The 72,089-nt window shown below is 38.0% G+C and overlaps 3 protein-coding genes across 3 annotated transcripts in view; 1 reads left to right on the top strand and 2 right to left on the bottom strand.

Moving 5' to 3' along the window:
* The first annotated feature begins 399 nt into the window (after positions 1-399).
* On the top strand, positions 400-41,947 carry LOC129739233 (GATA zinc finger domain-containing protein 10). Its single transcript, XM_055730656.1, has 3 exons — positions 400-1,379; positions 27,862-28,338; positions 41,046-41,947. The coding sequence occupies exons 1-3, from the start codon at positions 1,368-1,370 to the stop codon at positions 41,781-41,783; spliced, it is 1,227 nt and encodes a 408-aa protein (XP_055586631.1). The 5' UTR covers positions 400-1,367; the 3' UTR covers positions 41,784-41,947.
* On the bottom strand, positions 41,862-55,998 carry LOC129739234 (uncharacterized). The gene is made up of 2 exons (XM_055730657.1): positions 55,544-55,998; positions 41,862-42,283 (listed from the first exon to the last, which is right to left on the bottom strand). Exons 1-2 carry the CDS (start codon positions 55,880-55,882, stop codon positions 42,044-42,046), a joined length of 579 nt encoding a protein of 192 aa, XP_055586632.1. The 5' UTR covers positions 55,883-55,998; the 3' UTR covers positions 41,862-42,043.
* Positions 55,999-71,029: 15,031 nt separating this feature from the next.
* The window catches only part of LOC129739033 (CLIP domain-containing serine protease B4-like), a 1,588-nt gene continuing 528 nt past the window's right edge, over positions 71,030-72,089 (bottom strand). Inside the window, exons 2-3 of the mRNA XM_055730409.1 lie at positions 71,369-72,089; positions 71,030-71,254 (exon numbers count right to left, since the gene is read on the bottom strand). The exon at positions 71,369-72,089 is cut by the window's right edge and continues 328 nt beyond it. Of these exons, the coding sequence (XP_055586384.1) occupies positions 71,150-71,254; positions 71,369-72,089 (826 nt within the window). The 3' untranslated portion in view covers positions 71,030-71,149. The remainder of the gene's footprint in view (positions 71,255-71,368) is intronic.

Consider the following 72,089-nt stretch of genomic DNA (forward strand, 5'->3'; position numbering starts at 1 on the left):
CAAACCGAAAACCGCACAGAGCGTCTGGAATCGATCGTAAAACGCAAATCGGCTGCGGAGAATCGGAAACAAAAACAAGTCAGATAGCACGACGCGACGCTCTCTCGGGGGCGTCCGTCGTCGCTCTCAGTCGCAGACCATGTGTACTTAGCCCAGCGCAAAACCTTTTACCGCCTTCCATACGCCACGCCGAAAGCGCGGCACGCGAACAACCAACGCTGTCTCACGACTTTCCACCTTTGAAGCCTGTGGCGGGACACCCAACGGAACCTCAGAGAGTACGAGGTTCGAGGTACGTATTTGCTGAGAAAAGTAGTTGGAAAAAAGGTTTACACTTCGATACTAACAAATTATAAAAGAAGGTAAACAGACGCCCTGTACACCCATTTGTATACTTACAGTGGTGGAGTTCGGACCATTCACGTTGGGGGATTCAGAGCTGCCAGAGCGCGCCGGGTTGTTTAGTGTTTTTTTCCGTCGTCACTAAAAGTTTCTCGATTCTGGCTCGTGTAGGCTTCAGCCGATTTGTTCCAGGAAACCGGACCTAGCGAGCTACCCACAGTTAAGTTCTGCAAAACGAACCGGCTAGCAAAAATCGAGAGTCTGTGCTAAATTGCCAAACCGGTGATTAGTCAACGTCTACTTTGATCTGCATTTGGCTGTCTCTAGATTTGGCTGGTTGTTGACATTCCATCAAAGTGCGTGAACTTTAGGCAGTGCTTCTGACAGATAAAGAATAGCAGCGCCAGCTATTCTAAGCTACTTGAATACACATATTTAGTAGGCGTCATATGGCTTTAAGCGCATGTGAATCGAGCTCGAGCTGAGAACTTTCCTGACTATTGAAGCCCAAACTATCTCACGGTTATTAATTGTGATTGTGCCCCGGTAGACACCTGTAGACAAACCGAGCTTAGGCAAAGTGCAGCTGTTCGCGGCTTAGTTGACTGCAAAAAAACTAGTAAATTTGCGTGATATCAGGGTGCCGCCAATCTCTAGGTCCCAGCAGCAAAGTGTAATCGCAAGGCAGAACCGGTTGAATCCAATCCATGTGGGCAAGTAGTTAGTTCTAGATCCCAGAAGCCTCCCAGAGACCCAGACACAATCCACAATTCACTTTTGGCGCCCTCGAGTGGAGTAAAGAATAGAACCGCAGAAGTTACCCATACGTGTTGTGTGTGAGAACTGGTGATCCGGATTTCAACGTGGGTACCTGAACAACTGGTTGAGTTTAAACTGAGACTCGGATTAATCACTCAATCTGACACCGATTGTCGTAAAGTCGTCAAGTCGATTTGCCTAAAGCTACCGGGTTAGTTTCATATAAATCATCATATAAAAACGCGGGAATCCTTTGGCCGAACAAAATGAGGAATAAGGTAAGTTTTGCCCGGTGACACAGAGTCGCTTAACAAAGATTGAAAAAAACGAAAGGTATCGAACTAATTTGCGTGTAATTATACGACTGGTGGCTGCTGAATCATTCGCTATTAAATTAGCTACTTAATTATCAATGCGAAAGTGAGAGCACTACTGGATATCGCATGGTATGATTTGTCGGTGTTTATTTTCGGAGGCATTCATGGATGAATCCGTCAATCAACGGATGTCAAAATTGCATATTTCATGATAACAGTCAGCAGACGACTAGATAACTTTTTTGGTAGCGTGCAATTTTTATATCTTTTACATATTTTAAATCATCATTCATCAGGTTATTTGCTCTATCCAGGTCGTATAACGTGTTGAATTGTGAATCTAATCTAAATGCCATTTAAAAATGAGTGTAATGCTTTCAAATTGATCTTTTAGAAACATTTTCTTCAACTTATGAAACACAATAAATTTTGAGTGAGTAACTGAGCTATTTTTTTAATTTTGATAATTTAATAAAAGCCGATAATTTAAGTCAGTTATTGTAATCAAAACGATTTTTTTACATATATTACTGTTCAGACGTTTCGGCTATTTATTGTAGTCTTCTTCAGTGGAAGACTGTAATTTTATTGTGAAATATTTTAATTTTGTTAGTTTGAATTTTAATTTTGACTAAAATTTTAGAATTTTAATTTTGTTAGTTTGTTGGCAAATTTTCTACTCACTAATTGTTAGGTTCGTTTCTTGTTTAGTTTCTTTTGTAGCTAAAGACTGAATCGTTAAATTTTCCACCTAAGAAGGCTACAACAAATAGCCGAAACGTCAGGGTTCATTGAAAACATTTTTTGGGCAGGGTCGAGAAAAATACAGGAAAGTCCCAATGGCAGACACGAAAACAGCTGGAAATCAACTATTCGACCAAATTTCACATAGACAATCGCCATAGCGCCTCTGTCTTTCATCTTATCTCTTAAAAGTCTTCAAACACTTGCTTCTTGAAACATGCGTCATAACTTGAAAGCATAAAAAGTTAGTCATAGTCCACTATAAAAAAATTGAAAATTCTAACTTTTTTATTTCAATAGACAGAGCTTTACTTTATACTACAAAATTATATAATACGTGAAAATATGAAACTTTGTTGAATTCATCAAAACTCTATCTCTTTTCAGAGCAGAGTTATAAAGGTTTCATTTTGAAAGTTATTTAAAAGTTATTTTTTTAAACTTAACTACAGTTAGATGAGGATTTTCATGAATTGGAGGTTCTGAACATTTATTTGGGCATTCAAATCACACGTATTGCACAAGATTTCAAAATTCCACGACGTTTTCTAGCCAACTTATTGCAACTTTAACTTTTATTTTTACTCGACTTCACGTGCATTTATTGCAAAAACGTGCAAGTGGATTTTTAAAACAAATAAACCACATTAAATCTATCTATTGAAATAAAAAAGTTGGAATTTTAAATTTTTTTTGTTGTGGATTTTGACTAACTTTTGATGCTTTCAAGTTAGTAAGCATGTTTCAAGAAGCAAATGTTCTGAAGACACGTAAGAGATAAGATGAAAGACAGAGGCGCTATGAAAAAAGTTTCACTTTAAGCCCTTTCGGACAACTGTGAATCGTTCAAAAAGTCCTAGAAGATCAAATAGTGAGCTGAAATTTGAAAAATAGTGAAGATGATTGATTCCATGAAGTTAAGGAATGTGAGAGGTTTTTTTAAGATCAATCCGAAAATATAAGCTCAATCCGAAGGCATTCGTTTCTACAAGGTTGAAAGGCTGCTCACTGGTAAAATGAATAAAATGCGGTGGTCAAATTGTGCGCAAAATATTAGGACTGCTTGTGAAAAATTTCGTAATGGACAGCAAAACGAACTCTTTAATGGTCAGTTGAAAGGATTCCTACCAGAAACTGTTCGTTGAGAAGTCTCGCCTGTATTTGGCGGAGATATACAAGGAGAAAAATTTGGAAAATTAAATGTTTAGTACTTGAAGAGGCTAACGATCTGTGGGAACTGCAAATTACTCAGTCTTGTGAAATCGTTATGAAACGATTGATAAAGAAAACAGCCTCTAAATAAGACCGTTTTCTCTGAGAAGCACTTCTGTTATAACTTCGACGAAATTCAAAATTTTTAAACTTCAGGTAACAGAAAACTTAATAAAAAATAGCCTTGATTTGAAAAAAAAGTGGTTCATAGTATGCATCATAGATAGCGCACGTGTTGCCTAAAAATAAAAGTCGAAAATTTTCTTCACCGGACGCTATTTCAAAAAGCACTTGACAGAACATCACAAAAATTTGCACATGTGAGCAATACATTACCAGGTAACTTCGCTGAAAATTTCGTCAATTCACAAAACAAAGTGTTGCATTTTTTTTTCGAATACACTCCTTGTATCATGCTTAGATATTTAGTTTTAGAAATACGATGCTTTAAAAAAAAATACAATATCTATTTCTGATACTATTTAAAAAGGCTTTAAGTATTTGGTATTGAAGAGTTTAACTCCTTCAACACCTTTGACACATTCCACCGTGACGTGAAATCGCTTTTCCTGACTTTTCTGTATTGTTATCATTCTATAAGTCAACCAGTTTACTTGAAAATGAAAAAAATTGTAGCAAACTGTCGCAAATTGAATTTCCTTCAAAATGAATATAATTTGATCATTTTAAAATCTAAGTTGTTTTTGTTGTGATTAATTACTTTTGTGACGTGAATTCACGCTAGAATTAACCATTTCGGACTTTAGTACATACATCTTTGATTTCCTGTTCTCTCTGTGGAAATAGAATATCGGTGTCTTCAAATGAGTTGTAAAGAAAACAATTACCCACAATTTGATGTACGGAGCTTTTCGATTGAAAAACAACGAACGAAGTTATGCTTATTTGAAGTTGTGACGTGAATTCACTCAGTTCAAAAAGAACAGGGTAGTTGACTGAATTCACGTCACGAAATATAAAGTTATACTGTGGTTATACTGAACCATTCTTTAGAGCCTTCAAATGTTATGTACACTTTCAAAAACGATATTTTGTTGTTACGACTTTTACAATCATAAATTTTCAGTATCTGCACCTAACTTTTTCCTTATTTTGATTGGCACTTGAATAGCAACATATTGAGGGATCATATATTAAAATTACTACTGTCTTCATTGAAAGATTCACCAAAAAAAAAATTTTTTTTTTTCAATCTTTTTGTATTTTTATTTGAAAATAATGAACTTATTAAAAAAAATCAACTAAATTATGCTCGATTTGTAAGAATCCGGCCATCTGGAGGGTCAAAACAGCTTTCAGAGCACCTTTTTCATATAAAATTTAACAAAAAATCAAATTTTGTGACGTGAATTCACTCATTCGCACTGTTGTAACTCAGCTAGATTCCAAACGATTTCTATAAATTTTAGAGTTTTAGAATCGTCTTATCATTTTCAAAGAAAATCTCATTTTTTATTTAAAAAAAAAAGTCAGAGTTTTCTCGTAAAATTAAAAACTTCCCTTTTTTGTGACGTGAATTCACTCATTTGCGACTGTTTTTGTTCGCTTTTCAAACCAACTTTATTGGATGTAAACAAATTCTTTTTTCTACAAAATGAAGCCGAGTTTTTTGGCTTCTTAACATACTAAAAATATTTCCAAAAAAAAATCATCCATATACTAAAAATAATGATTTTGTAAAAGTTGTCAAAAACACCACTTTTTTCAACAAAATAACTGATTTTCAAAAGCATCTTAAACATGTGTAAAAAAACTTTTTTTCTCTTTTTTCCGTTGGTTTTGTGTGATTTGTATTATCAAAATTATAGACAATTTTGAGATTTTTTGATACGCGAAAGGATAAAAATCACTTTTGAGCGGTACAAGCGCGTGGAATGTGTCCTTTGCTGAAAACTGCAAAACGTCATGAGGCATGAGGCAAAGCATGCCTTGAAAATATCGAGGACTTAAGTAGGGTCATTCGAATTTCGTCAAAATTCCTGTTTTTTTTTTTTTTGCTAAACTGGAATAAAAATGACAAAACGGAAACTTTTATCATGTTTTCTTGGAAGTCAATGTTACTCGTGGTCTTCGGGAAATTTCATCATTGAACTTCAACCTTTAACTTTAATATCTTTGTCTACAGTGTAGCCAAAAAGCACACAAAATTATTGAATGAATTTTTATCCTATTTTAAACAATTATATCGAAAATAAGACCTAATATTGCGTGAACATTTGAATGTGAATTTATTTTGAAATTATAGTGTCCTTTTTCCTAATTCAGAAAGTCAGAAGTCTATTTTATTCAGTTATAATCTGCTTTGCTTGATGAGTTTCCATTTGAAAACCTGTCGACGCAAACTTAATAAAATCTGAAATTAAATTTTTTTTTTATGATTCTCAATCTATTTTCTTTTAAGTACTCTCATAAAGTGACCATCTTAAATACCACCTTTCTCTGTAGATTAAAAACACAGAAAACAGACGTACAAGCTCGAACAAAAAACCGTCAAAAAAGTGTGTAAAATTTCAAAACCAAAACCAAAAAAATACGTTAGAAACTGACTGCAAACAGTGCCATCTATTGCGCCATTCAAGAGTTACAAATCAACTTCAAAGTGCCCAGTTTTCGAAAAGGCGTAATCGTAGCCAAAAAACAAAAATTAGTTCAAAAAGGTTGTTGGGATTTTTACACAAGTTTCGTGGGCTAGCTTGTACGTCTGTTCTCTGTGTTAAAAACTCAAGGAGAAGAGATTTCATATGCATTGAATAATCGAAATTCGTGTACTCAATTTGGGGGACTATCAATTATCGTTAAGCAGACAAACATTTAAGTTAGGAAGTCCGTTGAGTAAAAGAGATTATTGAAGCTTCCTACTAAGGGGTCTTTCAAACATTACGTAACACAATTTTCGATCATTTTTTAAACCCCCCCCCCCCCCCCCCCTCTACCCTACGTAACACATTGGTATCAGATTTTCAATCCAAAACCCACAAAGTGTATCAAACTTGCTGTTCTAAGCAAAACTGTATTTTCGGTATACTGCATTCGGAAAGATAATGGTTTAAAAAGATTTAAATCTGCTAACCCATGGAAATCGGTTAATCAGCAATTAATTTTGAATTTATAAAAAAAATCTGAATAAATAACAATCGTTTTAATTTCAAAAATTGACTGAAAAATCGTAAAATTTTCAAAACTAACAATAAATTTCTTTTTTTTATTTATTTCGAGCCCAGGGTTTTTCCACATTTGCCACACATTTGTTACGTGATATGGCTAAAAATCACGTATCTCCTGGGAAAAGTGACATCACCCTCCATATTATATTGAAAAAATCTGTGAAATAACCTATCGTCACGTTGACATTGAGCACCCAATAGTTAATCCTCTGGTGATGTTTTTTTTTAAATTCTCTAACTAAAATATCTAAAAAAACTACGTGATTTTGATTATACAAATTCTAAAGAATAATTCAGATTGTAGATTCTGTAACACTATCTTGTACCATGTCACACTAGACTGAGTCGATTTGGGGTCATTTTGGAATTCCTCAAACCCTGGGGTCCTAAAAGCCTCGCCTTGGTCCAAAACTCATCCATGATTTTTTGCAAAATTTTTAAGTAACGTTTACATGAGTAAATTTGAACTTTTAAGTTTATATGGGAAAATTGAATATTTTGTACCGTCAAACGGGGCATCATGCAACAGCGGGGTTCGATGCAACATTTATATAACACTACATTGAATCAATTTTTAATTTAATGTATTGTAATAAAGTTATCTTTTAATGATAACAAAATGATGATGACATAATTTCTCGCATCTTAAGCTAGTTGTCTTAAGTTTTTCATTTTTATGTAAAATTTGAAAAATCGAGCAATAAATGTACAAATTTTAACATTTTTTGATGCCGAAAAAAACTTTACCCAGTATGACGGATCGGCTTGATAAAATTACCTACAAACTTTTTACAGGTTTCCTCATGTTATACCAACATTGTTGGTGTAAAAATATTTTTCGAACAATCACCCAATTTTTTTAAATGAATATTTTTAAAATTCAGTTAGGTGTCTGGGGTTAAATGCAACAAAATGCAAATCAAAGAAATACCTTGTAAATCTCGTTTCCATGTGTTGGAATATGAATGTTTTGCATCACGCGTTTGTAAACATTTAAATTTCATTCATCCAAACATTTATTTTTATGATTTCAGCTTGTAGAATTTTTCGTAGTATTATTTAGCCCCTAAATGTATGCAGCATCCTTATTTTCAGAAAAAATGTGAAAATTTGTTTTTACAGACCCGAAAACTACTGCAATTGGTATTGTCATGCGTAATGGTCTTTAAGGCATCGCAAATATATTAAAAACTATGAATTTTCGTACGTGTTCATAAGATTTTTCATTAAAAACAAAGTTTGTTGCAAGTTACCCCATTTTCTAAGGAGGGTGAAAATCGCATGTTTTTAGAAAATTAAAAATAACTGAAGAAACCAATAATTTTTTTTAACTACGCCAATTTGATGCCCCAGCATCCTTAAAACTTTTGATGCATAAAGGATACGATTACCTGTGGACATAAGTTTTTTAGAAGCCATTGAAGTTGAAAATTGTTGCATGTTGCCCCAGTTGACGGTACTGAAAAATCAACATCACTTTTGTTTTGTCTGTGGAACCCAGCCAGCTGGAGGTTTTTGTTCCAATTTATAAAATTCCTTAAGGAAATTTTCCGCTGAACTACTTTGTCAAGGACCGTAGCTTCGTATCTTATTAGGAAAAAAAAGTTATTAGGTGTTGAACAGGGGTATGTCTTTTCGCACTGATAAATAATAAATTCAATTGATAACCCTGCAGGGTGCCTAGCGAGGTATTGCAAGACTACTTTACATGCAGCACTTCGCGAGGCTCAAACAGTGTTGTCAATTGAATTTATTCTTAATCAATGCGAAAAGACATATCCCTGTTAAACAGCTAATAACTATCTTTCCTAATAAGATACGAAGTTACGGTCCTTGACAAAGTAGTTCAGCGGAAAATTTCCTTAAGGAATTTTATAAATTGGCACAAAAACCTTCAGCTGGCTGGGTTCCACAGACAAAACAAAAGTGATGTTGATTTTTTAGTACAAAATATTCAATTTTCCCATACAAACGTAAAAGTTCAAATTTACTCATGTAAACGTTACTTAAAAATTCTACAAAAAATCATGGATGAGTTTTGGACCAAGACGAAGCTTTTAAGACCCCAGGGTTTAAGGAATTCCAAAATGACCCCAAATCGACTCAGTCTAATGTCACACCAAATTATTTAATTTGTTTCGGTGTGCTCAAATTTATCTGTCAAAAAGGTCGAAAATTGTAAATTTTTATTTTATTCTTAATTTTATTAAGTTTTTTCAAGCTTTTTTAATTCGAAACATGAACATTTGTTAACTTTATAAACAGTTTCGTCTGTGTCTGCACAGATAAAAACCCACCCATCGTTTTAGTCTTAAAATTAAGATATTTTCAATATCTCTAAATCGTTTGATATTTCAATGAGTTCGTTGGTAAGCTGGTAATTTCAAGATCAATTTAAAATTTACATTTTATTTTTTAATTGTTCTATTAACTCAGTTGCAATCTGTAAGGCACAATTTTCCGTATGTTAGGATAATGTGCCGCTATTAAACCTACCCCCATTCTGATACCTGCAATCAGTTTTCTGAATTGTATGCTTTTCGGGTATGACATAAAAAAATGCACTACATGGTTTATTTGATAAACATGATAAATACAAGCAACCATTAGTAAAAATAACTTTTTTGGCCTTGGCCGCACTTTGCATACTGTTTTGTAAGGGTTTGATCGTTTTTCGTGGATAGGGGAGTCCAGCCAGACCCCTAAACATTAAAATGGCTGTTTTCTATTCTAAACATAAAATAGAATATATTTTGGAGATAGGGATGGTCACACGATTGATTTGGGTCGTGTAGATCAAAAGAATACGCTTCCCAGTCAACAATTTTTGTAGATATATCAAAACATATACCTACATCTATGTCGACAATAAACATCGTATAAAATGTTAGAAAAAAGCATATACCTACCAAAAGTGGAAGCAATATACGTACATGTTGTGATGATAATCTAATTTACGACTTCAATAATATCATATACGATGTTATTACGATGATTGATTTACTTTGCTAAGTTATGTTGCTTAGGCGGAAGTTTGCACGTTACTTTAAAGGATTCGATTTACACACATTTGCGATGTGTGTTTTACCTTTTAACGACTTGAAGCGATCGGATGATAAATTGGCGATTGAGGTCATCCTTTATGCGGGGTGTGTTTTGCTATCTTACACGATGTTCAAAGATTGATTGATAATTTGACATTCGATCGATTGTTTAAGCTACAGTTTATGCAAGGTGTGATGAAGTCTTGTACGATTTGTATCATCAAACAATTCCGCGAACCTCTTTAAGTAGAATGTGTGTATATTATTGTGATTGAAATACGACTCTGAGATGATAATTTGCATGGGAATAAAAAAAACCAATGAATTTAATTTTTATAAACATTTTTATTCTCATATTCTACTCACTGATATTTTTGTCCTTCTCACTAGTAAACAAAATTATCTAAAAGAAAATCCAGCCATCGGCAAAGCAACCGTCCAATAAAATTATCGCTCATCCGGGAGTGAAATTAACAATGGTTTATTTCTGCTGCTTCGGAAAAATTCGAGTTATTTGTTCTGGCTATTTGCTCTAGACAGGTACACGTGAAGTTTCCCTGAAACGAAAAAAAATAGTAGTTAGAAACTTAACATTTTTATGTTTTCGAATGTAATACCTTCATTAATAGGGTTTTCAAAGCTAAGCTCGCCAGTTTGACAAAAGGTTTAAAAAAAACTCTCGGTGCGAATCTGATGTGCATCGTAGTTTAGTTTCTCCTCACACATTTGGAACAACAGGCGCGATTCCGGCAGTACATGTCAGCAGGACAGATTTATTTAAATATTTACTTAAATTGTTAAATCTCATCACTTCTTACTACCCCAGGGAATGAAAAAAACTTTGAAATTCTTGTATAGGAGAAAAAAAACTTCCAGGTGTGCACATGCATCTCCGGAACTAAGCTAGCTGACTCTTGGGATTTCGCTTCAGCTTTTACCGGTGAGACCTGCCGGACAAATAGAACCACTCGGGTGGAAATGATTTGCAAATCGGTGCAAATCTTCCATCCACCGTCACAAACAACCGCCCGAAAAAGTCGAGAATATGTACAAACAACAGTTTTAATCATTTTATGCAACGAGGAGTGCACAATCAAACGCCGCTGCACATTTTGTTACACTATGCGATAATTGTATGAAAAACAAAAAAGTGATGATGAGCGATGCCTATATGAAACTCTTTACGATTCTGACTGTCGTCAATTACGATTTTGATACGAAAGTAATTTATGAACGAATAAAATGCGTCTTAAGAAATCTTATACGATTGATGTAAGATTTCATTTGACATCGGTCATACTAAATGCGACTCAATTCTACATATTGTAACGAAGTCGTATTTAACATGTTCTACGATGAACATACGATACAGTCGAATGTTAAGTCTACCTATTAACGATTCCGTTTTGCATTCATATACGAGTTTGACAATGATTTCAATTACAATTTTATGTTGGCTGGTATGGGTTATTACACCTAATAACTATTTTTTGTGTAATAAGATTTTTGTGTAATGCGATTGACACAAAAACTATAAGGCTCGGTTCCACAGAAGGAACAAAAATAATTTTGATTTTTCGTTACACAATATTGAATTTTCCCATACAAACCTAAAAGTTCAAATTTACTCATGTAAACGTTACTTAAAAATTCTGCCAAAAATCATGAATAATTTTTTAATCAAAACTAAGCTTTTTAGACCCCAGGGTTTGAGAAATTCATGAAAAACCCAAATCGACTCAGTCTAATTTACATATCCACAACATATTATGCCGATCAAGTTCAATTGCAATACTGATTCGACTTCGAATGACTCACGAGCATTTTTGATTGATCATTGATATTTCCACAAACGATCTTCTCTATGCCAATAAATCAACGGTGGAAAATTGACTAAGAAAACTCACCTCCAGATCCATCACGCTGTAAGGACGGTTAATCTCGGCCCGACATATTCAGGCCAGTCGAAAATATGGCCTGCATTCCTCCACATAATGGATCGAGCATGATCCCGACATTTCATGTTTGAACCCTTGGCTGGCAGTTTTATTCGTTTTGTCAAGCAATTTTGCCGAAGGAGGATTTTCCCACCGCAAATCATTCGTGGGGTGAATGAACTTCACAATGTCATTAATGGTTGTTCCATTAACTTACATTTGGATATCTGTAGTTTCACTGAGCACTCAAAAAGCAAACATGGTTTGTTCCTAATTGATTTACATTCAAACTGTGTGAATGGCATTCCTCTTTTATATTTAGGATCTAAAAAAAAAGTAAAGTCTAGTAAAAAAAATCAATTGAACTGGTAATTTCATATTATGAATCACCAATCAATGATCATCCGTAATTCATCCTAAATCTCCTTGCGGGTGCCCAGAGTTGGTTTGGTTATTTTTTTGCAACCCAAAAGTTGCTCAATTACACAGCTCCGAGCAAATTTGCAACTTCTTGACGTTTGGTACGAATGCAATCCAACAATGAAATACGCCGATCATTCATCGATTCATTCATTTGGGCCCCACACGATCTGCCCAGCTGGCCTCATCTGGAGATCGAACGACCCCCGTGAAGAACTATCTTGGCGAGATGCTTCAAATCCAGGTTAAGACCTATGAACAGTTGCGAGCCTTTGAAAGCGAGAGTAAACCTCCTGCTGAAGTACGAATCTCTTAGCTTATGTTTACACTGGGCAGCAGTTGAGTTCTGCCTTCAATGTAAGTATTTGATTGGCTTTGAATGAAAAGTATTACCTCTGAAAGCGCACAGTAGTGGCCGGGCCAAAAAAAGGTGCTAACACTGATTATATGTTGTGACTCTTGGGTGTTAAACGGTTGGCCAACTCAATGAAGGTCGTTGACATTACAGCTCTATGAAATTTTTGTTTGCTAGGCGAAACAGTATTTTCGTTTATTCGGAAATTTTAAAACAAACTTCAAGTTGTATTTATAGTATAGCTAATCCTAGGTTCAGAATTAAGAAATAGCATATCTCTGTCTAAAAAAGTCGACATTTTTTTTCTCGTTATTTTAAGTGTGCTGAATATGCAAAACAGATATAGACTTAGATACAAAAAATATTTTTTTTTCTTGTTTGCTGTTGGAAAATATGATAAGATTTTTGAGCAATCTACAAATCTCTTCTTTTTCTTTAAAGACCAATAATTTTCTGGGTTTTTGGTATTAAAGCAAATATAAAGCAACCCGTGTAAAAGAACCGTGCTAATTGCAATCAAACTAAGGTTGCCAAAAAATTTTCAGCATGTATCCGGGCCGGACAAATCCGGGCAATTTTATATAAAAACCTGACAAAATCCGGGCAAATGATTTCAAAATTTACGACTCAAAATCCTGACAATATCCGCCAAATTTATCAACACCCAGAAAATACTCAACAGAATGCAAGAAAAAAATCGAAAAAAAATTTTTTCACTTAAATTCATCGACGGATTTTAAACAGTTTTGGGATTTCTATAAAAAAAAATTATTTATGATTTTTTTTGAAAAACTTGCTAAAAAAATATCGTTTTGGAGGCATAAATCAAAAAAAAAAATAACAACACAATTTAATTCTATTTTGTTTGATTTGCCAAATAAAATGAAGAAATCCGGGCATTTTTAAATGAAATCTGGGAAACCACTCTGGGCTAGACTGTTCCCAAATTTTATATTAAATATCCGGGCAAAACCGGGCAATCCAGCAACCTTAAATTAAACCGTTTTAAAAAGCCTGCAGGGAACACTGCCAATACTTGATGTTTGCAAATTTGGTATACGGAAAATAATACATTAAACAAATTTTTTGCGGAATGAGAATGAAGTCAATTCAACCTGCTTCAAATTGTGACTTTGGCGACACATTTTAACAAAACCCTCTTTGGCTCTTTTGAGTTGATCCCAGAAGACAGTGGCTGTATTTTTTTTTCTTCCATTGTTTTTTCTATACTGTTCATTAGACCGCTACAAGCTTTTTATGGAAATTTCAAATTCTTAAATTTAACACCTTCCATGACTTTTTTTTGGTTGTTTTTGCTGCCATAAATAGCAATAAAAATGTTGGAAGAGATCCATCTAGTCCTACTATAATGGAAATAAGGAATATGACGGTGGCTTGTTCGAAAAGTGATTTTACGTGTATTGATTTCCATTTATCTCACAATCATTCAGATAAGTGACATTTTAATACAAATTTAACATTCATTGTGTTCTTTTAAAGGCATAAGTGCAATACAATTGTCAAAAACGTTGTACTGGAGTTATATTTTCATTCATTTTTTCGATTTCCGAAGGCTTCCAACCTTATAATCAATAACTAATAGCAAGGCTTAAAGAGCTAATAAAAAAACGGAGAACCATATGATGACCATATGATGTTGATTTTTTTTCTAGCAAAGATGCAATTTAAGGATAAAAATACTCAAGAAAGCAACCAATTGAGTCTTTCACTTTGAAAACGTCAATTCTTATTTACCCAAAATTTTGTGTTTCCTTTATAAACAAAAAAAACCTAAAATGAGGTTTTTAAAATTTAATCATTTTGAGCCAACCGCTTAGCTTTTTACATCAATACATAAAACAAAAATAAAATTAATTTCTTCTGCTTATGTTTAAATCGGTTTTAACATTTTTGGATATTGTAGTTCAGTTTTTCAATTCTATAGTTTATTAATTTACTGGTTAATCGCCGCGATGAATTGTTTGATGTTATCATCGACTTTTTTCGGCGAAAATAAAAACGTTCGTTTTTACTTGCCTGTTGGTCCAAACGTTTCGAGCTACTTTTGGCGTTTCGCTCCTCCTCAGTGGACCTTAAAATTAATTTTATTAATAGTATAATTTTCCATTTTACAAGAACTAATTATCTTACTTTATCTAGCGATCGTCGTACTGTTATTCGCTGTCTGTTGTTTGTTTTTGATGTTATGTTTACATTGATCTGTCAGTGTCTTGATCTTTGGTAAAATGGAGTTGTATGCTGATTTGAAGTTAATTGAATCTTTCTGTTTGTTAACAACGTCGTTGTCGCCCCTAATTTTAATGTGAAACATTTCTGCACAGATTCTGGTGTTGTACTTCGAGACTTTTTCTAAAATTTTGGTATTTTTAAAATAAAAAACATGACCGTACTCGATACTATGTTGTGCAAGTCCGGTTCCTCCTATTTTTTTGTTTTTTTAACATCGTTTTTTCTGGATTTCTGGATAAGATTGTTCGACGGGAACAGCAAAGTTTTACAACAGAGTGGTTTCCGTAGGACGAGAAAGGCCGATACTTGGATTTTGGATCTGTAAGTCCATTTTCACACAAAATTAACACAGTGGTAGCATTAGTTGATAGAGCTTTAAAATTGTCTAATGTGAACTATAGAGAAGGAACACTAAGAACAGTACAGAATATTTTAAAGATAAATAACTATCCTCAACAACTTGTTACAAAAACTGTAAAAGAACGAACCCACAAAATGTACAACAGTCTGAGTGAAACAAAAAATGAGCCAATTACGTTCCGGTTGATCCTCAGGTGTATCTCGTCCGGATATTCAGAATTGTAGGCCAAATTACTTTTACTGATTAAATTGTATATTTTTTGCAAATTTTGATAACTTTGCTCAACATTTTATACTAAACTTCACGATACAAAATGTCTTCGTACGAAACAAAATCAGGACTTCAAGGGCAAACATTAAGTGTGGAAAAACTTCTTAGAAATACCGAAAAAACAGAAATTTTGATTGAATTTCAACAACGATTCTACGTCCAACGTTAAAAAGACAGACCGCACAAACTGATTTTGATTTGGTGAGAAACCTTATTCGATAAACGATGCTGGTGGTTTTTTTTAAAGTTTCCTTTTTGGTCTACTGTACATGCATACATATTCATAACTTAATTATCAACTATTCAAACCAAACAATATTTATTGGAAAAAAAATCTTGCCGTCTTCAGAACCTTAAGGGTGACTGAGCTGGGATAAATTTAGGGTTAAGTTAGTACAAGGTGTCTTTTTTTAATTAAAATACAGCATGTTTGAAAAGAGGCTGGATCATTCGACCAAAAGTCATGACGCCGAAAGCCATTCGGCCTAGGGTCATTCCACTATGGGGCATCTCCATGCAAACTAGTGGCCCAAAATATATCTCCGCCAATCGAAGTCCTAGAGGGTTACTGTCTTCGGCAAAGTTGCTCGGGATGTCGAATACTATCTGACCCCATTTTTTGCTAATTTAAATTAACCGTGTAACCTTTAAATCAAACCCATTTTAAAGTTCAGACAATTACCTTTCCAACAGTGACATTACATTACATTCAGAAATTGGACCATTATTCGCTGAGAAAATGGCATTTGTTTAAAATGCATTTTTTTTTTTATAATTTTCACAATTTTGCTAGGTCTGATGTCTGTGGCGAAATGAGTTTTCATCACAGACGGCTGAAATTTTGGGAATCTAGGTTTGAATTCTCTGGCTATCAAATGGTATACAAGACACATCATTCAAAGCAAGTAAATTTTTCGATTTTTGGCCACCACTTTCCCCATAGTGCATTCGTCCAATGGACGTTAGGACGGATGGATTATCTGGGCGAATATACCACTATTTATGCAAATTTTCATACTAAAATACTCAATGAGTGATTTTCGACAGCGTTTGCAACATAATGCGATTTGTTGGGGACACCTTTTATATGTAAAATTTAGTGAAAATTGTTTTAGAATAATTTCGTTACATATTCAATCTTACAGACGTTTCATAATAATGTTGAAGGATACCCGCTCACGAGCTAATATCGATAGATTGAGTCCAATTCGAGTTCAGTCGAGTTTTGCTTCCCAGCATATCGCTCATAGTTGGTGCTTTAAATCTTACGGTAGGTATGTCTATTGACGTGCCAGGAATTCCATTCTGGCGTTGTTGGTGTCGCCCGGAGGAGGAGGACCGCAGCGCTAACTTTCGCCAATTTCTCAGAAAACGAAACCCTTGGCGGAACCCACGGAATAGTGCAAAGGTTCACTCGCTGGATCGCTCGTTTTCACTTTCCATTCTTCAAAGCCTCGCAGCCAAACGAAATCAAAGCATTGGAAACAGCTGACCCAAATGCATGAGTCATTGAGTAAAGCATTGGGAATCTAGCCTCCACCAAGCAAGAGGAGGGTAAAAAAGGTAAACAAACCGAACCGGGGGATATCTGGAGAGGCTGTCAGCACGCGATTTGCAACCTAAAGTTATGCTTTTTTTTCTGTTGCCCTCCCGTTTCTCATATCTCAGTCGAATGCATTGACCCCCTCCTCCTTTTCAGTGTCTGTCTGTCCCCAACCACCAATAATGAAGAAGAATGCAGCCCCGCAAATAAAATGGATTGCGTCCGCGAACGAAAAAAAAATAACCGCCCCAGAGCAAAAGGTCCACCAACCAACATCGAATCGAGAGTGAAAAGATTACATTCCTGGCACAGCTGGGAATAATGGTTCGGTTTGGTATGAAAATAAGTTACCGCAGGCTGTAGATCATTGCCATCATCCGTCTGAGGTTGGGACCTCAGTGTTTTTTTTTAAATTCAATTTCATTTCGCCGACAAACACCCACACACGACCGGGAATCTCGTGACTTGTGTCTGGAGCAAAGCGACGAACCAACATACCATTGAGGTCTGTGAATCCGGTAATGGGTGTACAGCACGTTCATCATGACCGCCGCATGGAGAGCAATTCTGCGCCACGAGCAAAATCAGAAGAGATAAAAAAAAATCAGATCAGCAAATCATTGTACAGGAAACAAATTTGTATGAAGGGCTACAACCTGGAGGAAACGCTGGTTGAAAGATCAGAGTTTCGAAACTGAAAATCAGAGTTCGATTTGCCCATTTGAATTAGAAATTTCTATGATGGCACTTTTAGAATAGTGGCATGATGCCAAGTATGGCCAAAATTGCAGAGATTCTTCGTGCTGCTGCAAGGACGGCAAAAGGTGCTTCTCGAGGCACTCCGATTTTAATACCTCGCCATTTACTGTGCCCTTTGTCACGAAAGGCTCGCTCCTCAGTCCGCCAGAGCAGATGGCCTGCCAAACGAGATATTTGGAGGCGAACTTCGACATTTACTTCTTCATTTCTTCTTAAATTTGTCGTCCACATCGAACTTGCTCTTGCCGTTGAAAAACTCCAATCCTGAAATTGGCTTAAAATCGGCTTTTTTTCGTCGTCCATCACACAGCAGCCATATTTTGTCAGCATTTTCTCACAGAGCTTCCGTGCCCGAGTTATACCCGTCGATTGTTGCTGTTAATCGCGGTTTGGGAAGTTCTGTACCTTGTAAGTATGTAGTCCAGCTCTCTTCTTTGCATTCTGAACATAGCTCTGCGACATGCCCATCCTTTTAGCAAAATCACTGCTTGAGACGTTGGGATCTGCTTTAATCATCCGCTTCACCTTCCTCCTCCGTCTTTTTTGTTCTACGGTCCAGGTTTTCTTGCAGCTCCCTTGCCGTGGTCCAACGACAACCGCTCCTGGAACCGCTTCAACACTCTGGAGACGGTTGAATGATGAATGTTCAACATTTTTGTTTGTGTTTGGATGAATTTGTTCTCTCGACTCGCGTTGAACAAATATACGACTTCGAGTTTGACTGCATGTAAACAATACACATCAATGAGAAAGTGTGCAAAATTTGGTTAATTGTTACCCAATGGTAAAAAAAGTTGTGCACTGTTGTTGCAATAATTTCGTATTCACCTTTTACAATTTCTCCTGTTAATTTTCACTTACAACATTGCGCATCTTTTGTGTTGGTAACTTTGAAAAAGCTTTATTTAGGAATCGCTTTTTTTGGTGATTGAAGCTATTTTCAAAGGCTCATAATTTAACAAAATTAAGACATTCAAACTGAGAGTTCAAAACCAAAATTTAAAAAATATTGTTTAAAACGCAGGTTTCAGTCGTGGATTAGAGTTATCTTTATTCATGTTGCGTCAGTCTTATAATTAGATAACTACCCAATTCATTAGCGATTGCTATTGTCTCTCTCTCCACTTATCATCTTCCCTAACCGGAAAGTACTCATTCCTGAATGAGTACTTTGATACTCTTACCCAGAATATCTGGCAACACTATTGTGTTACCACGAACCCAATTTGAGTAATTTTGCTTAACCATCACCTGTCATCAGCAATCATTTACCTATTGTTCTCGATTGCGAATTGACTCAAAGCATGCGGAACCAAAACAAACTGTTCTGGTTTCGCCGACGGGTTAGCAAATTTCCTCTGCTGATTGGAATCCGGATTGCGTTCCGAAAACCGTAAGTCTCAATAAATATAGAGTTGCTTTTTCCACACTTTAACAAGTTTATGCTTCCTTCCACAGTAAAAGGAAAGTAGCTCTGTCAAGCGATGCTGGGAAAATACTTCTGCCGGTAACACTGGTCTACTGCACTACCTACTAAAAATTAAAATTTTAAAAGTGATGTTTCACCGTCAAATATACCCGAAGTAAGAATCGTTCAGGCAATAGTTTCGCTCGTCATGTGTTATTCAGTTCGAAACCGTGTTCCCGAGGAAGATAACCGAAATTAAAAATCTCGCACTTCGTCGCTGGCAACATTCAAATTTTTCAAGAGAAATGGATCTCGTCCAGTTGTATTGGTGCTATCTCTGGAAGTCATCGCTATGTCAAACCTTCAGAGAACTCCACCGAGTGTCAAGTCAACACCTCCAAACTCGGATCCCCAAGAGGTGAGGTCACCCGACGCCTTAAGGTCAACACCGAAACAAACAAACGCTTGCGAACAGATGGTGAGATACCTGAAAAGTCCTAGAAAATGCTGTCTCGATGCTAATGAACCAAATTAGTGTCACAACACGATTGATGACTTGAGGAACGATATCAACTACAAAATTGTGAAACCCGAACTAGACGAAAAACTGGAGACAGTGTCTAAGGAAATTATCTCACTAAAAGCTGAACGCTCGACGAGGTTCCGAGACAACGAATCTACTTTTCGACGTGTCTATTTCTGTGGCCCCATGCGGATAGATAGGGGAATAGAAATTAGTATCTGAAGATGATTGAAAAGTAATAGTAAATCGAAACGTAAAAGAACAAAGCACCTAGTCATTTATTTCACCGAACATAATCAACAAAAAAAAATCCCAGAATCTACTTTTCGCTCCCTGGATGAAAAAGTAGACCCTATTCATCACGGACGAAAACCTCGAAGAGTACTTTAGGCGGATCTGTTGCCAACTTGGGTACGCGCAGAGCTCTTTACCATCACTGGCTATTCAACGTATCAAACCTCGATAGTTGAAAGACGGCGATGAGAGTCTTGTTATGGTAAAGTTTGTCCTAAAAAACGTAAGAGACGATTTTTATGCAGTGAATCTACGGAATCTCGAACTGAGACTGAATCATCTTAGCGAGAAAACTAAAGGCTGCGGCGCTGCAACGGAAACAAGCTGGAAAGTGGACGTCCGTTTTTACAAAGCAAGAAGTAGTCTACGTGAGACAATCAGCTGAAGATACCTGCAGTAACTGTTAAAACCGAAGGAGGCCTAAGTTTTAATAAGGACCCGGCAACGTTACACGTTCTGTCTATGTATCGTGTGACCAACATCTTTTAAATAAGTATTGGTGAATCTCGTTTTTGAGCTTTTTTTCCTCAGATTTAAGCTTTTTTTGACTTGAGAGCATAGGAGATAAAAGCTCAAATCTGAAGAAAAAAGCTTAAATCTGTCAAAAAAGGGGAAATCTGAGAGATGTGCTCCATACGGCTTGAATAGCGTTGCCGCCGCCTGGTTTTAATAATGTCTTGGCTGTCTAACAAAAACAGTGAACGCCAAAAAGAAATTGATGGGTTTACTGTGGTGCGTAATGATCGTGTGTATCGTGTTTTAATAAACAACAACGTGGTGGTAGTGCTGTTGTCTTTCATCGAAAACATCTCAACTGCAAGCAAATTTTCAACACTTTTATTTAAAGAATTTCGGAAGACAAAATTGAATGTCTGGCTTTAGAATTTAGCACAAGCGCCATCTTATTCGTATGATTCTCGAGAATGTTATCCTCTGGGGCACAGAGAGGGATAACTTTAAATAAGCAGTAGGTGACTCAGCTAAGCCTGATAGATTCCGAGGTGAACAGGTTCGCAGCGGAATCGGCGATGGCCGTACGGAAAGTGACTTGATGGAAACTGTTTTTATCCTGGGGAAATAAAACACACGCGACTTGTGTAGAGCTAACTAAGAACTAAACCATCCGTTGGCGCACGACAGTGTAGCCAAACGAGACGAACACGCTAATCATATTTCAGCGACAAGGGGAGCACAGTAGCACATAATCTAACAAAGCCGACATCTCTTGTGCGATCAGGTGGCAGATAAATATATAGTACGTACACAAAAAGTTTCTGGGCGCCAAGATCAATGCGGGTTCACACAAGTGAGATGCAGATCTCACCATGAATTTACTTCGATGAGCAACGCTTGGATATCCGACTTAACGGCCATAAACATTCCGCCACCGCTGGGCTTCTTGCTAGTACGGGGGTTACGGGTCAATTTGACTTGACAGAGAACGGCCATTCAGTCATGTTTCCTTGAAAACGACGACGTCGAAGTAGCAACATGTACGATTGGAGCCTCTAGTAAAGCTACCTAACCTAAAGGTCCAGCATTGATTGTCCGACGCAGGGCTTCGATTAAAATGGTCTCCACTGCTGGCGTTCCGGAGCCAGCGTCTTCACTTGCTGTCATCCAAGGTTTTTGTCAACTGGGCGGAATTCAGTGGCTAGACTGGCCTGCCTTTTCTTCGATGTCCTTCTGGATTCCATTCAAGCGCCTCACTGTTAATCTCGTTCTCATGTTTTTGCAACGTGTGCCCAATTTCTATTTCTTCTACGCCAAGGTTCATGAGATCGAATCCCGGTCATGGCATACATAGGGTAGATACTCTAGATTTCGACAGGAGCTAGTTTTCGACAAATTTTTGATGAAAGGCTTATCTTTCTATTTGGTGGCTCAAGCTATCTATGTTCATATTTTTGAAATTTTTGTTCTCCAAGTTAAGTAAACGTTGAATATAAAAATTCTTATAAATAAGTTGTTTAATAGCAGTAAATCAACAATTGAAAAGTAACATTCTTAATCACCTGTAAAATTCAATGCTATAGACCAAAAAAGAGTGATTTTGAATCAAGAAAAAACTCCCCTTTTATTCGATTGAAAGAAACATAAAAGGAATCAATGGATAGATAAGGTTCTGAAATCAATCTTTTCGGTAATTTATTTCATATTTTTGCTATAATTTTAAGAAAATTCAACTGTTTTTTGAGCTGTCGAAAACTAGCGTTGAAAATTCACCTAATAATCTATTTTTCGACACCCATCTTCCTGGGTATGTTTATACTGTTTCCATGGTGTAAAAAACGCCGTGAAGTAGACAAGCAATCCATTATGCAAAAATTCTTATTCCTGTGCTAACAAAGGAGGTGAAAATGTTCTTGTCGAAAACTAAAACTTTTTGTGTCGAAAACTAAAATTGAATGTCGAAAACTGGATCATCGAAAGGTTTAAGTAAAAGGATAATAAAAACTTTGTCTTTAAACTTTCGATCAATAAAAAAGGTAGCGAATGAAGAAAAAAGTCTGATTCATAGAACCAATCATATTTGAGATGAAAAACTGAAGTCATTTAATATATTGACATGGTTTTTCTGACAAAACAAGCAAAAACTGTCGAAATCTAGGTATTTTACCCTAGTACACTTTCTGTGGTCTAGTGGTTTTAGCATTTGTAAGATGCTAGCCATCACAACTTCGAAAGATGTGCGCTTAGAGTTAAGGAAAGAAGATCTTTTCAAAGAAACATGAAGTTTCACTGAGATCCTATGTGTGTGTGCTCGTTTAAAAAAAAACCACGAAATTGGAACGGTTTTCTGTGTTGACTTCCATCGACTTGGTCTTTCTGACATTGATTTTGAGACCTGCTGCCTTGGAGCTTTCGGGGAGGTCGTCGAGTTTGCTCTGCATGTCTTGTTGTCTTTGGGCGAGCAAAGCAATATCGTTAGCCAGTTCAAGGTTATTCAGTTGCTCTATTGTTGAAGGATTCCACGGCAATCCTCGGTTTGGTGCACAGTCGATCGATCCAGTCAGAATCTCGTCCATTACGATTAGAAAAAGCAGCGGTGATAAGATACATCCCTGTCTCACTCCATCAGTTACCGGGATTGGTTCGGACAAGACACCGTCGTGCAAGACCTTGTACGAAAATGCCTCGTATTGTGCTTCGATGAGATGGACTAGTTTCTCTGGGACACCTTTTCATGGTTAAGTCGGTCGAATGCTTTTTTCAAAATCAACGAACACCAGCAGAAAAGAGTCCTGGAATTCATTGATTTTTTCCAGTATTATTCGAAGCGCTGTGATGTGGTCCACACATGATCGTCCGGATCGGAATCCAGCTTGTTGCCTTTGGAGTGTAGCGTCGATTTTCTCCTGGATCCTGTTCAGGATCATTTTGCAGAGTACTTTGAGAGTTGTACAGATTACCACACAGGGCAATGTTTGAAGTATCCCAGATGTCCAACGCTTGAGCTGATCTGTTCTGTCTGTCTACACCTGACCTACTCGGCCTTTCAGTGGCATTCTAGCACTAGTCCTTGCACCACTGAGGCGGCGGGGAGAAATGTCATAAAGTAATCGGATATCTCCATTGGCGTCGCACAGTGCAGTGACCAGTGGACAAAAGTCAAAAATTTTAGTTTATCAAACCTTAAATTCAACTTTACCAATCGATTGGAAAGAGGTTGGAGTTTCATGAACGAACATGCTTTTGACATAATTTTGCTTTCTACACGCGCAGCATTGGTTCAAAGTGGATGCATTAAGAAGGCAAGAACAATTTCTTTTTTTCGAAAACATACACTTTTTTTGAAACTTTTGTTTACCGTTGGCAAGTTTCGCAGCAAATTCAAATTCTTCGTTCTACAAGTTGAAGATTTAAACTCAACGCGTGTCGTATTGTGTTTTTGAGGGAGAAAATTTCGTTTTTGGTCTTTACAGCTACCTCTGAATTTAACATTATTTTTGTGATTTTCATCAACAAAAATGGCTCAACTTCAGCTAGTCAGAACAAATTTGCGTCACAAGACGTCACTACCATTTTATATTCAAATGCTAGGGAATTTTATCTTGAACATCCACTACGCTTGCTGAATTGCGTTTTTTTGCGCTAACAGTGATATGAGCAATTCACGGAGGGTCATTTTTACACCACAGGAATGAACATTTTTCGAAAAAGGACCGCTGTGGTAAAACAGAAACCGAAATCAAGTGATTTTTTCTTCTAGATTTTATCAGTATTATGTTATACAACAGATTTTGAACAAACGTGGATTTTTGATATTGTTGTGGCTTTGAAATCTCATTGAAAAATTATATGAAGTTTTGTGGTTTGAATTTTGAAATATTTTTACCTAAGATAAAGCATACATCGGCCAAGTTCCCGTGAAGTTCGCTTGAAAAGGAAATTGTTGTATTCAGTTATTTTCTCTGTGTTTATCAGTACCAATTATAATCGTTCATGAATGCAAATATTTGACAGATACAAAGGATCTTTTATAAGAAAGATTGAAAATCTTCAAAATATGGGTTTTTTGAGACATGGATTTTAAGGCTAAAAAAATCAAAATTGAGACAAAACCTTCAAAACACGGTTTTTCTGACGTACTTCAATAATTGAACATTTAAACAAATATTTTATCGAATTAAAACTTTCTACGAATTTTGTCCATCGGCTCTATGGGATCACCGCACTGTGCGTCGGCTCTTTCTCCCTCTTCGGCTAATGAGTTTTTCCAGGCTCTCTTGTCTCGTCTACAAGCCCGTTTAACTGCCTCTTCCAGCTCCGCATATCGTAAGAGGGCGGCTGCTTTGGCTGACCCGGTAGGGGAAAACTGTACAAGACGCACCAGCTAAGCATAATTGCTATTTACAGCGATACCAATCATTTAAGAACCAAATTGAAAGTTGACAACGATTCAGGGATCAGATTTACGTATTATCGAAAAGAAAAAATATGATAAAAACACGATTTTGACTATATTTTTGTAAAAAACTAAAACAGCCAGAAAACAAACCGCGGGGTAAAACGCCAAAGCTAGTGGACAGAACGCACCAAACATGAAGGATGGTAAGAAATGGAACAACGATTATACGGAATGTAATTATTGAAACATCAAATGTTTGATTACATGTTCATCGTATTTTTGTAAACTAACCATCCTTTGGCTAAAAATCATTTAGAGTTGCTAAACTCTACGAAAATTTCGCTTTTCAAAATACACTTTTTAATATTCTTATATATAAAACGCCTTCAAGTAGGCAACGAAATTCAATTTTTTTGACTGATATGGTGATATCGTAGCAAACATGGCGGCCGATAATTTTTTTCGAGTCGAATATTGGTGCACCGTTTTAACTCGAACAAGGACGAAATTTGTTATAATTATGCATTGTTATCGTAATTTGGGAGTCAGCAAATAAAAAGAATGGCATTTTGTTTTGATATTCGGGTTTTCTCAAAAGTTAACAGCATTCAAAATTTGAGCGTAAAACACGTGGTCTTGTGGGCATTCTGCCCCAATTATCATCTGAACGATTTTTGATAAAATTTTGTAGGAAGTTAATAAAATACAAAAAAAAAGTTATAGTCTCCCGAAAGAGCACATGCGTGGATAAACGATAAGCTGTAGTTTTATAAGATTGCGCAGACTGTTTTACCATAAAACCTTATATGTCACTTATGAAAAATAACAAGTTTCACGCTGATTTCATTAATTCTTCTGTTTCTAAGAACTGAAGTAGTTTTTGTGAACTTTTCATCTTTTGAATGATGAAAAAGCTTGTTTGCTACAATATAAATGAAGAAAAACATCATTTGAAGCCGTTGGTTAGTGTATATTTGAGAAATAATGGCATCGGCCATCTTACCCCGCTGGTGCGTTTTGTACAGTTTTACCCTACATGCCTGCTCAATTCCGACTTTCGCCTTTCTCCGATCATCGACCATCCTCCAAGTTTCATCCGACATCCATTCACTTCTTCTTCCACAAACTTTACCGAGAGTACCATGGCTCGTCGTGATAAAGGCATTCTTGATTCCACACCACTGTTCTTCGACTGTTCCGTCTGTCGGCAACTCCGAGGCTCGGGATTCTAGCTGTTCAACGTATGCCCTTTTCACCTCTGGATTCTCCAACCGGCGGACGTCGTATCGACACCCGACTTTCTCCTCGCGCCGTTGGACACGCGCAACTCTCAGTCGTATCTCGCCAAGGACGAGGTGATGGTCAGATGCAATGTCTGCGCTTCGTTTGTTGCGAACATCAAGAAGGCTCCTTCTCCATTTTCGGCTGATGCAGATGTGGTCAATTTGATTTTCTGTTCGGCCATCTCGGGATACCCAAGTGACCTTATGTGCTGGTCGATGGGGGAAGAGCGATCCACCGATCACCATGTTGTTTGTTTGTCTCCGTTTTCGCTCATCTTTCCTAGACCATGGCGCCCCAAGTCCTGATTTTGCATTGAAGTTGCCTAAGTGGATTTGAATGTCACCCTTCGGAATTCTCTCTACCACGCTGTTCAATTGACTGTAAAACTGCTCTTTCTCCTGCAAATCGGCAACGTCAGTTGGCACATAACACTGGACCATTGTAAGTGTTCTGAATCTGGCTACGATTATTCTTTCGTTTATCGGTTCCCATCTAATGAGATTTTTCTGGGTTTACAAAAAAAAACTAGGTACCGAAAATCAAAAGAAATACATATATTGCACATGATTAAATTGAATCGAATTGAAATTTCAAAAACTTTATCATAACTTTGATAAAGATTTTGGGTAAACAACTTGTCGAGTAAGTTCATAGAAAAATTTGACGCCTTCGGATTAAAAAAAATGAGACAACTGTTTCAGAACCACCCGTAGAGGCCACACATGTAATCTTCGGTTGTTTAAACTGATCTTCCATTAGTGATGTTCAACTTTTTCTTTGAGCTTTTTTTTCGGAAAACACATGCTGTTACCCAAACCAATAATCAACCGCTAATCAAATCGACAATTGAAGTCCAAGCAGAGACGCCCTTGTGTGGTCAAAGTAAAAAGTTGACCAATCGACTTACATAAAAGAGATGTGCACAATAAGTACAAGTAGGTAATCGATGAATAGTAACGATTCGTTCCAGTTCCCATTATGGATGGGATTAGCGTGATTAGTTTCATACAGAGTAGGAGCAGCATGAACTGCGCGTTGATGATGAATGGGTCTTTCGGTTGACCTGACGTAAACGCACATAAACGTTGTTGGTCCACCGTCTGAGTGGGTACAGACCGTCATCATCAGACATCATAATCATCTTCATGCTGCGCGATTGCGTCCCAACTTTTACTATGCGTTGCGCAGAGAAATGGAAAACAAAAATTGTTGAGTACTGTTCGGTTCAAACAAAAACTATGATTCTGTTAGATGTTTTTAAAAATTGAAAAATTATATGATGGAAATCTTTTTACAAATAGTAAACATATGAGATGATTGAACTTTTTTCAGACTTCTCTTAAAATAAAAAAAAAACATATCACATCATGTTACACTTGACCTAGTCCTATACATTATCAGATAAAAACGTTATTATAAGTAATCATAATTGAATCAAGCCCAAAATTACTTCAAGTCCAACGTTTACTGCTACGAATGTATTGGAAAACGTGTTTGACGATCTACTGACGAGATCTATCTTGATGATATTGAGCGACTTTTTAGAACTTGGTCAGCATCAACAGTTGCCGCCTGAGTGTTGTAGCTGTTCCAACAAGAACCAAATGTCAACTCGATGAGTTCGGTCAATATCAATCATCCGAGAAGTGTATAGTACTTTATCAAAACACAGGCAAGGAGTCTGCGCGTAATTATCGATCATACGCCAAGCCGGTTTGCAGTCTCGTTATTACAAAGTAAATCGCCCAGAGCACTCGTTGGGCGTGATTAATGGCCAATTTTTAGTTCATGAAAATACCGTAAACTGCCCGTGACTTTAGTTTGATTTTACATAACCATTGACCGGGTCCTAAGTCGTTTTGGTTCAGCCTAGTTAAAGTTACCTCCTATCAGCTGAACAGTAATAAGTCCCATTCACTGATCAAGTATTCGTTCTTGTATTTTTTTCTTTCGTTCTCGATCCTGGCCCCCTTCACTTGTACCGTGACTTGACCCTGCGAAGATTGCGGCCCTGGTTCTGTTGGCATCAGTTCTTTGCCCTGGCAGCGCCATCGGTGGACTGCTGAGGAACCCCAAGGTCTACAACGCGGTCATAACGACCGACGAAAACTTGACCCCAAGCCGAGCCTATCCGGTGGTCCAGCCGGTGGTTCATGAAGCCGGTCTCAGTTATCCGTTTGGCGCTTTCGGTCCGTTCGGATTATACAACGCATTCAACGCCTACCCGGGATTGTACCAGCCAACGTCCTCCAGCGGAACTTCGGCGCAACATCAGCAGGCCCCAGCTGTAACCAATTCCAGACTGATAGCTGCGTCGCCACAGCTGCAGGATCGGCAACAGTTCCAGCAGCAATTCCATCAGCAGCAACATTTGCAGCATCATGCCCAGCAGCAACACCAGCAGCACCAGCAACATCTGCAACAGGCCGAGTTCATCCAAGGGCGTAACTCGTTCTATCCCTTGAGGACAGCTGAACCGGTGAGTTGAAATTAGATTTTATTTCTGTTAGGGAAAAAATGTTGCAGGCAGCAAACTTTAAACTCGACACAGTAAGACGACGTCTGAAAAATAATTTCATTTAACAACTCTTATTAGCGCACGCACGCACCCACTCAAACTTTTCATTTTAGTTGAAACGAATTTGTCCTGTGTTTTAACAGCTGTCAGTTCAAAATTGCTGCAAAAATTCTAAATAACACACTCTAAAACTTACCGACTTCAGTCCAGTTCCAACAATTGCATTAGAAAACGATAGCTACTAAAAGACTGTGGTTGCCTTTTTATCAATTGAAAAACAAAAAATCAGGAATTGTAGGATTTGAACTCGAACGACTATCTTGGTCAACATATTACAGGGCCTTAGCGCAGACACCAGATACTCAGAATGACCACTGAAGGCTGATTTTGGCGCTTGTTCCGCAGCGCTATCTACGGGTTATCGTGAAACTAACGGCCACATACAACTGAATCTCAAAACTAATTGGCTCTGAACTAAGGATCACTATAACGTTGCGTTTGTATTTTTTTTTTTTTCATCTCAATCGATCAACAGTCATTGTTTGTAAAATAATCATCCCTTATTATGGTACAGTAAATTAAATTAAACGATTAACATTGAAGACAAAAACAATAATGAAAAAATTTGAGATAGAATTTCAAATACTTATAGGTGATTCAATCAAGACGGTTTTCATTTGGCTTGTTAATTATCAAGTGTAATTTTTTTTCTTGATGAAGCACAGTAGTTTCACGATGCCCCGACAGATGGCGTATGATTCTTGGCGACTTGTAGTTGTATGGATTCAAGCGCCACTGATCAGTCTGGGTATCTGGTGTCTGCGGCCTTAGGGACGGAGAAGGATGGGAGTATATCCTTAATTCTTATTCAATTTTGAAAAACAGCGAAAAATAATCAAGAGTAACAGACCCGGTTCAGAACTTAGTCCAAAACCCCGAAATCTCACCCCAGGGTCCAAATTATAGAACAGTTTTTCAAAAAACATTCTTACTTGTTGATAGTAATTTAGTCCTGAATATGGAATTCCAAAAGCTAGACTCCGAAAGGTCTAAGAGACTCCAAAAAGTTTGACTAAGCTTGCCAGATTAGCCAGATTTTGCACAATTTGTTTCACTTTACTTGCAAAATAAAACAAAAATTTTAATTTAGAACTTAGAATTATGTACCTGGCGTGCAAAAAAATTTTTTTTAACAAATTTTGTCAAAATAAACAAAAAGGAATTTTTGAAAGCCTAAAACATTATTCTAAATTGATTGAATTGTTTCGATAAAAAAATCAAATTCTCAGGTGTTTTTCGGCTTGATTTTAACGGAAAAATACCAAAATTTGCCATGAAATTGGCCAATTTCTGAAGAAAATTTTGAAAAATTTGGATCATCATTGGGACAGAATCCTTGCATTTCATACTAAAATGTTTTTTGGCTGGGCCATCAGATGTCTCCAAACACACCAAAGAGAACTGTCAAAACCAAACTGATAAAAAAAAACAAAATTTTGGTCAGTTTTGAACAGGTCGTATGAACTGTTTGGCATGTTTCAAGAAAATTGTTTTTAAAGTTTCGTAACACTTTCGTCCGGGGATGCATAAGGGAAAAATCTCGAAAGTTAATCGCTATCTCCTTCAAGCTAGAAGTGCTAATTTTTGGACAATGGGATGCAAAAGTGATTCTTGAAAGTAACCCGCTTTGAGATATCTCGAATCGGTTCTTATGGGTAAGTTTGATCGTCAAGAATGTTCCAAATTGACTGGATATAGCCGATTCATCCTCTGACGATAACCGTTAAAGAAGTACGAAAAAAATATTGTAAAACTGTTAGTTATTTCGACTACTTCAATAGTGCAAAAATAAAGGAATTAATAAAAGTTTATATCCAACCGGTACTTTTAGACGATTTTTTCTCATTGAATTTTCTGTGTGAGTGAAATTTTTTTTTTATTTTTAAATTTAGGTAACGGTTCGGGTTACTCTTGGGGCATTTGATGATGGGTGAAGAAAAGTAACCCGAAACGTTACGTAAAAGTTGATATACTCACCGAAAAAAGTCAATAAGTAAAAATCGTTTAAAATGAAGGAAGTGAAATTCCGTCCAGTCAAAGTAACTCTACCTGCATTTATCTAGCAATAAATTTAACCGTTTATTTTAGAGCAGCATTCTCAAGCAACCAAAAGTCACATATCTACTTGAATGAAGGCCTTAAAACTAACACATTGGCTGACAAAGAGAATCAACTTCCCAATTCCCTTTAGTAAGCTTTATGAATTCATTAAGGAACTTGAAAGTTGCAAAAGTGTTTTATAAGTACGTTGTAAGGGACTTACGTCACATAAAGGGCAAAAAAAATGCTCGAAACAGGATTCGTTATTGTGAATTTAAATAAAATTTTTAGAAACGTCGCTGTTGAACTAGCAACAAAACACAGACTTCCGACAATCTAGTACTTCACTTTTACTTGTCGGAAGTCTTTCGGAAGTCGGAAGTCCGGACTTTCGAAGTAAAATTTAGTGCTGGCGCTATTATATGTCACAAAAAGTGTACTGAGGTGCTTTCTTCCTGACTGACTGAGTGACTGTCAGGTTGGTCGGGCGCGTCTGCAGGTATGCTACAAAATCACCACTCAGGCATGGTCTTGTGGTAGCGTGTTCGATTCTCACCACGAAGGTCGGGGTTCGATTCCCAGACTCAAAAGTTTTTTTTTAATATGTATTTTGATACTCGATTCACGGAGAAAAAAGACGACTGTTGTTTCAATTATTTGAGGAAGTTCTACCAATCATCGAGGTGTAGTTGATTTTTTTCGCATCCAACTATAAAAATAATAGACCTTACTTCATACTGCCGATTGATCTTATGCAATAAACTATTTATATTATGAATTCAATTGTCAAGGTATGATTGTTAAATATGATAGATCCAACTACAACTGTATGATTGAGTTTTGGCATCCAACTATACATGGAGAATAAAGCGTAAAGTTAGAAAATTTTTTTTTTCTATTCATTTTAATTATAAATGTGTATTTAATTTAATTTTATCTATGAGAAATTGGCCATTCTGATGCGATATATCTAGGAAATGTAGGAAAAAAGCAATTGAGCAGCAAATTGAACAAATCTCGGCTAACCGCAGTTGGTCGAGTTTGGAAACTGGAGCGTGACATCATGACGGCACCATGTACTAAACATAGTAAATAATCAAGAGAAGGTGATATGGACCGATGCCAAGAGTGAGAGATTGAGAAAGAGAGAGAATTTTTTTTGGAAGCTGAATATAAGGCAATTAAGACTGGTTTTGGAACTTGAAAGTATCAATAAGAACTTAAATTTTGAGCTGCAAAGAACGTACTTCATATCAATTATGGGGCTGAGTAAGCTTTTTCGTACCTGTTTTATGGAACTTTTAGTTGCTTAGTTTAACTATTAATTAGTTCGTATACGATCACGCCTTTTCGAAAACTAGGCACTTGAAAATATGATTTGTGACTTATGAACGGCGCTATAGATGGCACTGTTTCAAGTCAATTTTCAACGTATTTTTTGGATGTCAGCATTTTAAATTTTCCACATTTTCGAAGATTTTTTTTTTCGAGCTTGTACGTCTGTTCTCTGTGGTATAAGTGACAAAATTGAAAAAAAAAAACTGACAGAAGCATCTACCATGAATACTTGACCACCAAATATCATATGCTATTTAAATCATAATTTTATTCAACTAAAACCACAAATTCTCTTCAAGTCATGTACCCCTTCAAGTTATACCCAACCCAAACGTGATTTCCAGAAAACAGTGTTTTTTCATTGAGCTTGAGCTTAGATAAACCGTACATTTCGGTAGTTGCTACTCCGTGATTGACAAGAACCATCAAAATTGTACATAGATCCAAATAAATGGGGCTTGGGATTAGCTTACCATTATCTGTGTACACGTTTTGAAGGTTCTTTATCTTATATGATCAATAACGGTGCCGGCCACGTCCTTATGGTTCATCGGGGAAAGAGAAGGATTGTTAGTTTGACTTCCGTTGCTACTAGAGACCGAATACACCTCTAAATCTCCACGGTCGTCCCAGGAAGGGTGGTTTGTTAGTGGGGAAGGTAAATATGATCAAATATGATCAAATATGATCATGAAAACATACTACAACTTTTGGGGGGGGGGGGGGTGGTTTGTTAGTGGGGAAGGTAAATATGATCAAATATGATCATGAAAACATACTACAATTTTTTTGCCCCAAGGAGCCCACACCAGGCAGCTCAATTGAGCTGTTTGGTGGAGGGGGTGAGCGGAGGGTCCTTGAGCAAAATATAACAAAAAAAAAAAAACAAAAAAATGTTAAAGCCTAGCATAGCATAGCGTAGGGTGACTAAACACATCTTGCATTGGCTGATACACGAGGTAGGTACAACTAATAATCAAGCCCAACACAAGATGCCAAAATGAGTACCTGGAGCAGTGATTGAATTTTGCTGAGCATGAATTGATCAACCATCTCTCGCTCAACGCTTTACTCGGAAGCAAAGGTTGCTTTGAGTCAGCGAAAACGACAAAACCGATGATGCATACGCTCTCAACATGGCCCGCCTTCACGAAGCAATATACATTCGATGCAGCGCATCCAAAAAACCAAACGAATGGCTCTCACTCATCTCCTGTTACATTCTTGAGGGAACCGAATTCAAAAGGCAGAGCAAACCCGAGTCTCCTCGTTTGTGCCTGGATCGAATACCCGAGGTTTTTCTGCTTTTGCTATTATTGCACAGCAACCGCACGCATGCAGTTAGTTCTTTCGTTTCATTCCCCCCCCCCCCCCCCCCCCTCTCTCCTTGCTCCATACGTTGCGGGCCGTGCAACACAATAAGTTCGGTTGTTTTTGTTGTTGTCTCAACCTTTGCGGCGAGGTTGAAGATGTTCTCCTCAACGACAGCTATCGGCTTGAGTCCATCAAATTCAATAACGTAAATGAGTATGTGTGCCTCGTCTTCTTCATGCATCATGTAGCAACCGAACGTTGAGAGAGTTCGTTCGGAGCAGCGAACGAATAGTGTCTCTCGGAGCAGATCCTCCTCATGGGGGGAGGTTTGAATGAATGTATATGTATCGTCTCCTGTATTACTATACGAGGCCTCAAAGTGTGTATTTTGAATGCCTCTGATGAGAAAATGGTTTAGGATTTCAATCACTGACCTGGAGTCAATACCCATTTCAAGTGTTGTTATTGAGAATCAGTGTGGTACCACAACGCACACCGTGGCAAGTCAATGTAATCATACACTCAGAAAAATACTATTATGTATGCCATAAAATTCTCTTATGAAGTGGCGCCATAAGAAAAATTAATGAAATTCATAAGATTGTCTTATGACGCGAATGAATTCTGAAGATGAACGCCTACTTCAATGAGAGGTTGTTGCTTTTCATAAGAGATTCTTATGGAAACAGTAAACCACTTTCTAATAAGAAAAATTCTCGATATTTCATGCTAAAAACATTCACTTTATTGTTTGCCAAATTTGTTTAAAATTAAATCCTTCATGGTCACCATCAGCAGCGCATCAACAGACGGCTCCATCAAAGTTTTTTTTGCCGCATCTTAATCTTCGACCTTTCGTTTTTTGCCGATCAGCTTGCTGAAAAGTAAACAAATAATGTATTTTGGTTTACTAATATATTCAACGTTCACACCAAAAAAATCAAATCGAACTTACCATTCCGGAGATAATAAAAACATTTAACATTGAAGGAAAATTATGATAACTATCAACTGGCGATTGCTTCGTACTGTTAGATGAGGAAAAAAACTGATGCTATGAATGAATGTGTTCATCATTTTTTCACAATGCCGTTTCTTCTATTTTTCATAAGAACATCGTATGAAAATTGAAAGAATTTCATAAGACTCTTATGAAAAATTAGTTTGGACGCAAAAAAGTGGTTCATAAGATGTATTTTATGAAATTTATAATAAGATTTCCTCTGAGTGTATAGGGATAGTCTGAACAGCTAAATGAACTTTTCAGGTGCAGAGAACTCATACGACCCTACATATAAAGATGCTTTTTCAGACAGGAAAGGGAAAGGTTATTCGTTTTGTTGGAAAATCCTACTTGGCAGATAGGATTGATGAAAAAGGAAAAGTGATGTAGTTTGAATTTACAAAAGTATTCAACACTTCTTCGAAATGAACCTTAATTAAATGGACTGATCTCACCATAAAACGACCATTACTGCGCCAAATGGGACTGGGATACATCCAGAGAAAATTTGTAAGCGATTAACTGCTGCCGAATCTGCCATGATTTTGAATTAAACTTCTCCGGAAAGCTCTTCCGGCCATATTCCATTTCAATGCAGGTACTTTATCCAATCCGGAAAATTCAGGTCCACACAATTCGATTCACTTCACTTTTAACGTTAATTTTTAAATTTTGCTGCTGAGAAACTACAACTTTTTAATGATTAAAACACAAAAATTTGTGTTATGAATATATCAAATATTTTCACACTCTATAGCTCTACCAGCATCACAATAGCTGCCAATTTTTGGTGTTTACTTACAGTACCGTTCATAATTGTATAGAAATTGGAAACAAGCGCACTGTCACTTCGACTTTGAACTTCCATAACTTTTTACTCTGATGATATTTTTTGATCACATTTTCTGCGTTAGATAGATCAACTATCACACTATTATATCAGAAAATTTGAGCTTTCTGGAGTTTGTGTGGCCTGAGAAACAGTAATTCTACGAAAATCGGACTTTTTGGACTTTTCTCAATCAAATAGCAATTTTTTTTTGTAAATTCTTTATTTGAAACGGCTCATACCTTTAGGCTTTAAGGAGCCAAACTCCTTTTGTTTTTTTTTACAATAGTTTGTTTACTTCTAGTTCACTTTTTTTTAAAGAAAAGAAAATAGATAGGAAAAAATATGAAAATAAAAAGAATTATAGACGAAGATCAATAGCTTTGAGGAAAAGATATATTTCGAACATGTAGTCCAAATCTATCACTGCCAGCACATCTCTCACTGGAACATAGGGTGGTTTTCCTCGGGCCCGAAGGGAGTCTATCAAATTCGTTCTAGCGACAAGATAGACCTCGCACGACCAAACAATATGCTCGATGTCGTGGTAACCTTGGCCGCAACTACACAAATTGCTGCCAGCAATATCAAAACGATAGAGTACCGCGTCTAAGGAACAATGATTGGACATGAGACGGGAAAATATACGAATAAAATCCCGACTCAAGTTCAATCTATTAAACCATGGTTTAAGGCTTACCTTTGGGATAATCGAGTGGAACCACCGACCCTTGTCATCCTCGTCCCATTTGCGCTGCCAGTTGACAAGAGAGTTTTTTCGAACTAAAAAGTAAAATTCGTTGAAGGCGATTTCACGCTGATACGTGTCGCCTTCCATCGCCCCCACCTTTGCCAGAGAGTCTGCCTTCTCATTACCCTCTATCGAGCAATGGGAGGGAACCCAAACAAAGGTGATGGTAAAGCGACGTTTTGATAAAGCACTCAAACTATCCCGTATCTTCTCGAAGAAGTATGGCGAGTGCTTTCCCGGTTTTATTGAGTGAATTGCTTGAACAGAACTCAGACTATCCGTTACAATAAAGTAGTGCCCAACTGGCCTTGAAGCGATACTGTCCAAAGCCCAATGAATTGCTGCTAACTCTGCTATATACACAGAGCATGTTGACTCGAGGCTGTAAGAGGCGCTAGATATTTCGTTGAACACTCCAAATCCTGTTGATTCCTCTATAAGTGATCCATCAGTAAAGTACATTTTATCAGCATCGACGTGTCTATATTTAGCTTCGAAAATTCTTGGAATCAGAAGTGAACGATGTGGATCCGGGATTCCACGAATTTCCTGCTGCATAGACAAATCAAACTGGACAGAAGAATTATCGTAGTCTGGGCTTCAAACACGAGCGGGAGAATACGAAGAAGGGTTTACCTGCATTGACATGAGGACATGGTATATAGACATAAATCTTGTATGAAAATTTTGCTCAAGTAACCTTTCAAAATTAACGATCACCAATGGGTTCATGACCTCACACCTGATGAGGAACCGAAGTGATAGTAGATTGAATCGATCTTTCAAAGGGAGTATTCCTGCCAAAACTTCGAGACTCATGTTATGCGTTGAGGGCATACAGCCCAAAGCGATGCGGAGACAACAATATTGGATACGCTCGAGTTTGATGAGGTGAGTTTTGGCAGCTGACTGGAAACAGAAGCTACCATATTCTATCACTGAGAGAATAGTTGTTCGATACAATTTTAAAAGATCTTCTGGATGGGCTCCCCACCAGGTGCCAGTGATTGATCGGAGAAAATTGATTCTTTGTTGGCATTTTCCTTTCAGATACTCAATATGGGCTCTCCAGGTACATTTGGAATCAAACCAAACCCCAAGATACTTAAAACACCTCGATTGAGTGATCGTTCTGCCCAGGAGTTGAAGCTTAGGTTGAGCAGGTCTGTGTTTCTTAGAGAAAACAACCATCTCCGTTTTCTGAGGGGAAAACTCAATCCCAAGCCCCAAAGCCCAGGAAGACAATCTGTTCAAAGTATCTTGTAAAGGTCTGTGCAGATGAGACTCGGAAGATCCTATGACAGACACCACGCCGTCATCTGCAAGTTGTCTTAGAGTGCAGCCTTCAGAGAGACAACTGTCGATGTCACTAACGTAAAAGTTGTACAAAAGTGGACTTAAACATGAACCCTGTGGAAGACCCATGTAAGAGGTTCTTCTAACTGCAATATCTTCGTGAGCAAAGTTCAGATGTTTCTCACAAAGCAAACTGTATAAGATGTTGTTCAATAGTGAAGGCAGACCCCGAGAGTGCAACTTGTCTGACAACACCTCTATAGAGACTGCATCAAAAGTTCCTTTTATGTCTAGAAACACTGAAGCCATTTGCTCACGTATTGCGAACGCCATTTGTATCTCTGAAGACAGCAAAGCAAGACAATCGTTTGTCCCTTTGCCCCTTCGAAACCCAAATTGAGTATCTGAAAGGAGACCATTTGCTTCTACCCATTTATCCAAACGAAACAAAATCATTTTCTCCATCAATTTGCGTACAAGACAACATCGCTATAGGACGGTACGAATTCGCATCGGACGCTGGTTTTCCGGGCTTTTGGATAGCGATAACTCTCACTTCTCTCCACTCTTGGGGAACAATGTTGTTCTCCAAGAATTGATTAAATAAATTTAACAAGCGAAATTTAGCGGCGTCCGGGAGGTTTTCCAACAAGTTAAATTTGATTTTATCAATTCCCGGAGCTGAATTGTTGCAAGAGAGGAGGGCAAGTGAAAATTCGACCATCGAAAAGCTGGAATCCAAACCACACCTATCAGGAGGCACGTTCCGGATTATTTTTTGTACAGGTGTAGAATCTGGGCAGACTTTCCGTGCGAAGTTTAATATCCATCTATGTGTATATTCTTCACTTTCATTTGTAGATGATCGATTGCGCATACTTCGTGCCACTTTCCATAAGGTACTCAAGGATGTTTCCCTTGATAAACCACCCACAAAATTCCTCCAATACGCCTTTTTCTTCCCTCTGATCAATTTTTTGAACTGATTTTCAAGGGAAACGTATGATTCAAAAAGGACGAGGGTTCCATGTTTTCGAAAATCTTTGAATGCTTTTGATTTGTCCTTGTAAAGCTTAGAACACTGGTTGTCCCACCATGGATTTGGGGGCCTTCGAAGAACAGATGAATCTGGGATGGGTTTTTTTTGAGCACAAAGTGCACTTCCATGGATCAAACGTGAAAGAAAGTGATACTCCTCCAAAGGAGGTAAAACATTCATAGAATTAATGGCATCTGTTATTTCGTCCGAGTACTTTTTCCAATCGATGTGTCTTGTAAGGTCATATGCCATATTTGTATGATTTGAAGTGCTGGCCCCATTGGTGATTGTAATTTTGATTGGCAAGTGATCACTACCATTGGGATCAGGGATTACCTTCCACTGGCAATCCAATGATAGTGAATTTGTGCAGAGTGAGAGGTCAATTGCACTTGGTCTTGCAGGAGGTTTAGGTACCCGTGTTTTTTCACCCGTGTTCAAAATTGTTAAATTGAAACTGTCACAAATGTCATAAATAAGACTAGAACGACTATCGTCAATTTGTTCTCCCCAGACAGTTCCATGTGAATTGAAGTCACCCAGGATCAACCTTGGCTCAGGGAGCACTGAGCATAGGTCCTCTAGGTGATTTCGATCCACTGCAACTCTATGAGGCCAGTACAAACTGACAACGCATAAGTCCTTACCTCTAATAGTTATATGACATGCAACAGCTTCAATTCCTCCTGATAAAGGGAGGTGGATTCTATATTGATCCCCAAAAGCACCCCTCCATAAGAATCGCTGCGATCCAAACGGATAATGTTAAAATCGTGGAATGAGATGTTTGATTGAGAAGAAAGCCATGTTTCTGAAAGGGCAAAAAACATCGCAACTAGTTTCATGAAGAAGAAATTTGAACGGATCCAGTTTAGGGACTAAACTACGACAATTCCACTGTATAACAGTGATATCTCCGACCTCTCGGCGTAAATTAGCCATCGAGAGAGATAAACATTGAAATGAGGGGCCAAGTTTGCATCAATTGCTTCAAAAATGTCTTTACTACAGGAAGCATTGTTGTTACAATGCTTTTGATGGATTCAGAAACGTTGAAAAACGAAAAAATTCCATTCAGAATGTCAGTCAACTTAAACAATCCTGGCTGGGAAGTTGATTCTGAAAAAACTGCATTCGTCAAAGGGGCCTTTGAGGTCCCTGCTGGTGTTGAATCATTCTGTGATGAAAAAATCGTGCGGAATCCAGGAGGATTTTGTTTTTGTTGTTCTGCAGCATTCGGCTTTTTAGGGACACTGGTTGGAGGGCTCATTGCAGGGAACACCGAATTGAACACGGCAACTCTCTCCTATCAAGCGAACAAAGAACACTTTTTTCACACACGAGGCTCGCAAAACCACGACCGTGTTCACTGACTGATGGGAGACGAATGAATCAAATAGCAATATCTCTGAAACTACGCAACATTTTTTATTGAAAATTTGCAGAGTGATTGTTGAGATATGATGGTTTTATCGATGAGATCCAAAGTTACGCGAGGTGCAATATTTCAGGCATGAATCTTGAAATGCGATTTCTATAGAATTTTGGACGTTTGTTTTCATAGGAAAATCACATTCCCTGTTTAACAACCAGTAAATTTATTTCAACCGAAAAATCACAACAATATAGATTCTGATTTCAAAACACAAATGGATCATTTATTCCATTTTTTTCTTTTCTTCATTGCTTTTGCCAGACATTTTTTGTCTGATTGGTGGAGGAAACGATATTGTTCTCATGAATCGTCCAAAATTCTATAGAAATCGCTATTCAAGGTTCATGCCTGAAATATTGCACCTCGCGTAACTTTTGATCTCATCAATAGAACCTTTCGAAAAATTCAGACATGCTAGCTTCATATCTCAACAATCACTGTGCAAATTTTCAATAAAAAATGTTTCTTAATTTCAGAGATATTGCAGTTTGAATGAGCAAAGTCCAAAAAGTCCGATTTTCGTAGAATTACTGTTTCTCAGGCCAGAACTCCAGAAAGCTCAAATTTTGTGTTATAATAGTGTGATAGTTTATCTATCTAACGCAGAAAATGTGATCAAAAAATATCATTAGAGTAAAAAGTTATGGAAGTTCAAAGTCGAAGTGACAGTGCGCTTGCTTCCAATTTCTATACAATTATGAACGGTACTGTACTTGTAGTTTTTTCGCGTCAACCTGACAAAAAATGTTAGAAATGTTCAATATTGGTTCTGAATTATGTCCCAATTGAAAATTTGTACCTTTGTTTATTTGTTGGTATTGCAACAAAGTGAAATTAATTTTACTTTTAACATTGGCTAAGACAGTAAAAAAGCTTTTTTTTCCTCATTCACTCTGATTTTCAAAACGCGCCCCACTAATTGAGCTGTCTAATTTACCACTGATTTGGAGGCAGATATTTAAAAACTTTGAAAATTTTATGATATAGACTTTGTATGGCAAAAAGCGGTATAGTAGAATTCAGGAAGTATAAGAGTTCATTGTGTGCATAGGAGTATCTTCAGCCTACGCTAGCAAAATGGACTATCTATTAACAATTTTCGGCATTTTAGGACTAAAGTAGGTTCTAGGTTCAAATTTGATGCATTTAAACTTGCATTACTTGGTAGCTTTTTCATCAGGTTTTATCCATGTCATTTGAGGTTATTCACAAAGGAAAGTGTAGCATTTTTGTCGAGTACAGTATTTACAATCAACATGAGGAGCTGCATGGTTAATTAACTAAGCTATGACACTTGATTTTAGAAATTGCATAATGTTTTTAAGTTGAGCGAACAATCAAAAATACCTGGTTGTAATGCGTATCGATACCATTCTCGTCGATTCAAGTTCTGGTAAAAATCTATTGATTACTCCTCTATTTTCGGATAACATTCGCATGCGACCTAATAGATGTATTTGCCTTGCAAACACACAATTTGGAACGGTCATTGAGTATAATCCACAGCTATTCAAACTGTTATTGTTTGATGAAAATAATATCTCCTTTTTTCATCCAATACAGGAACCACAACTCCAGGAGACTCCCATCGAAACCATCCCGGTGCCCAAACCAGTTCCCGAGACTCACCAACCTCTTCGGGAAGCTGCCGGTCAGGAAATAATCCCCGAACCAAACAACAGCATTGCACCGAAAGCACCGGAAGGACCTCGCCCCAACTACGAAGCCGGCCACCCGGTCGATTCCAAGAGCCCCCTACAACTGAACGAATTCGGTCTGCCACCAAGTTTGATCCCTCTTAACAACTACCATGGCCAGCAGCCACAACAGTTCCAACTTCAAGGATACCCCTACAACTTCCCAGCCCTCTACGATGGCTTCAGCAACTACAATCCATCCCAGTACCAATCGGTGCTGCCACCTTTCGGATACTACCCACAGTTTGCCCAACCTAACCCCTACTTTGCCGCCGGAGTTCCTTCCCATCCCGGAAATTCCGTTGACCCACAACTGAGCCAACGGGCTGGACGCGAACAAGATTTGGATGATGCCGAAAAGGATAGACCCCAGGAGGACGGTGCTCCTGAAGCTGGTCCTTCTACGGAAGATGCCGCAGAAGCCGCCAAAGCAGAAGCAGACGATAGTAAATCAGGCGAACCGGAAGGTGCCGCATCGCCAGTTCCATCTCCAGCTGAAAGTACCAACATCTCCGAGAGCATCAAGAACAACGCCAACAAAAACAAGGCCATTCCGGATGTGGCACCCCCACCGATCCCATCCGGAGCGAAAGCTACCCAATGAGATACAAGTAGAACCTAGTAGTTGATCTTAATCGTTAGGAGATTTTATTTCGAGTGCTAAATTAAAACCACACACAAGTTTACGTTGTGCATCTGTAGGATACTCATCATCCATTGATCATATTTCTGTGTTATTTTGTAATAAAAATGTTTTTTTGTGATTAATCATATTTGTAGTTTCTTACAGCTATCACATCATTAGTTGCTCGGTTTGTACTTATTCCCCCCGTTACCCCAAAAATCGTCCGACGACGACGACGGCTAGACCAAATTCGATTGCGCGTCCTTGCTTTCCTTTTCCTTTTCGGGGGAGCCGACTTTTCTAGCTCGGATCCCGTACACGTAGATGTGAAAGTGGAAGCCCCTTCCATACTGGCCGGCAACGTCGATTTTAGCCCAGTTTGTCCCCATCGAATTGAACGTGGGAATTCCGCCGGAACCGTCCTGGATCTGGTCGATGGCACGCACGCAACTGATGTTCACCGGCGAGTCGATGTAGATCTGAAACAGAGTTGATAATATACAAAGCTTCATTACAAAATGTTTTACATTGAGGTTCTAGTACATAGCAAAAATTATTTCCTGTAAAATTACGCAAATATCCTGTAACAAAAAGGAGCAGGAAATTTACCGTAATTTTACAGGTCGAAAACATAATTACGTGACATTTAATTTTTAGTGTACAACTTTTTTACAGGAAATTTTGTAACAATAAATGAATCTTCGTTAACTTTCAAGGAAAACAATTTAAAATTACACGTTTTGTTAATTACAGGTTGATTTATTTTAAAGGTTGCAGTTTTCAGTGACACGTAATAGTTAAAAAAAATTTCTGTGTACATTCATTCTCACCTATATTCCCAGTAAATTTTTTTTTATCGACTTTTGTTTTTCTCCAAAACAAAATTTTGTTTTTTAAATATTGTTTATCTTAATTCTACAATCCAAGCATGCAGGCTTTATTCTGTGCTTTCCCTATCGCTCTAACTTTTTTTAACTCGAACCAGAGCAACCGAAAACATTCTTAGCAACAGCCTTTCAAACTGTGCTGTTCTTATTGCTCTGTCTTTGTTTACCAGAGCTGGGACAATCCGAAAACAAACAATCAGCAGCAACAGTCCAAAAGTTCTGCGCTTCCTAAGCCAATTCCGTCTTTATCCACCGGAAGGCCAAATCATAACAAAGAATCAGCAACAGCAACCTTAAAAATCTGCGCTTCCTATATCAATCCAAATCAAATTTGACCGGAAGGCTTAAACAAAGAAAAAATCAGCAGCAACTAAGCCAATCCGTCTTTTTCCACCGGAAGGCCAAATCAAAACAAACAACCAGCAGCAACAGCCTTAAAAATCTGCGCTTCCTAAGCAAATTCCGTCCTCATCTACCGGAATGCCAAAATCAAAACAAACAATCAGCAGCAGCAGCTTTAAAAATTGGCGATTCCTAAGTTTATCCGTCTTATTCCGAGGGCCGAATCAGAGTCAATTTTTTCCTAAAAGCAGTCTTTAAAATCTACGCTTGCTGTGCCAATCCGTCTTTCTACCGGAGGCCGAATCAAAAACTTTTTTTCGTAGCAGCAGCCATAAACATTTGTGCTTGCTGTGCTAATCAGTCTTTCTACCGGAGGCAGAATCCGAAACTTTTTTTTTCGTTGCAGCAGCCTTGGCTCTACGTGCTTATTCCACCAACTACGCCATTGTCGTGATTTTACAATTTTTACGAATCTCAATTCAGAGATTCACTCAGAAAGTCTGTATCTCACATGAATAAATAGATCAATGACTCACTTTGTTTTGTTTTGTTAGTTTTGCCTTGTGTTGCCATAGAAATTGAAGTTATGTTATTCATCTTTAGTGTTGCCGAGTTTAACATTATTTTATTTTATTTTTATAAAATTCGATTTTTGTTTCTGCAAATCCTTCATCTCATCTCACCATGTTGATCAGGACTCCCTATAAACAGACCGCTTATTTCATTTTGCCCCATTCTTGTCAGTTTGATCAAAGATTATCTCGAAACAAAGAGAAGTTCATCATTATCTTCGCCGGACAATCACTATCAGTCTGGTGCTTGCCATTCAGGAATTCCAAGATCCAGCAAACGCTGGTCACTATTTTTTGTCCCAAACAAGGACCACTGTCAACTTGTATGTATGAATTTGAGTTGATGGCCGAGAGTTTGGTACTCTATATCACCACTATTACGAAAATTTTGTCAGTCGTGTTGCATGTTGTTAAGATAGGGATGTTCCTTTATTCCATTTGTTTTCCACTTCCTTTCTGTACTGCTTAGATTTTCATTCGTGCTTTTTCGAGGAAATTGAGAATTTCTCTCAATTTTTCTTCATTAAAATCTTGGATCATCTCGAGCAGATTGGAATATCGATTCCAATCATAATGATTTCGAATATGATTGAATTGAATGCATTTTAGTAGTGCATGTTCTGTGGTAAAGTTTTCGTTACATAATTCGCATAATTTTGTGTCTCGAATTCTCATGATTCCCAAATAATATGGTGAATAATCGTGTCCGCTGAGTAATCTATTCAAAGTTCGAGTTTGAATATTGGTGAAATCGGTATTCCAGTACCAGGGTTTAGTGGAGAAGTTCGACTGAAATTCGTAGAATTTCATTCCTTTTCTGTCGTGTTGTACCATGTTTTTGTACCATAGATTTGTGGATTCCAAAGACTCTAGTTTGAATCTGTTGTATGCGTCTTCTAGTCGTAATTTGTTTTGCAGTAATATTGGTCCATCTAGTCCTTGTTTTGCTAAGATATCCGCATTTTCGTTTCCGTCAATTCCTACGTGTGAGGGAATCCATTGGATCTTCACATTCTTAGTTGTAGCCATCGTACATATATCGTGTGTAATTTGGTCAAATTTTTTGTTCTTTATGTCTTTTTTAATAATTTTACAGGCCGCTTGGGAGTCGGTAAAAATAACAGCAACTCCACTGGTTGTGTCTATATGTTCTAGTGCTACTCTTATAGCTAATAGCTCGGCTGTTGCAATGTTAACACTATTAACTAAAGCAATACTTATCTTCGTATCCGAAGAAGCGTCGTAAATTCCAATGCCACATTTGTTCATACTTTTGGAGGCATCAGTATACCAATGATCACGGTGACCATAATGGTTATTTATCATCTCTATGGCAAGTGTTTTTAGTACGGTCGGAGATGTTTCTTTCTTTCTCATCATTGATCCTATCATTTGATCTTCTATTTCCACTTTTAAAGCGATTTGAGGTTTTGTTTCTGTGTATATTGTTTGAAATTCTTGTACATTTTTTATATATGTTCTTTCTATAAAGGTATATTTTGCATCGTTTTGTATATTTGACAAGTCTAAAGAATGTAATTGTTGGGCTATCAAATCATTTCGTTGGATGTGTAGCGCAATACGTTTTTTAGCTAAATAATTTCGTTTGATGTTGAGTGGTTCTTCTCCAGCAATTGCTGCTAAGGTGTTTATAGGTGTAGTTTTTGTACATCCTGTAGCGATACGTAAACATTGTCTGTTTGTTATTTCAAGCATGTCACAGTACTTCTTGGGTGTTCCGCCATAAATAATAGCTCCGTAGTTAAGATAGTTACCATATAAGGCTTTATGATATAACATCATAACTTTTGGAGTGCCACCGAATTTGATTCCGCTTATAATTTTTAACATGTTTTGTTTGGTCAATACGTTTTGTTTAAGAGTTTTAATGTGTATTCCGTATTTAAGCGTCTGATCGAGTGTTATTCCTAAGTATTTATAGCTCTTTACTGTTTCCAGGGTCTCCCCTTCCATTGTCAAGCAGAGTTGTTTATCACAGTCTTTGAATAGCATTGCTTTAGTTTTTGAACTATTCAAACGTAATCCCAACTCAGAGGCTATTGCCGTAAAATGGTTTATTTCATTTTGCATCTTTTTCACAGCTGTTTCTAGAGATTTTGCCTTAACGATTTTGAAAAAATCATCAGCAAATTGTAGAGTTGTGATATCTGGGTCTAAGTTTGTATTGTGTAAAGAGGCAGTGTAGATGTTAAAAAGAACAGGTGACATTACGTCTCCTTGTGGTACTCCGGTGCAAATTGTTTGGCTCACAGGTCCTTCTTGTGTGAAAACCAAAGTTTTTCGGTTATTCAGGAAATTGTATATCCATGTGCATGTGTCTTTTTTAAAACCATTACTCAACATTAATCTGTATAGTTTTTCAATATTTACAGTGTTGAACGCATTTGAAAAATCGAAGAAAACACCAATTGTTGTGTAGTTGGCTCTTCGTGCTGCTTTAATAAGATTAGTTGCAAAGGTAATACAATGTTCTGTTGACATTCCTTTACGAAATCCGAACGAAAGATTTGGAATGATATTATTGTTTTCACACGTCTTTTGTATGTCTTCAAGAACAGCCGTGTTCAAAATTTTCACTACCGTTGGTAGGAGTGCTATGGGTCTGCTAGAGCTTATTTCATTTGGTGGTTTGTTAGCTTTTAAAATTGGGATAATCTTTATTTCCTTAAGGTGATCATCTAGTACTCCTTTACGCCACATTTCGTTAAGTAGATCTATGATTTTTAATGCAGATTGCAGGTCCAAATCTTTAAGTGTCCCGTAGTTAATGCAGTCTGTACCTGGTGATGATTTTGAGGATTTGTTTCTTAAAATTTTTTTCCAGAGTTGATAATTTAAAATGGAAGATCTTGTATTATTTTCCTCGGGTGGGAGAGGTTCTTTAAAATTTGATGGACCAAAGTTGATGGTTAAAAACTGAGTTGCCATGTTTTTGCTGTTATTTATGGGGTTGTTTTTAGGGTTGATTACTGGTAGGAGTTTTAACCTTCTGACAAGTTTCCAATTTTCATGCGTATTTCTTGGGTCTATCGATCCTGAGAGTTCAATCATTTTGTCTTTGATGTGTTTATGTTTGGATTTAAGGAACATTGCAGAGGATTTTTTCCACTTAACTAAGTTTATACTGCTGCTGCAATTATTATACTCACGTAGAGCGTTTTGTTTTTGATTATATAATTCGGAGAGCTCCGAACTCCAGTAATATTTTGGTGAATAAGTGCTGGGTTTTTTATGCTTCTTTGTTATATTCTGTGAGAGATTAGTAAGATCTTTTAGGTCGCTGAATTCCCAATGTTTAACTTGAGCCATTTCTGCAGAGATTTTTTTGTTTGTCGTAGTAAAACTTTTGTTTGCGTTTGACTCTCAAATCAAGACAAGTTTCTATGAAAAGATGTCCACTTCCGCCAAAAGTTTTGTTTACTACCTTCCAATCAACCATATTAAAAAGATTTGAAGTGCATAATGTTAAATCAATAGCGCTGGGTCGCTGATTAGTGATTGTAGGAAGAAAGGTAACTGTCCCAGTATTCAGTAGTAGTAAATTAGAGCCAATTATTGCATCATGAACAATTTTTCCTTTGTTGTTTGTCTCGTGACATCCCCATATCACGTTATGACTGTTAAAGTCACCTCCTATTAAGACTTTTCCATAGTTAGCTACTTCATTGAAAAGTGTTGTTATTGCTGTTTCTAAATTGCCAACAGATATTCTGGGGTTTACATAAACAATTACTAGAGCAAGCTCTATTTTAGATATGAAAAGCCCAAGTGTTTCAAAGTCATCTGAAGTTGAAAGCTGAATGGTGTCAAACTGAAATTCTTCCTTGAGAAAAATTCACTGTCAACTTTTTTTTTTTTTTTTTTTTCGTGACTTCCATGCATTTTGAAGCATATGTACATGGTGCACGCAAACCTCTCGTTGTTTCGACGCCCAGTTTTTTTCGCTTAAAAATTGACAGAAGCTTAGTTTAAAAAAAAAAGACATACACCGTCTTAGCCGATTTAGGCTTTACAAACTAAATAAATGACGTGGACAACTTAAGATTAACATTTAACTCCCAGCACCGAGATGGGAATCGAACCCATGCCCTCAGTGGACCAGCGATTACCGACTTACCACGCAAACCACTCGACCACCTAGACGTACGTTTTATGATCACAAACATCTTTTGGTACTCGAAAAACTCCATAGATGAGAAATTTTTTGAGTATATTTTCAAAAATTCCATAAGTACATGGCTAAGGAACTTGACCTTCAGCACTTCTTCTGTTGTAGTTTTAACACACTTCAACCATTTTTTCCTGAATTTTGAAACATATTAATACTGATCCATGGCTATGTTTTTATTAGTTTTTGTTAAACTAGGCCCACAAATAACTGAGATATTTCACCTTATATGAAAAGTAATTATTGAGCATATTTTTGCAATTGAGGCCCTCGGAATCAAAGGGAAGCTTGTTCCATCATCAATTTTGAGTTAAGTATACCTAACGACTCTTCATTAGGGTGTTTCAAAATTGCATAATGTTCGGGAATCTGGGGGCTCACCCTTCAAATGGTATATTGGGATGTGGAGAACAAGCTTTTGTATGAGGCCGACTAAAAAAAATCACGTTTAGAGGTTCGGCAAGTGCGATCTTTGAAAAAAGTCCACTATCAATAGATTTGATTTTAAATAAATTCTAGGTCACACACAAAATTTCACAATTTTCACAAAATTTATATGTTTTATATTTCTTAAATTTGGTTTGGATTAAATTCTATTCTTTTCAAGTTGGTATTTGATAAGACGAATTTGATAAACTAAGTAAAAAATATCCTAAAATGTGATTTTTATTAAAGATTAAACCTTGAATAGCTCTTCACAAGATGATACAAACAACATGCTTTGTTCAGCAAAGTTTAAGTGCACAAAAATCCGCATCTTTTGATAGATTTGGTATCAAAAGCCTTTTACGCTAGGTACACATTGTGGTCATTTGAATACAAAATTTTTGGACCAAAAAAAAATTTGTTTTTCTTAAAAATATGTAGCTTGCTTATTTTAATTTTGATACAAATTTGGTTCATTTTTTATGTGTAGAATTTATTCCAAAACGAATTTAAAAAATATAAAATATCTAAATTTTGTGAAAATTTTTTGACCTAGAATTTATTTAAAATCAAATATTTTAAAAGTAGAATATTTTTCAAAGATCGCACTTGCGGAACCTCCAAACATTTTTTTTTAGTCGGCCTCATACAAAAGTTTGTTCTTCACATATTAATCTACCATAGGGAGGGTGAGCCCCCAGATTCCCAGACATTATGCAATTTTGGGACACCCTACTCTTCATGTTTCATTGTACATCTGGTGCAAAAATCGATTTTTTATAATTTTTTTTAACACTTTTTCGATTAAATAAAAATTGCTCGAATTCGAAAAATATATGAAAAATCGGGCACCTTCACAACTCTGAAGCGCGTCTTCTCGAAACTACCGTTTAGGTACTTGCACCCCTCTGATCCCAAGCGCCTCAATTGTTGTTGTACTTGTCTACTACCAATCATTTTTCTAGATCGAAAAAGACATTGACCAAGGATTTCAGAGGCCACCAAATTGATCATTTTTCGAAAAATAGGTCCATTTACAGTTACAGTTAAGAGAAGCTAGCTGTTACTTTTGACAACTGCTAGTCAAACAGTTTTCAGAAACAAGCATTGATAGATTAACATATTTTTAATCATTTAGCGAAAAAAATTGTAAAACAAACTATTCGATGTGATTTTACGTCTATTTTAATTTACCCCGTCTGAAGAGGGTTTGATTTAACCTTTAATTTTTACCAATAAAAGTTGCGTCACATAAGATAAGTTTTCACCGTTTTCAAAATTCCTTACGGTATCGAAGTTTTCTTGGTTTTTCTACGGAATTTTACTTGTTCATCCAAATAACACATACATTTACACATACTACACTCATACATAAACATACATAAACATAGACACATAATTTAGTTGTAGTTTTTTAAAAGTTTTAGAGCGTGTTTTAATTTTATGAGCGACCCATTTTCTTTGTGTCACATCACACGATTTTTGCAACAGAGTTTTGCTTTTGATCTGACGCAACGAAAAAGGTAGCATTGGTTTCTCATCAATAACTTATTCTAGTAGGGATCGATTTGCTTTAAATGTTAGTTTCGGTAAAGTTTATATAACGTTATATTGGTTATATTATGACAAACATTTCACAGAAAAATGCACCACGATAAGTGTTTTAATTGTAACCAACCAATTCGTTATCCTTACTACCTGGTTTAGTGGGATTCTTGTTTGAATATGTAACATGCTAAAAAGGTGGCTTAGTAAGAATGAGGACTGTCTAAAACTTCCCCAGCACTTCAGCAGCACAGCGCATTAGGTCAACTGCGGAGTTTAGCACCAGTTGGTGCCTGGATTGACAAGGATCATCAACATTACCGAAAAGGACCAACGAAGACAATATGAACTGTGTACGGGGTCAAAGCCCTCAAGTTAACGCAGCCTCATTTGGATGCGAGCGCTCAGACTCATCACTACGTCCTCTGGAGGCCAAAGAAGCTTAGCTGGAACTTCCAGGTAGCTGCCATATTAGACCCCGTACTAGGCAATCCACTAATTCTCTGATATCCTCACATCATGTCTCTACAGGACCCCGAATTGTTGGCTTGAAAATCAACAATCAAGAGTGCCATATCCGCTGCAGACGCCGAAAACCATAAGTCAAGCATATACCATCATCCATTGGCCAAAAACGTGCGTGGAACCAACGTGCCGACTTGCACAAGTGTCTATTCGTTGAACCCGAGGGTTGCTGAAACCGATAATCAGCGACCCTATCCTGTGCACGAAGCGAGGCCATCAATTTCGTGCAGTCCAACAAAATGGTGAAAGGAAGACCTGTCAGAATGCGGTAACTGACGAGGCATAACGTTGATCTGTACAACCCTCAAAGTAATCTGGAGTACTCAGGAGCAACAACCTGGATTTCGATCCGGACGATCTTGTGTGGACTTCATCACAATGTAACGAATAATACTGCAACAAATGAACGAATTCTGCTCGTGTTCGTTGATTTCGAAAAAGCATTCGACAGACTGAACTACGAAAACATGTGGGCGGCTCCTAGGCGACAAGGAGTCCCAGAGAAACTAGTCCATCTTATCGAAGCACAATACGAGGCATTTTCGCAACTTTTTCTAATCGTAATGGATGAGATCTTGACTGGATCGATTGACTGTGCACCGAACCGAGGATTGCCGTGGAATCCTTCAACAATGGAGCAACTAAACGACCTTGATCTGGCAGATGATCTTGTTTTGCTCGCCCAAAGACAGCAAGACGTGCAGAGCAAACTCGACGACCTCGCCGAAAGCTACAAGGCAGCAGGTCTCAAAATCAATGTCGGAAAGACCAAGTCGATGGGAATCAACACCGAAATCGTTCCAATTTCGTGGTAGCTGGACAACACGTTGAGAAAGTGACGTGCTTCCAGTATCTTGGTAGCCAGATTACGCCTGATGGTGGTACCAAGAAAGACATCGAAAACCGCATTAGAAAGGCCCGATTAGCGTTTGCGAGTCTCCAAAACATCCGGGGGTCACTTCAGATATCTCTACGAACAAAAATCCGAATCTTCAACTTAAACGTCAAATCCGTATTGCTGTACGAGCGTGAAACTTGGCACATATGCGGTAACAACGCGAAAACTGCATGTTTTTGTTAACCGCTGCCTGCGGAATATCATCCGCGCTTGGTGGCCTGGCAACTGGATCTCAAAAGAGGAACTGCATTACCGGTGTCATCAAATGGTGCTAGAAATCGAGATTCGGGAACGTAAGTGGAGATAGATTGGGCACACGCTGCAAAAATATGAGAGCTAGATTTGCAGAGAGGCGCTTGAATGGAACCCAGAAGCACATCGAAGGAAAAGGCAGAACCAGAAACTCGTGGTGGCGAAGCCTAGCCGCCGAAATCCGAACTGTCGACGAGAATCTTGATTGGAACCAAGTGGAGATGCTGACTCCGGACCTTCAACAGTGTGGTGGGTCTTCTACCACGGCCCTATGCGCCGGAGAATCAACGCGGGACCATTAAGTAACTAATGGCGTATTTTTTTTTATTCCGGATTTGGCTCTGGAACCGTCCGAATAAAAAAAACGACTTTCGGGTTTCAAGTTATTCCATGCGTAGGTATGCGTGAGAACGAGCGCAATGTTTACATGCAGCTGTCATTCTGTTCTCTCTTCTGGATTTCTTCACTCGGTTCTTCACATCCGGATTGCCTTTTTTCGTGTCCGGATTGCACTGGACAACAGATAGTACGATTTTGCTTGGCTGAGAGGTTCAAAACCGCGGCAATAATCATTTTCCCGTTCATTATTTCAACAGTTTTGCATTCAGCCAAAAACAGCTGTTTAATGTGTTGACTACAACGTTGAGAGTATTAGTGAACTTCTCGGAAAACTGACTTTCTTCTCAGGGCGACTCCGTCCGTTTTTCGAGCGAACCTAGGTTGCCTCTAAAGCAACAAATGAGCACGATGACAGCAGTTAGAGCGAACCTAGGTTGCCTCTGGGTTGCTTCCAGGTAAAAAAAAATACGTATAAAAAAACCGGTATAAGTAAGTTGCACTGTTTTAACAGCAAGCATCGTACGAGGTGATCTGTATTTTAGCGATGAATAGAACGATCGATGATCGAATAGGTTCAGTAGCAATCAACAACACTACTTGATTGCTGTACGTTCATTTGTGAATTGCAATCAGGAACATTCATTGAAAATTAGTGTTTTTCGGAACACTGCCTACAATACTTTTTCCATGATAATCAAATATTTGGAAACTTTGATCGATTGTTTCCCGCAAATGACAATCGGATTGGCTCCCGTTTTCTTCATTTCCAAACTACATCGACTTTTAGTGTCTTTAGTTGCAAAAAAAAAGAGTTTAAAGTTTAAAGTCAGGAATCATGAGTTGAGAGTTCAGAGTCTAGAACGAGTCAAATAAATCACCCAACGGGGTGAAAATCCCCGAAAAAGACAGTTTCTTTACAAAAGTTAAGAATCTCCATTCATTTACACAACGTGATGAATCAAGGATACAAAAGTCAACTATTAAGGGCCAAGAGTCTATAATCGTGGATTGTAAGTCAAGAGTTAAGGGATAATAGTGAAGAGTCCAGAGCTAAGTGTCTAGAATCAACAGTCAACGGTTAGATAACAGTTAAGAGTTTAGAGTAAAAAATCAGCAGAGTTAAGAGTAAATAGTTTACAGTTAAGAGTTCAGCATTAAAATTTAAGATTCAAGAGCTAAGTTATAGAGTCAAAACTGAATATTTAACAGACTAGAACCAAGAATCAAAAATCTAGATCCATGGATTCTAAATCAAGAGGCAAGGGTTCAAATGTCAAGTGTTGAAAGCAAGGTTGCCAAAATCACAGAGAAATCTGAAATTTCACAGAATTTTGAGCAAATTTTCATCACAGAATCTGTGTAACAGAACACAGAATTTTGGGAATATTCACAGGTTTTTTGTACGTGTTTCCAAAATTATAATTTTTGGTGTTTTTAGATTTCTAAGTTTAAATTGAAAGAATATGATAACACTAGTAAGGTTAATTGATTTTGCTCCAGTAAAATGGTAAAAAAACCGAATTTTTCATAAACATTCAATGAAACTAAAGGAAAAAGCATCACAGAAAACCATCACAGAATTTCTAGGAACAATCACAGAAACTCAGAGTTTTTTTTCCTCAAAACATAGAATTTTTTTCGGCAACCAGCCGAGGGTCCAAATTCGAAATTCTAGAGTCAAAAGCAAAGAGTTAAAGATCACAAGTCAGAACTTAAGGACCAAGAGCCGAGAATCGTGAGTCCTTAGCCAAGAATAAAGAGCCATGAACTAAGAAATAAAAGCAGAGAATCTAGGATTAAGTTTTAAAAGCTTGAAGTCAAGACTCAACAGGTAAAATCGAGTCAAAGGGTAGAGTGTTCATTCTCAAGAACACAGAGTCAAGCGGTAAAAATTTTATTATCGCGCCAGCACTACATTTAACCTCGGAAGTTCATACTTACAATTTCCACAAAAGGAAATGAGGTTCTTAATTGTCGGAAGTCTGTGTTCAGCTGTTAGTTCACCAGCGACATTTCCAAAACATATTTGAAAGCACTATAAATCAAGAGTCAAGAATTCAGCGTTAAAGTTGAAAGTTAAGAGTCAAAATTATGCAGTTTACCGTCGACAGTCAATAATCAAGAACAAAAGTCTTGAATAAGGAGTCACTAGTTACGAGTTTAAAATCATTGGGGAACTCTAAAGTCAGCAGCTAAGAGTTGGTTGTCCAAAATCAAGAGTCAAAAGTAAAAGTCTAGGAGTCAAAAGTAATAATGGGGCAGGAGCTATTTAACAGCTTAGATTCTAGAATCAAGAGTCAAGAGGCAAGAGTAAATAATCAAGAGTCAAAATTCAAAAACCCAAAATGAAGTGTGAAGACTCAAAGGTCCAGATTGCACAGAATTAAAGATTATAAAATCATTAGTTAAGAACAGAGGTTCCTGATTCAAGTGTTAAGAGTTTAGAGTCAAGAATGAAAGTGAATGAAAGTGAAGTGAATGAATGAAAGCAGCAAAACAACAGTAAGAATTTATAGTCAAAAATAAACAACTAAAAAACCAAGCAACAAAGGTAATCTGTAGTATTCACATTTGAATGTTAGTTCTTATCTGAAATTGAGTTTGAAACATCCATTTGTAAGTTCAATTTAAATATTAGTCTAAATTTAAATTAACGAACATATCTGCTAAAACCTGAGTTTACTATTTTTGTTCTGATTTAGGAATCTTGACATGAGCTCGAAGACTTTGTCGATTCTTTGAAATCTGAACCTATCTTTCCGGTTAAAAGATCAAGGTTATCTTGTCTGAATTAAAAAATCTGAAAACTAAATAAAAATGCTGTCTAAAAATACGAATCTTTTTGCCTGAATCAAACCTGAATTTAGGGTCAGAATCTGAATTCTATCTCAAATGTTAAGTCTAAGATTTGGTTCTAAATCGAACGATTCGATCTGAAGTGTGAGCTAGTCTGTCAATAAATAATTACGCCGCCAACCGTGGTCGAGAGTATAGCGTCCAAGTCTTCCATGAGCCAGCGGTCATGAGATCGAATCTCGGTCACGGCATACATACTCTCTCTGTGGGCTGGTGGTTTTAGCATTTCATGCTAGCCAATCATATCCTTGAAAGATGTACGCCTTAGTGTTAAGATAAAATGTGATTTCTTTAAAGAACATAAAGTTTCACTGAGATCCTATATGTGTGTGTGTTCGTTTTAAAAAAAATATTTCCCGATGAACAATTGAACACCATAAAATTGCAATCGAACCACTTGGGAGAGTGACTTTCCGAATCGCAGGAAAAATGCTTCATAGTTACGAAAATGGGATCGAAATCCACCTGAATCTCGTTGCACTTCATTGCTCCTGAAATTTGGAATGAAATTTTCCCGAGTACACAGGATCTTTATCAGTTGAAATTCAATACAGTAAACATCTGGATCACGTAAGATTGTAAGAGAATAAACAAATAAACAAATGTTCTATTATGTATGTCTTGTCACTGTAAACTGTCAGGTGCAAAAGTCAATTTTATTATGGGAAACTTAAAAAATAAAAAGGCTCAATCAATGAAAAATTATATTAAAGCAAAATTTCGGGAGAAGACGTTATCGAACCTACAGGAGAACTTCGAAACTTCATGAAAATACAGAAGAAAACTGTTTAAACCTTGAAGTCAGTTTGGCAGTTGATTATCTCCGTCAAGATCGTTTTATATTTCCAGCTGTTGAAAATACGAAATTGTCTCAACCACAGGAGAAAATATTCCAAGTGTGAACCTACCTCCAGAGTTCCATTCAGCGTACTGGGTCCCGAATTCTCAATCACGGTATTATCAAAATAGATCAGCTCATCATCGTCGGTACAGTTGCCAAACTCCAAATTATTCCCGGGAATCGCGACAAACTTCCTAGTCGTCACATCCACCCACACGTAGTCGTTGTTCATGAGTCCACTTTCGATGAAGGCAGCCACTTCGTTCCGGATCTTCGGTGGATGAGTCGTCGCCTGACGTTTTTCCCGAACAAAACTGGCATCCTGCGTAATGGGAACAGCCCAGACACAATAGTAATAACACACCAGTATAAAAATCGTCAGAATAAAACCATCCCAATCGGCCATCGTGTCCTGCTTTTAAGCCACGGATCGATCCGACCAAGTCAACTGCACAATTTCACCCGATCGACTGAGCGTGAGGTAGAACCCGACGAATTTGCACGGATCCTTCCTATACCTATAAGTAGTAAGTAAAACGAGAACCGCGAATTCTTGGCTCAATTGTCAACGAAAACAAACCCTTCGTTTGGTGTATACGCGACAAACGAAGAATGGGGCGCGCTCGATTGATGTGATTTTTAATCAAATTTATTTCACATTGCCACATTAGCATTGGACCAAGCACCCAGCAGGAGAGAAGCGCATCGCGGCCACTTTCAAGTGTGTAACAGTGATGTGAAGATCAAGTACACTCCGGGATGATGACGGCTGGATTCGAGTCTTGCGACGACGACGACGACGACAACGATCATGAGAGGTCACATGGATGGGTCATTTGTCGCCATATGCCGTACGAGTTAGTAAGCGATTGTAGCTCTCTGTGCGTATATTTAGTTATGCTGCTCTTTTGAAGCGGCCCCGGATGGCAGTTACAGGTCGCAAATGTATAAAGAATGATGACACAAATTGGCGAAGTTCAACAACAGCTGAGTTGAAGCGGGAGGTAGCTTTTGAATTTTGGTAGATGCAAAAACAGTTTGTATTTTTTTTTTCAACGCTTTTTTTAGTTCTTGTTCCAGTTATCACCTTTAAAAAAGTGATAATTTTCAGGTACGATGACTTACCAAGACTACCTCAAAACAATAGATTAAATAAAATTTTCGAATTTTTCAACCCTGAGGTCTTAAAAGTTCCGTTTGATCCATGATTTTTTCAAAACTTTAAACTCACGTTTTGATGAGTAAATTTCAACCGTTAAATTTGTACGGGAAAATTTAAAATTTTGTTCTGAAAAAATTAATCTCTCCAGTTACCCGAGTTACAGGCTGTAGAATGAAGATATGTCGTTTGGCTTTGAAGGCATACCAACTGAACCCGCAACACTGAAATTTGAAGAAAAACGTGCACCCAGGCAAATTCTTATTATAATTTTCCCGATGAAATTCTTTCAATTTTCATACAGAGAAAAAAGTATGGTATTTCCAACAATAATCCACTTATATTCAATCATATACCTGATTGCCTCTCGATCAGATATGATTATCAAAATTTCAACAATACATATAATAAACAATCTGATTGATCTCGTACACTCAACAATATATATAATAAATTCAACTAGTTGTATGATTGATTTTTGCATTCAACTGTAAATATAATAAATTCATCTATAATGTACGATTGATGTCATACATTCAACAATAATTATAGTAGATTCAACTACAATAATGTAATTGATTTAATTTTAAATATGATAGATTCAACTGTAATAATATGATTGATTTAATTATAAATATGATAGATTCAACTATAATAATACGATTGATTTAATAATAAACATGATAGTTTCAATTACATTTCTATGATTGATTTAATGCGGTCAACTCTAAATATCGTAAATTTAAATTCTGTTTATATTGAAAGTTATCATATTTTAAGATGTTTTTGCTCGGAATAATTTTGTGGCTACGATTTATTTTCTTTTAATTTATTATTTCAGCTTTTTGCATCAGTTCGTTTTAGTCGCCACGATGCTGAAAAACTGACCGGAACCCGATATCCACGTCCTGGTTTCTCTGTGGTTGTTCTTTTCGCATCTTGCTGGTTGCCCATCTAATTGTGCGTCTCGACTTATCGGTCCCGGAAGACGTCCTCAGAAGTCCGTGTTTCTGCACCCGGCGAAGATTGACCTTGTGGGGAAGGGGGGGGGGGGGGTTGGCAAATTCACTCAATATCATTACATCAATCTATCATACGATGACTTACCAATGCTAGTTTCCTGTGGGATACTGCCAGGACCACGTAAAGGATCGTCGAGACCCACGTCGATTTCGCGGGCAACCAGAGTAGGTGTATCTTTCCCAATTCCAGGAACTGTCGGCCTACTACACGACCGCTGCCAGGAAATGGTAGAGGAGAATGTTTCCCCATCGCCGGAGAACGCTTGCGCTTTGCCACTGACGTCAGGGAATGCCGACTGAGCCCTACGAACAGCACTACGATCGCTGCAGGGAACACGTACGGTACTGGTCTCACACTTACGAGTTTCTTTTATTTTTGCTGATGAACACTTTAGTATTCGAATAGCTGTAATAAATAAGTTTTTACCACATTTACAGGGGGTCTAAATTAGACTTACCGGCTCGCTCTTAATCTCGGGGGCTCCTACGCTCTTTGGATGCTGGGGTTGGAGTTTTGTTGAGCTGGTGGCGTTTGGGGAGCGGCGAATTGGCCACTTCGGTTCGGACTACGGTCCTAACACCCGCGGGTAGTTTTCTTTTAGGGTTCGATTTATGAGCCCTGGTCACTTTAGGGTTAGAGACGAATCTTTTACGGAAATCTTAGCAATTTAGTCGTCCACGTGCACCCTTTTTTTTGGTACGGATCTCAATATAACACCAGAGACCATTTCACACCCTACAAGGTCCGTTCTTTTTCTCTTCGGATCTCCGAAAGCACTGGAGACCGTTTTACAACCTGTAAGGTCCTTTTCGCACTTCGCTTTTCCGGCGGACAACTTTGGGTTTACGACCGACGAATCTTAGTCTTTTTCCGAACGTTTTAGCTTAGACTCACACGACTGCACCGAACGACGGCTACCAAGCAAGAGACCGTACCGACGCTTTCTGTCCTCCCTTGTACTTCCGGGATTTTTCCTCTCTGCCGTTCGCACACCCCACGGGGAACGCAAACTCTCCCCGGTTACACCATTGCGCGCACCCGATAGTGGTTCTCAACCTTTGTTCGCCGCCCCTTATTTTCCCCCAGCCCTACACTAAGCTCTTATGACTTTATTTAAAATTAATGGGACATGATATGTTACATTTACCCCCGATTCAGAGAAAAAAAAGACGACAAGTATTTTTTTTAATTAATAAATCAAATAACATGTAACAACATGCAAAAAGAACTAAATAAATACAAATCGAAAATTATTCTAGAGAAGAAAAAAAATATTGATTTTATTAAACTAAACAATTACTCTAACACCCCAAAATTAATCAATCTAATTCAAAGTCGTCTGAACTCGGTTTCTTTAGTTAGTCGAGGATTCATCCTGGGGTTCGCGCATGTGGGCGACCCCCGTAGTCTAGCAACGCCACTACGGTGAGTCTTGGTGGCTAAGGCCACAATATATCGGACAGTTTGAATCCTCGATAAGCCCGATATGAGGGCCGCTGGTTGAGATTTATAATGTCCCGCAAATGATGTCAATAAATCTAATTTGACCATCCTTCTGTCGTGGTCGGAAAAGTTCGTGAAGTGGATCAACGATTACGGAGTACGCGATATCCGTCCCATCAGGTCAGAAAGGTTAAGCAGATTTGGTCTCGTCCCCACAACCGGAGATCGCCAATTTCCCTATGTTGGCCATCTTTCTTTGAAAGATTCAAATAGTACGATTGACGATCGAGTTTTATTAAATATCAATTAAAACTTAGTTTTATTTGGCCGGCCTTAAAAAAAATCATCTCCTAGCTCAACAAGCGCGTGGGTTTTTTCCCCTTTTATAACACTCAACCGAAATGGTGAGTTACTAGAGGCAACCATTGCTCACTCACGTGACTGGAGGGTGGAATTTTCCGGAAAAGTCCTTACGATGCTCTCCTAATGAGAGGCTAATTGGACGGAAACGGAAGGAGTTGCTACTCACCGATTGTAGCTCGCTCTCTCGACAAAAATTTGTGAGAGATTCAACAAGGTAGTAGTGGAATTGCGGGAGAGGTGCCTACTCAATTTAACAACTATTCTAACCAATCAGGGACAAGATTGAGATGGTACTTAGTGAGTGATTTGAAATATGAAAATATTTACGGTTTGAGATGTTCTGCTGGCCATGTGCCTATGTTGCGTCCTTCCAAATCTTCCAACTCATATGAGCTGGACCCATGCAGTGCAACCACACGACAGGGCAGATACATCGGTGCCAATTTCGCGTTGTAATATTCACCCGCGTTTGATTGTTTGAAATTTCTTCGATAAATACACTGACCGACTTTAAACGACTCTGGTCGAGACTTTTTACGTAAATTGTAACACTTAGCACTTGTTTCGTAAGCTTTAAGTAAATTCTTTTTCACTATATCGTATATCTCTTCACTGATATTCGAATCATTTTCGGGAACATAATCTTCTTTGTGACGCCAGCGGCTATGATCTGGGCCAGTTCTGGCAATCTCGTGTTTGTGCGTGACGAAATACGGCGTACAACCGGTAGCGGAATGCACCGTGTTGTTAAACACGTGTTGAATGTCGGCAATTCGGGTATCCCAACATCGCTGATCCTTTTTACAGTACGTGCGAATGGCAGCATTAATGGAACGATTTAAGCGCTCCACTGGATTTCCTTGGCTGTGGTGGCGTGAGGTTGTCCAGTGTTTGACTTCAAATCGTTCCAGTAAGCTTCGAAAATCTTTAGACGTAAAAGTCGTTGCGTTGTCTGTTAACACGATCTCCGGGATCGAGTGTTTTAGAAACCATTCCTCGCGAAGAATTCTGCAAAGATTTCCTGACTCAACTCTTCGAACTGGATGAAGTTGACACCACTTGCTGAAAAGATCCTGAATCACCAAAATATGCATGAATCCTGATCGACTTTTCGGCAAAGGTCCAATGTAATCCATTGCAACTATTTGCCAGGGATGGTCTGCTATTTTCTGCTTACCCATCAGCGGTACAACCGGCACTGTGGCTGGTTTCGTCTCCTTACACACCGTACATTTCTGGATTAACTTTCGAACTTCTGTTGCCATATGTGGCCAATAATAGCGAAGCTGAAGTCGTGACAGCGTCTTTTCCACTCCGAGATGAAAGCTCATTTCGTGTTCCTGCTCGATTATCTGCGTTCGGGTTTCCGGAGGTGGAACCATTTTCCACTCGAATCGTACGTCATATGGCTCCTCCTCAACGGCCACATACTTCCACAGCTGATCATCTTCGAAGCGAAAATCTGGATACTGTTCTGGATTTTGCTGAATTTTCTTCACTAAGTCCTGAAACGTTGATCCCTGCACAGCACAAATGCTGCGCGACAAGGCATCCGGGACGACGTTGTCGACTCCTCGCCTGTGTATGATGGTCATATCTAAATGCTGCAGCTCCAAGCTCCATCTGCTCAATCGAGATGACGGTTTCCATTTGTTGTTTCGGATGTACTGCAAGGCCGAGGCATCCGTCACCAAGGTAAAGTGGCTGCCTTCTATATAACCCCGAAATTTGTCAATGGAAAGAAGTGCCGCTAATGCTTCCTTTTCGGTAGCCGAGTAGTTTTGTTGAGCCGAGTTGAGTTTCTGCGAAAAAAAGCTGATCACTTTCTCAGATCCAGCTTGCACCTGCGTTAGTACTCCCGCTACGGCTTTGTCGCTGGCATCTGTCTGAACAACAAACTCTAACTCAAAATCGGGGTTCGACAGAATTGGAGCGGTCACTAATTTCTCCTTGATTTTCCGGAACGCGTCTTCCGCTTCTGGAGTCCATTTAACTAATTTGGGTTTTCCTGCCAAAAGATCCGAGATGGGCACCGTTATCGTACTGAAATCCGAGACAAACCGGCGGTAATAGTTTACCATGCCTAAAAATCTACGGATTTGTCTGACGGTTCTCGGTGCTTCGAAGTCTAAAATTCCTTGAATTTTGGCGGGATCCGGGCGTAGACCATCACACGACAGCAAATAGCCTAAAAATGGCACTTCTGATCGGCAGAATTGGGACTTGTCGATGTTTATTGCCAAATTAGCATCAGCTAAACGATGAGCTACTTCTTCTAGAAGCCTGATATGCTCCTCAAAACTATCACTAGCCAGAATTATGTCGTCCAGGTACACGAATACTTGTGGTTCCAGTGCACCGTTTCCCAGAATTCGGTCCATGAGACGGGATAATGTCGCAGGACTGTTGCACAGACCGAAAGGAAGGCGGGTGTACTGGAACAAGCCACGTCCCTGGATACAAAACGCTGTCAGTGGTTTTGATTCGCGCGATAGAGGAACTTGTAAGAAAGCATCTTTCAAGTCGATGGTACTAAGGTAACGAGTTTTTCCTAGTCTTCCGAGTATTCGACCGATATGAGCAATCGGATAACTATCTCGTTTAGTACGCTCATTTAATTTGCGAGCGTCCAAACAGAGACGCACTGTACCATTGGGTTTCTTAATGGGAACTGCATTTAATGACCATTCTGAATGAGATTCTTCAATGATCCCTAACTGTAAAAGTCTATCTATTTCTTCATTTAATTTTTTCTGGATCACCGGAGAAAACGAAAGGGCATAACTCGAACGGGCGCGATATCCTTAAACTCTTCTTTAATTTCTATACGGTGTTCAATTAGTGGAGTTACTTCTAGAACATCAGATACCGCGGGTTTAAAAATACGTTTGATGCGTTCAATTTCTTCACTTTGATCCTCAGTTAACTCAATAAGCTTCGATTCTGACTCTGGAGAAAGAGATTCATTGATTTGACAAATCATTTCCTCCCCTTTCAAAATGTGGATTTCGAAAGCATTGAAGAAATCCATTCCTGCGATGCATTCTACCGGAAGAGCCTCAACGACTGTTGTTTCTACAATTTTAGTTTGATTTCCATATTGATATGGAAGATAAACGGTACCAATTACTTTTAGTGTATCACCGGACGCGCTAGTTAATCTCACGTTGCTAGGATGAATCTTAGTTCCTAATCCTTGCCAAGTACGTGCTGTCTGAAACGAAATCAGAGTTTTCTGACTTCCACTATCTAAAAGTGTACGAATAGATTGATTATAAATGGATGGAAAAATAAACGGACGATTTTCATTTATTAATGACAAAACAAATTCTGAATCCTGCTCTTCGTTTACCGAGAGCGGTTCATAACCTAAAGACAAAAGTACTTGTTCGGGGGAATAATCTACTTTGAAGGACTCATGTCCTTCTGACGCTGAACGTTTTTTGAACAAAACGGACATTTATGCGTGGGAAAACCTTGAAAACCACACACTTGACAATGAATACTATAAGGTTCAGAACAACTATCAGTCAAATGTTGTTGACTCTGACAATTGAAACAAGAAAATTTATCATTCAATGGAATATGATCACGGATTCTAATTTCCAAATTTTTGAATCGAGTGGAATCTTTAGGTTGATTAACCTGCCTTGATGTTCCAGCAATTTGATGGTCAGGTTTCAAACCACCAAGTTCTTGTTTTTGTCCTTCTTTATTTTTGTTAAATTGAAAATTTTGGTTTTCTGAATTTTGTCTGTTTTCACTACGAGGAAAACTACCTCTGTTTCGCGAATTTTCTCGATTATTCGGATTAATTGGTTTCGGATACTGGTTTCCCGAATTCCGATTTCGACTATCTGCTTGCTGGTAACCCTGATGATTTTGATTGGGTTTATTACCTCGATTATCTCGATCGTTAAAAAAAGGATAACTTCTTTGCTGCGGTCTAACGTTGTTGTTGTACGTTGCTGACTGCCTGTGCATGGGTGATGTCCTATCCTCATGAACAGAATTAGTCTGAGAAATTGGTAGACTCCTGGTCAACAAGTAGGTGTTAGTAGCATCAATTTCACGACAAGCTTTCTGCAATTCAAATAAATTGTGGATTTCTCGTCCTACTAGTGCTCTTTTATAATCCGGCTTCATATTTCTTCGAAGTGTGAGGACAATTTCGCGCTCTGAAACTGGTTCTGCCAAACTTTTAAATTTCCTTTCAACTTCCAAGAAAAATTCTAAAAATGATTCATTCCGTTGCTGCCTTCGCTGATATATTTCCATCAAAATGTGGTGATCTAGATCTGGGTGGCGGAAGGTAGCAATCAGATTGTCAATCAATTCAGAATAAGTCTGGAATCGATGTTTGTTGCTGGTGAACCATAGCTTGGCTTTGCCAGTCAATAAATTCCCAAACGTTCTCAAAAGCTCTAATTCCGTTGTTTGCTGAGCTTGAGTCCAGTCGTTGATTTCCCACAGAAATGTGTTGATTCCGGCTCCGCGATCTTCTCCAGAATAACGCATTGGCCATTTCACTACGGGAATGGTTTTCGATCGATTTGGAATAGGGTTGAAATCCATGTTTTGAAAAGGGTTTATATGGGTATGGGTGCTGATTCCCAGCGAAATTGTTCACGATGTGACCAACCGTCTCTATCCTGTGGCGCGTTGTGTCGATTGTATTCATTCCGAGCAAGAAACCTTGAAAAATTTTGCTGCTGATCGCTACTCTCATCTCTTCTTCTAACACGATTCGCTGGTGGACCTCTGATAGCTGCAGAATGATTCCTGTAATCCCAAGGAGAACGTTGTTCTTCTTCGTAGTCTTCCTCTAAGTTGTCTTTAGGATCAGACCACGAACAAGGTTCGTAAATTGTGTTAATTTGGGCGCCAGAATTCCTCCTTCCATGTGTCAATAAGCTCGGCTTATTTGAACCGCAATTCAATTCAGCATCATCTTCATCACTCATTAAATCAAAATTATTATACACATTACGCACATTGCACTGGTTCTCACGCTCGCCCATATATGGGTCACTCACTCTCACAAAATTTGGCGCGCAACCCTGAACTGTATGCGGAGCACTCATCACTTCAGGTTCAATATTTCTATGTGTGTCAAAACGGACTTGTCGGTTAGCTTGAATACGCGAGGAAATTTTGTACTGAGGGATGGACCAGGTAGGCTGTGTTCTTACGCCTGCGCCGCACGAAATGGTTGTACTATTTGTTGTCGTCGAGCGCGATGAAATTGACACCGATGTAGAAACAATGGATAAATTATTGACACGTAGAATTGAATTGATATCATGGAGGGAATTCTTATTTGATGTATTATAATTTGAAACTGGTGTTGTAAATTGCAAAATTGGGCTATCAGATCTTGTAATATTGGGCGTTGAAACGAAAGATGAAGTTGCATTAGTTGAACCAGCGAGTTTTGTCTGTGCTTCTAAGCTGGCTGCACCTAATAACTCAGCTGGCAAATCTTCACTCGCAACACAATTTTTCGCCCCGTTTGTGCTACTTAAAGGCACAATAGCAAAACTCCCTGTAGCGGATTGTGTTGCCTGCACAACAGCAGCGGTTGTTGCGGTTGATATTGTTGTTAATGGTGCGAACGACGAAGGTGATGTAAAAGCCACAGAAGAACACTGCTTTGAAAAATGTTTGTTATAAGTTTGTATCACTTTGATGAAGATATTGTTTGCTTCGTTCGCTTTACTGCTGGTACCAAAAAACTGTTTGAACAATTTGATGCGGTGGTACAAATGAAGTAAACCAGTTTGGGACAACTTCTTATCTAGGATATTTACACTTAAGTTTGCCCAAACACGTTCGAGTCTATCTCGAAAAATCTGAATTTCATTTTCTGGATTCCGGTTGTAAACGAATATACGCATTAAACCCTCCTTTTCTTCTCGTAGCGCGTTTTTTAATTTTCTACGATTGAGACTAAGAGATCTGTCCCTAGCATCTAGTAAATTCCTAATTTCCAATTCAAAAATTACCTCTTCAGGGGTTAAATAAACTAAAACCATCTCATTGAAGTAATCACTTTCCAAAGACATGATTGGTTTTCAAAAACTTACAAAAAAAATGAAACAAAATTGAAGGCAACACGTAATTGAATCGCGTGCGATTAGTTATTCAAGGACACGGGGGATAAAAAAAACTACAGATTTACTTCCAGCCAGTGAGTGAGAAATAAGTCGCAAAAAGTTTTTATTGTACTCGATCGGTGGTGATATTTGCAGAACAATTACGCACAGCAGCAAGTGCAATGAGAAAAAAAAACCGATTTGCTGCACGTTTTTTTTTTCCTTTGGCAAATCCCACAGACGTAGATGGAGATCTACTTTTTTGTATTTCGACCTGATGGGCGCAGATTTTGGGGCAATGATTTTTTTTTATTTAAGATCACACACTTCCCGTCCTAATCCTCCCGCAACCAACAAAAACTCCAAATCGCTTTGAGCGTTTTTTGTTGGAACGACAATGTAATATATAAGTTTTTACCACATTTACAGGGGGTCTAAATTAGACTTACCGGCTCGCTCTTAATCTCGGGGGCTCCTACGCTCTTTGGATGCTGGGGTTGGAGTTTTGTTGAGCTGGTGGCGTTTGGGGAGCGGCGAATTGGCCACTTCGGTTCGGACTACGGTCCTAACACCCGCGGGTAGTTTTCTTTTAGGGTTCGATTTATGAGCCCTGGTCACTTTAGGGTTAGAGACGAATCTTTTACGGAAATCTTAGCAATTTAGTCGTCCACGTGCACCCTTTTTTTTGGTACGGATCTCAATATAACACCAGAGACCATTTCACACCCTACAAGGTCCGTTCTTTTTCTCTTCGGATCTCCGAAAGCACTGGAGACCGTTTTACAACCTGTAAGGTCCTTTTCGCACTTCGCTTTTCCGGCGGACAACTTTGGGTTTACGACCGACGAATCTTAGTCTTTTTCCGAACGTTTTAGCTTAGACTCACACGACTGCACCGAACGACGGCTACCAAGCAAGAGACCGTACCGACGCTTTCTGTCCTCCCTTGTACTTCCGGGATTTTTCCTCTCTGCCGTTCGCACACCCCACGGGGAACGCAAACTCTCCCCGGTTACACCATTGCGCGCACCCGATAGTGGTTCTCAACCTTTGTTCGCCGCCCCTTATTTTCCCCCAGCCCTACACTAAGCTCTTATGACTTTATTTAAAATTAATGGGACATGATATGTTACATAGCACACAATAAATCATAAAAAATATAGTTTAATTTACCATATTTATAGTTCAATGCCTAGAATCAATCATACATTTGTAGTTGAATCTATCATATTTACAGTTGAATCAATTATACCACTACAGAATATATCACATTGAAAGTTGAATCTATTATACCACTACAGTTGAATCTATTATATTCATAGTTGAATAACTGAAATCAATCATACAACTGTAGTTGAGTTTATCATATTTACAGTTGAATCAATTATACCACTACAATTGAATCTATCGTATTTATAGTTAAATGTGAGATGTCAACCAGGAACGTATAGTTGAATCTACTATATTTGTAGTTGAATGCCTAAAATCAATAATACAAATGTAGTTGAATCTATCATATTAAAAATTGAATCATTACAGTTGGTTTTATTATATTAATAGTTGATTGCGTAAGGTCAATCATCAGTTTGTAGTTGAGTTTATTATAGGTATTTAAAGTTGGATGCAAAAAAATCAACTACGTTTAGATGATTGGTATAATCAGCTGAAATAATAAAAACGACTGTGGTCTTTTTTCTCCGTGGTTCTAATGGAAAATAGAAGAAACGGCAATGTATAAAACAATGAACACATTCATTCCATCAGTAATTTTTAAGCGCCAAACGAAGTTGTGAAGTTATTAATTTTATTTTTCTAAGTGGAAAGTTTGAATTAAATTTTATTTATATGTGAACGTTAAACATACTTGTAAACTCAAATTTGTTTTTTGTTCACTTTTCAGCGCGTTGACCGGGAAAAATATAAAGTCAAAGGACCGGATGCGGTCGTACAACTTTTTAGGAGCTTGGTATTGATATATTGGTGCGACCATAATTTATGTTATTCAAAACAAAAGAGCCGAGCAATAAAATAACAACATTTGTTTAAATTATTCTCATCAAACATGACATATCCCGTTTTTATAAGACCCTCTTATGAAAAGCAACAACTTCTCATTGAAGTAGGTGATCATCTGCAGAATTCATTCGCGTCATAAGACTATCTTATAGATTTCAATGATATTTCTAATGGCGTACCTTCAATGGAGAATCTTATGGCATACAGGGTGACAAAAAGTCCGGTCACACTTTTTTGGGGTCGCCTGTAGCCTACACGTTGCATCTCTCTGGTGCCATCTATATGTCAAATGGAAGGGCTAACTTTGCTGCCCAAAGTGGCTGAGTTTCGTTTCTGTGCAGTTTGTTTACATTGAGTTGTGAGCCACGGCAGAGTCAAGAGAAGCTGTTATCGCTGCTCGGTTGGCGCGCAGATGACGAGATTATTTTTTCGGACGAGATGCTGTTCATTTTGGACAGTCAACAGTCAACAGTAACAGTCAATCGCCAAAATGATCGTGTTTGGAGTGTGAGACTCCAGGAAGCTCCTGCGGACAAGCTGAATGTTTTCCGGTTCCAAAATAAGACGTCAGTGATGGTTTGGGGAGTCATTTGGAAAAGAGGTAAACTGTCTCTTATTTTTATCGATAAAGGGGTTAAAATCAACGCAGCGTACTACCTAGACACGGTTTTGAAGAAAAATGTTCTGCTTCAAGCTAAACTATTGTTTGAAGACGATTACTACTGCTTCCCGCAAGGTGACGCCCCATCCCACACCGCAAAGGTTGTTCAGGCGTGGTGTGAGGAAAACTTGACCGATTTCATTTCGAAGAATGAATGGCCTCCGTCGTCTCCGGATCTGAATCCACTGGATTATTTCGTGAGGGTCGAAGCTGAACGACTATAAAATAACAAATTTGGAGCAATTCAAGCGAGTTATCACGAAAATCTGGGACGAGATGCTGATTGAGCACGTGCGCGCCGCTTGCGACGACTTTCCGAGACGTCTGAAGCTGGTTCGATCAGAGAAAGATGGTATTATTCCGAGATATCGTCTGTGAAGTATCTTTATGAATTACTGAATAAAGCTAAGAAAGACAGATTTAGATTTTCTTCTTATTGTTTGAAATATGGAGATTTTCCTGTGTGACCGGACTTTTTTGTCACCCTGTATATAATAGTATTTTTCTGAGTGTACATGAGCAAACACATCGAGCAATGTCTCGGTTGTATCTGGCACCGGGTTGCGGGTTTTATTAAACTGCCTTCAATGCCGAAAGACATCCCTTCATTCCACAGCCTATAACTTGGTTATCCGTTCCTTAGTTTTGATGAAAGAACTAAGTTACTAAGAAGTGTATTCGAAACAAAATAAAACATATTGTTTTGTGAATAACTTTTGAATGTATGGATGAAAATTGATAAAAGTTTCAGTGAAGCTATCTAGTAGTAATGTGGAATGACACTTCTTCATATCACCTATGAAAGTAGAAAAGTTATATGGGGTTATTTGTGATCTTTCCAAATTGAGTTACTTACGTTTCGAATTCAGGAGAGAGCTCATCTTTATCAGTTCTTTGACCAGCCAGCCGGATTGCGAGAAAGTGTTCGGATGGTTGTTAGAACTCATGATTTTTCTGCCACTAGTTCTTTTTTCTGTTGCTGTTACTAAATTAATGAAATATATAAACTTTTTTTCTTATCCCGACGAAAACGAAACTTCTAAAACTTCCAGCTGCCCGAAAGAACCCTTTAACAGAATTGCTAACCTTCTCCGGTAGGGATTCAGTATTCCGGCAGCAAATCGACTTCTCTTTCTAAAAAAAATGGAAAACTAGCATTCCTTGCTTGGACATCCTTTCGATATTCATACGTCCGGAGTAACACAGAACTTTGCTGAAAAATCCCGTTTTTTTATTGGAATTTACCCATGAAAATTCTTTACACAATCAGGAAAAAAATCCTAACGGATTCTAGTTCATCCATCCATTTTACGTGAAATTCATGAGTACGATGTATGAATTGAGACGCACGTAGAATCGATGAGATGCACCAAAAGCCTTGGCTACGTGAAAAATTCCGTAAAATTAATTTCTGAATTATTTTCCGTGCATACATATATGAAGTTTGTTGAACACATCAAAATTCTATCTCTGAATCAAAGCAATCGAAAGATTCCTTTTAATTCAACCACGGTACCGTGGTCCGTTGAATCATTCAACCAAGTAGGCTCACAACACAACAGAGTGACTCTATCTCTGTTCAGAGCAGAGTTATAGAGAATTTATTTTGAAAGTTATTTGAAAGTTTTTTTAAAGTAGTTTATTAAAATTAACTAATGTTAAATGAGGATTTACACGAATAAGATGTTCTAAGCATTTGTTGAGACATTCAAATTTTACGGTTATCACAAGATTTCCTGCGTTTCCTAGCAAACTTTATGCAACTTTAAGCTTTATTTTTTATCAACTTATCAACAATCACCAGCGTTTATTGCAAAAACTTGCAAGTGGATTTTCGAAACTAATAAATCACATTGAAGCCTGAACACATTGAAGCCATAATTGAAAACAGCGAAGAAATTGAAAACTGGTTGATTTTGAACCTTAACCCTAATCCGCTCTTGAAAAATTTTCCGGAGCCCTCAATAAGTTCTTGGAATCGTTAACTTTGCATCATTACTTTTTCAATGTACGCACCCTGAATTCAAGGAAAAAAGCCCTAGACAGACCATGAGTGTTAATTTGACACTCTTCGCTTAAAACCGCTATATCTCTCTTGTTCCGATTTTTACATAATTTATAGTTTTGGAATCTCGTAATGTAACTCAATTCAGACAATATTCACCTACAACACTTCAGTTCTCCGTTATTCAAAGTCTGTGAAAAAACCGAAAAAAACATACTTCGGAAAAAGACTGTGGATTAGCTACAGAAAGCTAAAAAAATTTCACTTAGTGTTCAAGAAAGCTGAAGTTAGAACCTATACGTTACACATAGAGATATATATTTTTTATTTTTTAAAATCATGACCACAAAATACGTAGTAAAATGGTGTAAAAACCGTACAGTCAAAATTGTTTAGGTCACACCAGATAAATTTTGAAAATAGGACTGAAAAGTTGACGTAATTTGGCACATTCTTGCATTTAAAGATTGTCAAAATCCGAAACACAGTTTTTTTAGAATTTTCAAAGGTAGCTTTTTTTTTTAATTTTTGTGAACTTGCAATCTCCCAGATTGTGTAGCACTTAAATTCAACTTTGCAGTTGATTTTGAGTGTACTAACGCAAGATTTCCGCAATAAATTTATGTTTACCAAAAAGGGAATTTCATACCGAATTCATAAGCGCTGAGATATTTGATAAAGCGGATATCAAGATCAGGATCATCGAAGAAAGTTCCTCACATAATAAGTAACCCCACATAATAAGTAACCTAAGCCCTAAGTAACAACATATTATCAACAGCGTTTATTTGATATTGCACTTCTCGTAACTATGCTGAAAATTCTAATGCGAATGTAATTTGCCATGCGACAGCTTCACATGACTTTTGAACGTTGATCTGCTCAACAATGATGTGGGTACACATCAATCATAGTGAATCTTCAAATTCAGTCTTGAGCACCGCCTGGATCCATTTGAGGTAGGAACCCACTCGAACGTACACTCCCGGCAGGCCTTCGCTGTCGATTTTGGCCTGAAAAGGGGTAAATAAAAATCAGATTATGAACTTCATACACACACTAGTGACTTCATGAGCAAACATCAAATACAAACAAGCATACATTGCACCCTAAATAGATGGACTTACCTTTGCCAACGCGTAAGAATTCAATCCTACGACATGATACCTCCCATTCAGCTTAACCATCAGGGGTCCACCCAAATCTCCGGTACAATTATCCCCGGTCTCATCCCAGGCACAGAACTCCTTCAATCCAACATCGGCGTTATGCCTCCGGAACAGAATCTGACAATCCTTTTGCGTAAGGGTAGTCACCGCAACCAACTTGCTCCGGGAACTCATCCTCCCGAAGTCGGCCTTCTCCTTTCGACATATGTGGAAATGGAGTTCTGTGTAGTTGAACCGATCGCTCATTGGTAGACAGATAGGTCGAATCGTTGGTGTTGTAATGTTTACACGTTCCGCCAACCGTATCACCGCAATGTCTTTGCGTTCATGAAGAAAAACGTTCTTGACCGGAATCGAAACGACATTCTTCTTACGCAAGGCCGTTTCCTTTCCTCCGGGAGTCGATGCCCAGGTTGGACTGTCTCCTAATCGAATGCTCGTAACTATCCAAAATGGATACGAGTTGTGGATGCTGGATATTGTTGTCAGTACGTGCCGATCGTCGATCAACACCCCTTTGCTGAGCGTCTTTTTACGATTGCCTCCCTTGGGGTCCGTGTGCTCCAGAATTGCAATCCACGGTACATCATCCCCGTTCATTTCGCCACAACCTGGTGCTTGTTGTTGTTTCTTCTGTTTAGGTTTCGCTGTTGTAGTGGATTCGGTGAAAACTTCGGTG

Source organism: Uranotaenia lowii, chromosome 1 (assembly GCF_029784155.1).
Source record: "Uranotaenia lowii strain MFRU-FL chromosome 1, ASM2978415v1, whole genome shotgun sequence".
In the NCBI taxonomy this organism is placed as follows: domain Eukaryota; kingdom Metazoa; phylum Arthropoda; class Insecta; order Diptera; family Culicidae; genus Uranotaenia; species Uranotaenia lowii.

Excerpts from the sequence above, each read along its gene's own strand:
- LOC129739233 (XM_055730656.1), top strand. Across the intron at positions 28,339-41,045 it reads CCTTGAGGACAGCTGAACCG|GAACCACAACTCCAGGAGAC; the intron begins GTGAGTTGAAAT and ends CATCCAATACAG.
- LOC129739234 (XM_055730657.1), bottom strand. The coding sequence starts at position 55,882 with ATGGCCGATTGGGATGGTTTTATTCTGACGATTTTTATACTGGTGTGT. Across the intron at positions 42,284-55,543 it reads CGCTGAATGGAACTCTGGAG|ATCTACATCGACTCGCCGGT; the intron begins GTAGGTTCACAC and ends ACTCTGTTTCAG.